Here is a 72,089-nt window from a genome sequence, read left to right on the forward strand (position 1 = left end):
TAAAAAAGATAAAATATTGATTCGATTTTTTAAATTCATAAGTATCAAACAATAAACAATCAAAAACATTTTTTGATGAAGTTTATGATATAGTACAGTCACTTCCTCTGGTTACTTTGATATCTGGTTCTTTCACTGGCACGACGTCAACATCCTTTTGGGGTTTCTTTCCTTTTTTATTGTTTTCCACATTTTTGCTGACATTAAATCCAGTGTAGATTGTTGACGTCCATGAAGGGTTAATATCTGGGACTGAATAAACCTCTGGTTCTACGAGACCATATGTTGCTTTGAGATCCATATCTGGTACAACTTCCGGCACTTTTTGAAAGTAAATGAAACTATTTTCCCGCTTCAATTTATCCAGTGTAAAACGGATTTGGCGCTGCAGTCTTTGGTAGAAATTATGCTCATGCGGACGGACCGTCGAACCGGCACCTTTGGTCGACATGTACTCTTTACATAAGCTGAAACATTTTTCACTTAGAGCTTCACTTTCAGTCAAGCATTTTATGGCGTCGCCACATTTTTCTTTTCCAAGGAGTGTTTCGCCGTGGTAGCAATAAGCATAAGCTTTATAGAAAGCCTGTTTTAATTGGAGGTACTTCCTCCATTTTAGTACCACCTCTTGGTCAAGAGCTTTGAGATGACCATCCGCACGTTGAAAAAACGATGCCGTATCATTCGAAAGAGACGAAATCAAGTGATGACTATGTTTCATTTCGACTGCTCGTGCAAGCGTGACTTCTTGCGCTTCCGCTTGGCAGCATGTGATGTAACAATCGAGAATTCTTGGGTCCAAATCTGACGTTTTATCACCTTCGACAAGTAGCCGTCCTACTCTATTATCTTTGAATTCTTTGAATATACCGGCAGCAATTTTCAAACTTCTTAAAACCTCCTTAGCGTCATCCATATTTATATCTTGTTTGTCTGAAATTCGAGCGGCATGTTTCGTGTACCATATTCCTACATTAACGCCCATATTCACAAGCTCATATTCAGCATCCTCTTGCACCACTGGTGGTCTAGAAATCCAAAGCGATTGTGACCATTTGAAGCGAAAAAAAGTTTTCAGCTTTTGATCGACCTCTCCACTAAGAGTCTCTGTTTTATCACCATCCGTTTTGTCACCGCTTTGACTTTCCGAAGCATTTTCTTTTTTAGGCGTTTCTGCCGATTTTGGAGAGGGTGCATTTATAAGTCCCAATAAAAGAGAGAAATATGCTCCACTTGCTTTTTCCATTGTTTCAGTTGAAGCTGATGGGTCTGTGAATGTAGCCAGTAGTGTTCTTCTAGCTTGCCTTAAATCCCCCATAATTTTACTGAAATCTGATTTCATAGCTACTTTCCGAACATCAAAATCCTGTGGAGCAGTCGCTTTAAGCGGGTTTCTATGGAACCAATGTGTCATGATGTAGGTTTATATGATAATTTCCTTGTTAAGTGTCTAAATCTGGTAAAATTAATGGAGAATGGTTAAGCGGTTGAGTCGAGTGCAGTTTTAAGTATTCTGTGGCGTCTGCAGCTGCCGCAAAACCATGGCGGTATTTCCATACCATAGCCGCTACGGCCAAACCTATGGCGACTGACTTTTTAGCTGCCACAAACAAATGACAGGCTGCCGTTACCGCGACAGCAAATTGAAAACTAATGGCAGGTAACATTTTGCTGCAGTAACCGCGGCAGGTGAGCAGTGAAGACAGGGCTTTCCCTTATGGCAGTATGGTGATAAATATTGGGTAAGTTGGAACGTCTTTCTTATGGATACAGTTTTGATGGATTTGGGTTTAGGGTTAGGGTTCAGGTATTATAATTCCACATGATCAATTGAAATCGAGTACATTAATTTGTGAATATACCGTTAATAATGATTACTGAATAGCGCTATAAAACCATGGCAAGAGCTGCTGCGGTTCGTTTGTGGCAGAAGCTGCCATGAAGTGGTAAGAACTGCGACTCAGTTGAGTAGGTCCAATAGGACTCGGATAAAATTTAAAAAGAAACTAAAAACAAAAACCTTAGAAACATAGCAACTATAGATCTCTCTCTAATTAAATTACAACTAGAGACTCGAAAGCATTATTAGAAGATTAACATAATCTTTTATTAACAAAAGAACTTATTTGAACTTCGCTTTGTACAAAATATGACAAATCAAAGTACGAAAATTCAGGAAAGTTCTAAAAAAAACAAATTAGGTTTAAACATGTGACAAAAGTAGTGAAAAACCACAATGCAGCAATGTGATATTATCTAATCCTGTAATCTGAGTTTAAAATTCTGACCCATGTGCTAATTATTAAAACCATTTTCACAGAACAAAATCAAAAGTTATCAATACTGTATTTTTCAAAAACTATAAGCCCTGGTCACTGCTTGCCGATTGAGAGGCCGTGGTTCGCCATGTGCTGATATGATTAAGCCGTCTTATCGGGGTTCATCTCCTCGGGATAAATATGTAAATCCTAACTAAAAGGCTACGGTACGGTACCAGTACAGTAATAGGGTATGGGTACCGTAAATCCGTCTTAAGTCGCATTCTAGTTTTATACAGTTTGTAATCTGTCCATAAATATTTATTACAATAACACTAACTAACAAAACAATATTACTGAAATTACATCAACTACAAAGTAATAAAGTCCTCCACATAAACAATGTAATTCCTCCCCATTTTGCGACTGGGAAACGCTACACCGAAAACCCCATGTATGATTGATACGAGCGTCAGTGTTCACATTGCATCATAAAGTTAGAATGCAGTTTGATTATTATTTTAATTTACGAGATTCCAAAATCTGAATTATTCGTAGAAGTAGCTTGCTTCAAGCATTGTTTTTGGATGAATAATATTATGCATACCAGTTTTATCTAAAATTAGTGTAACGTTTGTAATTTAAATATGCTGCTTATGGATCTTGATTATAAATTGTTTCGTTAGATTATGGTGACGTTAGTAAGTAATAACTTAATGTGCAAAATACAAAATGGTGAGATCTGTTCCATTAACAAACAGCCTGTTGGTTTTAAAGTTTTATCTGTTTAATAAAATTCATTTCATTATACTTCAACTGATGCCTCAGGTCTTGTCGTCATAGTATCTATACGAGATACATCCTATTTTATTCCGTGTATATTTAAAACGCGTCGGATAGTTTTTATTCTACTCACGTGAGCGAACCCAAACAAATCGAATCTTGTGATTTTGACGAATTATGACGTCACCAATAAACATTTTTGAGTCGTCATCGAAGGCGACACCCAGAAGACATATTTGCAAGATTTTTGCAGCGTTGTTGCATAGCTACCGTAATTGTTGGTTGCGGATTTGGGTACCGTATTCCACATCTTTATCATTACTTATCGATTTTAATCGGTAAATATATTGATAGGTATATGTCTGTCTGTATGTCTGTTAGATGCACGCGATATCTCACGAAAGCGAGATTGAATCTGCTCCAGATTTCGCATGTGCATTCATCTTATCTCGGACCAGAAGCCTATTGATTTTAGGCGAATTATGTCGTATAATTAGCGAGGTATTAATTAATTATTGACGGGACACAAGGTGTCACTATGGAGTAAGAGCGCTGTTTTGCGGGATCCCCTAACTTTCGATCGATAAGTCTTCGGTCTCTGACCGATATTCTCGTGTTTTTGTATTATTCTGTGGTTCTTGATTGTCGCTAGAACGAGAACAGCAGCAATAGGAAAGTACCGTAAAGGAAACTGAAATACCGTACTGTATTAAAAAGGTTTCCGCCCTTCAGGCAGTCAGTTGCTGGGATTTGTAGGTACAACTATCAATGTCATTCCTATTTAGATATGAACGGGAGAACCGACATCTGCAAAAATAATAAGTTTAATGAATTTTATGAATTCAATAAAATTGGTTTTAATTCGTGTTAACTTGACGTCGTAATAAAATCACATTACTGCATTATGGAAGTTTTCCTTCGGGCATTGGGATTTATTTGACCGATTTTTTTTAACAGGCTAGTCCCACAGTTTTGATGGGAATATATTGTTGCTTAATTTGTGATTACCGGTAGTTATCCTTATTGTTTTGGTACCGTATCTTGTGACTGTGTGGGGTGGGGTGGATTTTACTTTGTTTTGGAATTTTCTTAATTTATCTCACTACCGGTATTGTACCGGTATGATAAGGAGTGTCATTAGGAAGGGAAATATTTCTTTGGTGAATTAGATTCTTTTTCTTTTTTACTGAATCACTTGAATTTTTTCCATGTTTATTATTAGACAGCCAGTATTTTATGTATTTGTTAATAATATAACATAACAAATTGTTTACGAAGATATGCTGCTAGAATTTTAAAGTTCTGGGTTGTCTGAATGACCATGGCTGAAAGATTAGAGGATGCATTTACTGAAGTCGTGAAAAAGTTTGCCACAACTGCGGATTTTATATCATTTGCACAATCTGGGAATGGACTTGCTCTCAGTGTGCAAGATGTCACTACAATTATTGAAAACTACAGATTCTCTGTTGGAGAACAGAAAAAGAAAATACTCTGGCTTTGGGTAGAAAAAAATGGCACAAACGCAACTGCACAAAAAATAAGAGAACTTGTGACACAATATTATACAGCAGAACATCAGGCTGCTGCCTCACCTGTTGGAAGACTTGAAGATACTTTCCAGCAGGTTTTGAAGGACCTATCAAAACAATTTAGAAGATTTGCAAGATCAGGTCAGGGATTATCTCTCACTGAACAGGAGGTTGAGACTATCACAGAAAATAATAAATTCTCTGTAGAGGAACGCAACCTAAAAATGTTGTGGAAATGGAGACATTCCAGACATCCAAATACCCAAGATGCAGCTGTGATAGAAAAAATAGGACTATTAATTGATGTTTTTATACATGGAGAGGGAGAGAATCAGGCAGAGGAAGGACAAGTCATCCATGAGCAAAATCCAGCAGAAAATCAACAAAACTTTCAGCCAAAGATAATTGTGACATCTGTTGTGTCTGAAAGTTTGACCGATTCAACATTGCCTATTGAAGATGGTGAAACAACAATCTTAAGAAGGATGAAGCGAAGGGCGATAGAATTTTTTTCGAAGAGATCAACCAGTCCGGGCAGATCTTCCAAAGTACTGGAAGATGCAAAGAGTACTGAAGAATTCCTTGGGATTGTGGAAAATTACACTGAGCAGATGTTGGAATTTGCTTTAAAATCTGTCAGAAAAAAAACAAAAATGGAGAATTTCATACTCCCCAAATTGACAGAGTTTAAGCAATCGAAATCCAACAAACAGACTAATTTACAATCAGTGAATGTTACAAATATTCATTCTGACAAACTAGTCAACCATGTCATGTTGCTAGGGGACACAGGTTCTGGAAAAACAATTTTCCCCCTGAGATATACAATGCTGGCTTCAGAAAAGAAGTTAGTTTTTTCAGAACAAATAAAAATGATCTATTTTGTTGATATTTCCAAATTACAATGTGACTATCAATCAACGGCTTTCGATCTTCTATTCATCCAACAGCTTGGATCGAAACTTCCAAAAAGTCTTCATAAGATCGGAAAAGAATGGTTCGAGCGAAATTCTCAACATATTTTACTTGTAGTTGATGGTTTGGATCAAATTAAAAAGCCTTTTGAGAATGAATATCCTAGAATTGGAGTGGAAACTCCAGCAGAAACCAACACAATTATTGCCAATATTTTATCCGGCCACATCTATCCAAGAATGAAGATTCTTTCTACGTCACGGTGGCATGTTTATTGGAAGCTACCTCCCGGTCTCAAAGCAAAGAAAACTCTTGCCTTATGGGGATTAGATGATGAAACCCTAAATCTTCTTGCTGAAAAGTTATTTGGTTCTGGAGCTAAAAGAATCATTGGTGAGCTGAGGCAGAAAGCACCAGGCCTCGTTTCGAACCCAATGTTCTTTTTCTACATGGTCAGAGTGTTGAAAGATTCTAAAGAAACTGATGTTGACACTTTAACAAATCTGATGATATCTGTACTCAGATGTTTCTCAGGATCTCGCCATGGACGACGTGTAGATCGTCTTGTTCCAAAACTCATGAAGTTATCCTTCCAAGGAATTGAAGAGAATTTATTTGTTTTCACAGCAAGCTATATTGAGTCACTCAACCTAGACATGAAGGGCATGCGTGGTCTTGTTGAGATGGATGCTGACACCAGATTTGTTGAGTATGTTGTGGATGACGATGACATGAGAATAAGGTTCCCACACATGAGTTTACAAGAGATACTTGCTGCTCTCTATGCCTGCACTCTTGATTTGGATAAATTTAAAAAGTTCATTGCGGAAAATTATGAGAAATCAGGAATGGAAGTCGTTATAAAACATATTTTTGGAATTGTTCTCAACAAATCAACTTCAGGAAAAGCGGCAAAATATATTTCTGGTAACTTACATACCAAGGCTGAATACCTGATGGGCTACTTGGATAGATTATTAGAAGGAAAAGTCATTTCAGATAAACAAGTCGTGACCTTATTAAACGAATGTGGTCCTGATGTGATCGAGAAAGTTTGCTCAAAAATAGAAGAAATGAAGTTTGGTGGTTTATTTGACTTTTTGAAACCAAGGGAACAGCAAGCAGTGATGGCTGCCGCAGAGCATATGCCATCACTAAGATCATTGAAACCATACCAATTGGAAATTCATCCAGAAAATCATCTGTCTTTGCAACATGCTCTAAGTTCTGTACAGAACATTCATGTGGAATTCTTCTATCTTATTAACTGTGATCCTGAGGCTGAGAAACTCAGATTTCTAAATGAATCCATGATGAAAGGAAATTTTAAAGTTGGATGGTTTACAATAAGAGAAAGTCCAGCATTAGAACCTCTTGGATTTTATTACTTAATTGGCTTCATCATGGCAGCTCAAAAAGGCTCGGACTGAATGACTGTGACCTGAACGCTGAGAAAATAAGTAAGATGAATGAAGCAGCTGCTGATTATGGTGTCAAACTGATTTCATTGATCATTGGTGGAAATCCCAACATGGATAAAGAGGCATTTCAAGAACTGGCAAAGTTACTTAGAAATACCGGTGCAGAATATCTGTTTGCAAAAGATTGTACTCCTACAACTGAGCAGTTATCAGCTCTTTGCACAAGTTTAGAAAATGAAAATATCAAATTATCTGGCTTAGACTTGCAAAAATCAACTACAGAATCTCTCACAGATGATGAACTGATGATTGTTTCTCGACTGTTTCAGAGGGTGAGGAAACTCAACTTCTATGACCAAATGCTGAACGTATTACAAATGAAGTTTCTAACCGAGGAAATAAAGAAATATAGTCCGGGAGCTAAGATAGAATGTGGATCGTGGGGATTTGAGATCGCCAAATCGAATTCTGACAAATAATGTACGAATGGGATGGGTATTTCAATTCGAACCAATAGCAATTTTTCAAATCGCTCAAGATGAAAGGTCTATGTGTGGTTACCTCAATTTTTTGTAAAGCCATATATTCAGAATGCATTCTGACTCCTTTTTCGTAGCGAATTATTTCTTAAACATGTTCTTTATTAGGTATGAAAACGCAGCTAACTGACTAACTTATTGATTTCGTGTTTTCAATTTTAAGATAATCTTATGTTTAAAGTATGGTATCAGAAGTTAAATGCAATTTAAATCCCTTCTTAATGATACCAATAGTCTAAAATCGATTCTAAATTGCTGTAATAATTCAGTATGTTTTGATTATAAACACTGCCTTTCAATGGAACAGCTGCTTGATATATACTCTCAAAGTTCTTTAAAGTTTCATATATTCCTAATTACTGTAATAATTACAGTGTATTCCTATAGTCATAGTCAACTATTTTTAGTAAATGTATTTTGTAATTTTTATGCAATTAATGGTGCGCAGTAGTAATTTCATATTTAGTATTCTGTAATAATTTTCATATATTAGAGAATTTAATTAGTGCCTAGTTATTTGCCAAAGCCAGTGCTCAACAGTTTTTAATTTTGCTGTGCAATTTTTTGTGTTGCTCTTTCATGCTGCCGTATAATCCTTGTATTAGTTAGTACCGGTATATCCAATACATATCTTTTATTTTTGCTGAGTATAGCTGATCATTGTTTTTTGTGTAATTTTAGCCTTGGTTTATTGTAGGCAATAATATGTGAGTCACATTTCTACTTTGAAATTTATGGCTTTTATAAAGATGAAAATTGTCTGGAAGTTCCGTGCACTTGCCTGCTCATCGCAGCTGAACAGTTCACTAAATGAATAAGGTAGGTTCCTTCCTTTTTCATCTTATCATGGGTCCAATAATATTTATAATGAGAGAAACAATAAAAATGTCCTCAGATATTAATTTGAATGACCGAATTCAATTTTAGTTTTAGTAACTACATTAGGTGTCAGTGACATCATTTAAACAGTATTTTTCATTAGCCCACTAGCACTACTAATAAGCCCGGGCATTTTCAAATATCTGACGATTTCATAATCGAATCGATATTTTTTTTAATCTAATCTCGAATACTTGAAAGATATTCAGTTGTATGTGACTTTCATAAATTACTGACTTCAATAAAAAAAATTGAGGAATTCATCTCAACCTTTAATAATTTACTATCCTATTTGAAATGCCCAGTTCTACTGCTAACACATAGCTACTATACTTTGTATGCGCATCAGCAATCAGTGCTTCTCTATTAATGACATGAGGTATCTGGCATGATAGTTTGACTGATTGCAGTAATAATTAAACTCTCTCATTGAATGTTCAGAATGAAAATTTAATGCAAGATAGAATGATTTAATGGAAAATAAATATCCATAGAGCAGGAGTGCAACAGGGGGCCCGCGAGTCACAACCTGGCCCTCCATTCCATTTAGTGTGGCCCTTATCAACACTCAGATTTTCCCAATCGAGCATAAAATCTGAATCCGACAGTCAGGGATGGCCAATACCGAATAATTCACTATTACGAATACATTAGAAATTATTATTTTCGAATATGAAATTTCGAATACTTCGAAAATGAATTCAAGCTTATCTTAATGTATGGCGAAATTAGCATACATTAAACAATGGAATAACCGTTACCCACGAGCTGGCTACCAGAAAATTGCTGTGATTGTTTAAAAAGTCGCTCATGTGGGTGAAAATTCATGTTTTTGCTCCATTATCCCTGGTGCCTCCATTACTGCAAGGCTAAGCAATAGCCGCATTCTCTTCTCTTGCATTGCATGGAAAAACTATTTTGTTTGTGTGTGGCCCAGCTAGATGTCTGAAGTTGGTTTTATGGCCCACCGACAAAACATGTCGCACACCTCTGCCATAGACCGTTGTGCAGATTATTAATTGCCTCAGTAATTTAAATTCTTAGTGTCATCCCTCAGTGCAAAGTTGTTTGATTTTAATATTTAATCAGTTCCTGTTACGGGGATTCCGGCAATAAAACATTGTGTAAATATGGCTCGCCTTATTAAGTAAACATGGCAAGTACTTTACAACTTTGTGACTCATTTAAAGAGGCATCAGCAGAACACAAAATATTCATTGCTACAAGCACAACAAGAAATAATATTAAACAAAGACAAAGTAATTTTTAATTAGAGGAACTTCGATATTGTGTATTGAACTGCAGGTCCTTTCTCCTTGATTACTCTCTACTTCGGATCCGTATGTGGCACTCACCACAAGGATGCTTGAACAAGATAGTATAAAGTGAAAAGTAAAAATAACATGAAAGAGATCATGTTATTTTTACTTTTGAATTTTTAATTGGTATTACTATAAAATCCAGGGAAATTATTTGGACATGGACCTCTATAACAATGTTATTCTATCCACAGGATATCTGAAGATGCAACAATTTTGTTCCTGAATTTGAATATCTCAAAACACCAGAAAGAAATTCTATAGGGATAGATTGATGGATTGTGCAACATAGAGGTGAATGCTTTTGTTATTTGTATTCATCTTTGGGGGAGAAAAACACTCATGAGTCATGTTTGGTTATCCTGCCAGGCTAGGTTTAGAAATAACCCTGAATTGCCCTGCATTGGAGGTGAATGCTTTTTTTTTGAGACAAAGGAGGCTGATGGGATTGTTTGATCTCATGTTCTGTAACAAGTCCAGATCGGGTTCGGAAATACCCAACAATCAATAAATTACAATCAGGGATGGCCAATACCGAATAGTTCACTATGTCGAATACATTCGAAATTATTTTTTTTCGATACTTCGAAAATAAATTCCACTAATTGAAGCTTATCTAAATGTATGTAGGCATTTCCATACAATAAGCAATGGAATAACTGCTATCTACAAGTTACAACCTAGTTATATTACCAGGCATTTCATATTTGCACATTATTGCAGTATATATTTTATATACCATGAGTCATGTTATTAACAGAATTAAATTATAACGGCAATAGTGGTATCGATGATGGATTTGATTATTTGCGCAACACAAAATCATCCTAGTAAAACGCCCATACTTTTAAATACCAACCATTATCTAAATTATTTGCCAAAAAGCGGGATAAAGTATGAGTTATTTTTCCGACTTGTGACAATTTTTTCGTGAGTACAAAAATACGAATCAAAAATTAATTATATTCGGGAACTTTACCACACATTATAAGTCCGCAGATTGCCGTTGTATGTTTGAGTAATAATACTTTTATTATTTTATAAATATGAAAATAGGAATCAAACTATTCATAATCGGGTAGTTTACCACACATTCTAAGTACACAGATCGCCGTTGTATTTTGTAAATACGAAAATAAGAATAAAAAATTAATATTAATTGCGAGTTTGTCACACAATTTATGTCCACAGATTGCCGTGATATTGTGCCGAATATAATTAGTTTTTGATTCTTATTTTCGTGCTCACGAAAAATTGTCACAAGTCGGAAAAAGAATTTATACTTTATCCCGCTCTTGGGAACTAATTTGGATAATGGTTGCCATTGGTTTGTATTTAAAAGTATGGACATTTTACTAGGATGATTTTGTGCTGCGCAAAATATTTGAATTCATGACCGATACCACTATTCAAAATGCCTTATCGTGTTAATTTAATTCTATTATCATAACTCAAATGTTGGTCAATCGGGCAGTTTACCACACATCTTAAGGCCACAGATCGCCGTTGCATTTTAGAATTATAATAGACTTATTATTTTGTAAATACGAATCCGAAATTAATTATAATTTGGCAGTTTACCACGTATTTCATGTCCAAAAATACCCGTGATATTTGGTATTAATTCTTTCATTATTTTATCAATATGAAAATAGGAATCAATATTTAATAATACCGGTCAGTTTACCACACATTTTATGTCCACAGATTGTCGATACAACCATGAGTTATGTTGAACAGAATTAAATTAAAACGGCATGGCATTTTAAATGCTGGTACCAGTCATGGATTGAATTATTATGCGCAACAAAAAATCATCCTGGTAAAGGATCGATACTTTTAACTATTATTTGCCAGAAATTATTTTCTAATAAATCAACTTGTGACAATTTATTGGATATCGTAACAATGACGGCTATAAGTCCACATGGCAAATAGGACGATGTCTATTTTTAGCACTCAAAAAAGGGGTTTTTCCATATAGGCCTTCTATAAAACGGGTAGAAAAATTGTGTCCCTGTTGTTCAGTTATGCTGATATGCGCTACTAATTTTATATGTTTAGAACCAGATCATGTTAGTTTGGTAGAATCATACTCACAGAATTAACTATTTTCAAGAATTGAGCGGTAAATTCAAGTTGTAAAGCGGCAATCATTTTGGACAACCTATTAACCCGAATGTTGAAATAATTTTGGAACGTGATAAGTACTACACTGTACGTCCACGGGTTATTTCACAGCTGTGTTTTCTTGTCCCTGTCGTGTTCTGCTGAACCGGCAAAACGAAAGGGTCACAAATCACTTCATCTCGGTGTTTCTCGGCCGTGTTTCTCTTTAAAGTAACGATAACCGGCCTGCGATTAAATATCATGATTGGCAGACCCTAAGACCCAAATATAAGGTTACACAAATCATGCTTGAGAAGACTCATGCGAATAATAAGCAGGCCACATAGAAATAAAATAAACATACTTTCTCAATTAAACGCCCCCCCAAAAAAATAAAAATAATCAGGCCGAAAATTGGGCCTAGAAAAGCGACTTATTAGCCGGGAAATACGGCGATTGTCAATTTTTTGACGTAATGGAAATGAATTTGTAAATTAAAAGCCTCGTAGACGAATGTCTGCAATGTCCATCAACGCAAACGTGTTGCAACACTATGCGACATACAGGCGCACAGAGTATAAATAATCAAAGTGCCGATTCTATTTCATCGTCATTACAATACATGAGACGGCGTGAAAAGTCGTTTGAAGATTCCCATAAAACGAAACACCACGTTTACGGCGAAAAGTGGCTACTATTCGAAATTATTCGAAAATCAGCCGATAAGGTATTCGAATACATTCGAATATTCGATTCGTTTTGGACAACCCTGATTATAATCGTGCTAGTCAAATTCCTTTGAGAATATCACCTCAAACAGCCATAGTGTAAATATTCCTCACTTTATGTAAACAGGACAAATACCTCATGACTCATGTGACCCATATGAGAAGGCATCAGTCGAACACAGTATATCATTCATTGCTCGTTCCGCCCACCATAAGAGGTGAGTGCTTTTGTTATTGTTATTATTTTTTATTTTTTTGGGGTGGGTGGGGATGATGGTTCCATTGGCTCTTCGAATTTCGGTAATTGCCCATAACTTTGCCCCGAGATAAGTTTCTTTGCATTGAACTGTACTGTTATATGGTGGCCCATCATTGTCACGTGTAAAATTGAAAAAAAAAATGAAAAAGCGAAAATAAAAAAATAGTTGTGAAAAAACATAAAAATAATTGAAAAAAAAGAAATAAAAAAAAAAATTAAAATTAAAAAAAAAAAATTGAAAAAAAAAAAAAAAAAACATTAAAAAAAAAAAATTGGATAAAAAGAAAATAAAAAGGTTGACAACGATAGTCCGCCTCGTGGCCCATCGTTGTCACACGTTTTTATTTTTGAAAAATTTGATGCTGCTTGGGACCAACGTTGTCAGGCTTAATCCTACACGCACAAATGTGTTTCCTGGGTTTCTAACTCACTACTGATTTTCATGAGCAATAACCAATAAATTCGACATGAAAATGTTCTATAAATTCTCCATGCTCCAAGTTCAACCACAAGCAATATATTTATAATAATGATAAGAGAATATAGAATTGGATACGAAAATTTGTTTTTACGTGTAGAAGGTAATTTAATGGGAAAATGCTGCTTAACTGCTCAGTTGTCTGGACACTCGTGCGATGCCGGTACGGTACCGTCTGATCGTACCGGTACCCATGCAATCACTCATGAAAAAATGGGAGATACGGATAGTCTCGTAGAATATAGTCTAATGAAACACTCTCTGCGCCTGCCCCATACCGTACAGCCATAACGTACCGATCCAGACAAATGATAAATCGCCCGTGCTCAACCATTTATTTCAATCCATACCTCGACTCACTATATTCAACTAGGATCGAGGTATGGATTAAAATAAATGGTTGAGCACGGGCGATTTATCATTTGTCTGGATCGGTACGTTACGGCTGTACGGTATGGGGCAGGCGCAGAGAGTGTTTCAGTAGTCTATATTCTACGAGACTATCCGTATCTCCCATTCTTTCATGAGTGATTGTATGGCTACCGGTACGGTCAGACGCAAAGCGACTATAACCGACTACCGGTAATTGGTAAGACCAGTGGTCGGCAACCTTTTTCAAGTGACGGACCGGTAATGCCCGACCAAAATTTTGGCGAACCACCTTTATACAAACGAACTAAGCTAATGAAATAAATTATACGCATTAGGAAATTTATGTTGACAATATTCTAAAAAAGACGGCCATGCTATTTAATGCGATTTCTGTACGTGTTAGCTGGTCATTAACTGTTCACACGTTGGAGATGTGGTAGACATTAACACACGTATTGTGTTTCCTGCATCTCGCCTACTTCGATATTTCGTTTTTGTAGTTGTCAATATTGAAAACCAGGCCTCACATTAATAAGATTTCGGGAAAGGTAACAATGCATGTAAACCTTCCGACTTTAGTCTGGGCATTGATTGATGTTTGTTTTTCCCAAACTAATTTTTTTACCCGATGTGCTAATTTTGTGATTATCCTGATTCTGAAGTATAGAATTAGCACTGACTAGGTATGGCCGCCAGTAGTGGAGTGAGTAGTCACGTTTTCAGCGAGAATTATTTTGTTGGAAAGATCTTATTCGACCGATGAGAGACATTCTTATATGGGTGTAGAGAAAACAATTGATCCAGCATTATTGCGACATACTGACAATTGTCAATTGTTTGTGGAGTCAGACATGATGCTCAATAGTGTTGTGTTTGCTGTTGGGGCTGTTTTTAGTCTCATAGGATTTGTAGTTAGATTGTAGAGGTTTTATTGCAGCCTTGTCTGTTTTTGTGTGACTTCTCTGCGGACCGGCAGTAAACTTTCCGTGGACCGGCGATGGGCCGTGGCCCGGTGGTTGCCGACCACTGGGTAAGACTGTACGGCACCGGCATCGTGAGTGTCCAGACAACTGAGTAGTTAAGCAGCATTCTCCAATTAAATTACCTTATACACGTAAAAACAAATTTTCCGAATTTTCGTATTCAATTCTATATTCTCTTATCATTATTACTTATCGATCTTAAGATCGGTAAGTATATTGATAGGTATTTGTCTGTATGTATGTATGTATGTATGTCTGTCTGTCTGTGTGTCTGTTAGATGCACGCGATATCTCACGAAAGCGAGATTGAATCTGCTCCAGATTTTGCATTTGCATTCATCTTATCTCGGACCAGAAGCCTATTGATTTTGGGCGAATTATGTCGTATAATTAGCGAGTTATCAATCAATTATTGATATAGTGATCTAGATTTTTGTAAAGCGAGAAAATTTTGAAACCCGCCGAGTGTGTGTGTGCGATGCGCAGTGCGCAAGTTACAAGAGCAGATGAATCGAAACTGCAGTTTCTGTTTTGGGGGATCCCCTAACTATCGATCGATAAGTCTTCGGTTTCCAACCGATATTCTCGTTATAAATATTACTTCTTGTTGAACTTGTAGCATGGAGAATTTATAGAACATTTTCATATTGAATATTGCTCAAGAAAATCAGTAGTGAGTTGGAAACCAAGGGAACACATTTGCGCTCGTAGGATTATGCCTGACAATGTTGGTCCCAAGCAGAAGCAAATTTTCTAAAAATAAAAACGCGTGACAACGATGGGCCACGAGGCGGACCATCGTTGTCCAACTTTTTATTTTCTTTTTATTCAATTTTTTTATTTTTTTTTCATTTTTTAGTTATTTTTATGTTTTTTTACAATTATTTTTTTATTTTCGGTTTTTCATTTTCAATTTTACGCGTGACAACGATGGGCCACCATCAATGTTCTCTCTAATTTTTTGTAGTATGTGTGCGCAGAAATTTTGGTGTGTGCGCACTTTTTTGAAAATGACTAATATTTGTGCAAAAACAAATGAAGAAATTTTGGCGTTCTAACCGGGTAATAACTGGGCCAACAACAAACTTTCTCAACCTGCCAACCGAGCACATTGTTACATTACATCGAAATACGTCTGTGCGCAGTAAATCTATGCGTGTGCGCAGCCTTTGAAAGCTGTGTGCGCGCGCACATGCGCACACCTTAGAGGGAACACTGGCCACCATACTGTTAAAAATATAGTTTGTAGAATTAAAACCTCTTTATCATCCCATGTACCATCTATATACTTTCTATTACAGGTTCTCTTATCTCCAAAAGAAGCGACAAATCACTCAAGAACTGACATCTTCTTGTAAACGAGAGATGATGAGAAAACTTATAAAACATTGGAAATGAATGTGAAAGTTGTTCCAATAAATACCTAGAGAATATCTTTCTGATATTGAAGAATTTCTTACTTTCAGCAAAACCTGAATGACCCTTGGCATTGCCTATTCAATTATTTACACCCTTGGTGAGGTGGTGGACATGGGAATTGGACCCGAGATATTTAACCAACATAGTGAAGACAAACGCTCTAACTATCAGGCCCATTTATTACGTCATTATTGAAGTGGTGGTCATGAGGTTTGAGCTGTCTGTAACCTGCAATGCCAACATGCCAACTGAGATAAGTCAATGTTTTGGCGACTGTACCTATTTGTTACAATTTCTGTCTAATACATTACTGAACAACTTGGACATGGTTATTTTAGTTGCCCTTACTATGTTGGAATCTGGCCATTGGGGTAATCCAGCTCGCCTGATGCTGCTAAAACCAAATTTTGATGTTTAACCTAAAAATTAACCCAAGGAACTTACGATTATATTTAGTTTTGACATGAGGCCTATTGTTTCCCTCTTTTGCCTTTGTAACACTGAATATTGTTCATGAAATTTAACCTTTTATGTCACACTTACATGGCCTGTCGGTCTGGGTGAATTATTAGCCCCTGGTTCAAAAACCTTGTCCACTCGTGTAGTAGTAGATAGTATCTGCTCGTATTAAGACTTGGTTGAAGAAGTATTGCCCTAATGTCCATGCAAATAACTTAACGGCTGTATAGTAAAATTTGCATAAATAATTTTCCCAGATCCTCCAATGATCTTTGAAGTCTGATTTTTTTCTCTGGTATTACACTGGTAATTCTTAGTAAAACTTAAATTAAGATTTTAAATAAACATAGAATACAAAAATCCTGGCATGCAGCATTTCACGCTTTCATTCCAAAAAAAAAACATCTTTGTATAGGCAGCCACTTTATTATCAGCTACCAAATTTGAAAGTAAAAAATGTCTTTCGATTAGACATTGCCAACCCAATTTTACCTTGGGTGGTAGTTGTGGAATTTTCAACTCAAGATCTTTAATCTGCAATGCTGATATATACCTTATATCCTCACATATAAGCCAAGTTTAGAATTAAAAAAAAAATCTTGCCAAACTGAGGGGTCGACGTATAAGTGCTAAGTTGTATCAGTAAGAGCTGCGAGATCATATATGGGTAGGTCGAACATTTTGACAACATTTCATAGATATCATGTTAATCCACCATAGTTTTTTAGACTTTGTTTCAATTTATAGTTGGTTTCATGAATTTTCTCAATTCGGACTTTCTTGTATTTTCATCTATCTGTTGTCACTTTGATTAATGAGTTAATTTAGTTACATTTTCAATTTCGCCACAAATGAAATAAAAGTATATTTTTGAAGTCAAAACTGTGGTGCTTATCTTAGCTTACAGTTGGAAAATGTGAAGAAGCTTTACAGCAAATGGGATGTATTGGGATACATACATACACAAACAAGAGAGCTATGCTCAAATGTATGGACACGTAGCGCCACCTAACGGCAATAATTTTGATGACGTCATAGCAACAAAAAAAGTAGTAGCCTTCTGAAGAAATTTTTTATCTTTAACCACTGAAAATTTCACAGCAATTGGTCCAGTAATCAAAGAGAAAAGCGATTTCTTCAAAACGTGTCAAAGAACAACTTAACAACAAAACGATCGTTATGTCCCCTAAACGTGTCCAATAAGCCTTCAAATATGAACAAGGCTTCTTGTTCAAAGTGTAGGTGTGGTATAGTCCTATATACAACCAAATAAACTAAAATCGGAAAGTTCCTGTTCAAAGAGAGAGGTCCCGCCCAAACAGGCCTTGTTTTCCACCAATAATTTTCTGATCTGTTTCTTTGATTATTAAGTTCCACTTTCAGGTCATCTTGATTTCAATACATTTGCGTAGAACCACACTTTTGTCTTATTATATTTGGGGGCAATAACAGAATAGTGGACATGCTGACCCTTGTCCATACTCCGAAATGCTTTGAGCCTAAATACCTGGTACACCCAGTGGTGAGCTGTAGCCGGAACGCACCGGAACGGAGTTCCGTTTGTTGGACATTTTATTGCATTTGCGTTCTTGTTGTTAAAATAGAATTATTGTACAAAAATTCTAATTCCTCTGGTGAATCCAGTTATTAATTTATGTTTTGTTATACCATAATTCGTAATTCTTTTTACATCGCATCACGCAAATAATTATATATTAGTACATCAGTAACGATGTTCCCCCGATCTTTGACTTCATGGTAATTCATCTCATATCTTTTTAATAATAATATTTGTATTGAATCGCTATGAATATTATTGTAATTTTACACAGACGTAGTTCAGATAATTTCTTCATATTTCATTGTAGTTTTTCGGCTCTATCTTAGGCCAGACAAAAATTTCTGTAAACGTCCGCGTCGTGTTGTAAATATATTATATTTTTGCGAATTAGGTACGTTCCGGTTGTTACGATTTTTCCAGCTCATCACTGGGTACACCCCATAAAGGAAATTTGCTTGCAAAGAGGACAAATTCCATGTTGTAAGACGGCAAGTTATTTATTCCGCGTGATACGCTTTCTTTTATTATTATCAATTTTAATCGGTAAGTACGTTGATAGGTATTTGTATGTCTGTTAGATGCACGCGATATCTCACGAAAGCGAGATTGAATCTGCTCCAGATTTCGCTTGTGCATTCATCTTATCTCGGACCAGAAGCCTATTGATTTTGGGCGAATTATGTCGTATAATTAGCGAGTTATTGATTAATTAGTGATGTGACGCAAGGTGTCACTATGGAGTAAGAGCGCTGTTTTGGAGGATCCCCTAACTTTCGATCGATAAGTCTTCGGTGTCTGACCGATATTCTCGTTTATAATTTGTTGTCATCTTGTCAATTGTTTTACCCACGTGACCGATTCCAACGAGGATCCATTGATAGACAAATTATGACGTCATTATCAATATTACATTGTTTGACCAGGAAAAACGATACTGATTGTCAACTAATGACCTGTTTACAAAATATTAGCAGAGTCGATCGCTGATTGATGCATTTGTCTGGCTTCCAATAAGTTGATTCGCTTGCGATGAGGTTACCGCTGGAGCGATAAAAGCGTTGTCACCATGGAGACGTCAGTTGTTAAACAGATATTTTAGACAGTTCAAAAATAGCAAATACAAGTTTCAGTGGTCCACTTCACGTGAACGATTAGATAGATAGATAGATAGTTTATTTCGAAAACTCCATAACAAACCTAAATTTAAAATGGAGAATTCTGGAGGGCAAGCAAAACCTACAAAAAAGTTTAAAACATGAAGTATCTCATGTGCCTGCCCACCAGCACGCACACAAAAACACAAGCCCAATTAAATGAGGCTTGGGCCAAACTTAAAAAACAAAATACACGATAGTAATAAACTTTCGGGCTGTTGTACTCTCTTTCAACAATTACGTTGATAATGACCAATACCTACAACCTCATGCAAAGATAATGTGGGAAGGGGAATGTAATAAATTTGCGACGATAGTCGTACTCATGAAGCCATGAAAGCTTTAAGAAAAACCAAGCCATGAAAAACTACACTGATTGCTAGATTGGGCATTGCGGAAAAGGTGATAAGTGGTTTAATATACAAACAAACGCAAAACCATGGCGGCAAATTCGGTGTGCGGACACTCATAAAAGCAATTATTAGGAAAAACACTAATCACACGTGAGCAGGTCTGTAGCCTAATTGATACATTGACGTGGCCAACATTGTTAAAACAGTACCGGTATACACACAGAGAGAATAGATCAAAAATATGCCACTAAATGAATGTTTAAAAATGTTACACTGCAAACTATTTACACATATATAGTTGAATACTCAGTATTCAAGCGGAATTTCTAGAAATAGCAGTATATCATACTCTTTGTCACAAAATAAAATATCTGAATCAATCCCTGTTGTATTCATCTTTCGATTCTGTTATGATGTCCGTATGTTGCCTTTATGCTGCCATGTAATTTCATATTTCGGCCTTTACTTGTTGATATTCCTTAAGTGCTGGTTCATTGTTGTCAATCTAATCTTTCTGCGCCGTTCAAAAATGCGACCCCACCCGACGATTGCCAAACACAAACTTCAAATCCAATCTTTTATCCATAAACTTCTTTAATTCCGGTGGATGGGCCTTGATCATGTTGATATCACGAGATACAAATCTAATAGTAAATACCGAAACACACAGCGCGTAGCATTCTCAGTCCAACCAAACATAGCCTACATAGTGTTTGCCTCTAATTTTACGTCTAATGGAGATAGACAGGCTTGTCCACGGGACATATTTTTCTGGCCCATTCCCATCCATTCGCAACATAGCAATTATGCCAGTCCCATCTCCTCAATACAACCAAATACTCAAATATTTTGTTGGTAAGAAGACAAATCGCTGAAGTTTGATTCTTTTCAATAAAGAAATAAAAACGCTGTCATTCATCTAAAAATCGTCTGTTTTCAGTGCCTAGTTTTTCGTTTTGTGACATCTTTAAGCTTTCTTAATATACGGCAAATATCTAAAATACTGAAGTGTGTAATTCTAATACCCATTAATACGAACTTTAGTGCGAAAAGTTTGGGATATTTCCATAGCAGCGGGATAGAGCTCTCCATTGATTTACTAGTTCAGTCCCTACCGTACGGTGGGTAGTAGCTATTCCGCACCGATATCGTAATATAGGATAGGATTTACATATTTATCCCGGGGGAGAGGAAAGCCGATAGGACGGCTTATCCATATGGCGAACCACGGCCTCTCGTCCGGTTACCATTCCAAGTCGGGTATTGGATTAGTTTTTGCTGTATTGTTTGTTTTCGGAAGCATGGACTTGGTGGTGGAGGAAGCCGTAACCGACCAGCGGTTACGTGAACCACCCAACGACGGCGAGGAGTCCAGCAATCCTCTCGCACATAACCATCCCTGCATGGGATTCGAACCTGCGAACCCACGCAGAGTAATTAGAGGTGCGGTGGCGAGCGTATTCCTAACGCTTAGCCCGTTGAGCCACACCGCCGCGCCTATTCAGTCATTAAACAGTTATAGATGAGTTTTTCCTTTTGTTAAGAATGAATTATTTACTTGTAATATATGCAGTTGCTTATAACTCGTGTGGGTTCTTAGGTTAGAGTTCCAAAGGAAAGATTTGCCTTCTCAACTTTTGACTTAGGGTGGGCGGTTTATGTACATCTGACCTGTGATCGGTTATGGCTTCCTTCACCATGAAGTTTGAGCATCTGAAATAAATAACTGGCTAGTTGATCCCATACTTGACATGACTGGCAACTGGAAGAGGCCAGAGGTTTGCCATACGATTAAGCCGTCTTGTCGGCTATCTCCTCCGAAATAAAAATGATAACTTACCCTATTATGCAATATTTAGTTTTGCAGGATATAATGTTACTGGTCTTTATGTTTTCTAATATCTGAATATACTAATTTCTTCTTTTAATAATATTTAATAATAACACTTTTTTAATATCTTAAATGCTTATTACTGGACTTCTATCTGCAAACATGGATATAACAGGATAAAGCAACCTGGGATTTAAATGTATTGCAGTATTGGATAATTTTAAGTTGGATTTACAATTTTAGTTTTGAAAAAAAAAACTTAGGACAGTCTGATATGGATATCTCTTCATTTTACGGATTTGAGTATGTCTGTTGTTTGTAGCAATTTTTAACCAGTAGCTCAGTAAACAGGCTTGGGATGTGAATAAAATTGAAATTGGGTTTTAGTATCATTTGCACTTTTTTACTGTCTACATTTTTCAGTACCAGTCTGTAAAGATTTTTTCTCAATTTAACTTATTCTAATACATAGGTTGGGAGATTAAAATGGAAAGTGTTGAGCTTATACTTAGCTCGTTTATGTACACTCACATGACTTGGATTTACTTTGAAAAATTTGGTTATTCATTTGTTTTCTTTGTATTATATTTGTATGTTATTGAGCCAGTGAACATTTTATAGTGAATTTTTTTGCCTCTTTAGTCAAAGTTAGATGGCACTCAGAGTATGTCCATAGATGATATACAGAAATAAGGTTTGGAACCTCTAAATTAGACTAATTTTTAATGACATGTGCGATTTCCAATACTTGACTGACGGAATTACTGCTTGTTGTTGTCGTTGAATGTCTTCATTAATGTTTTTTTCCAAATGAAATTTCGAATCTCTGTTCCAAACAGGGCTCTGTACAAACAGTCAATGATACTGTGTTGCTGTCTTTAGGTTGACCGAAATATTTCCAATTTTGCATTGCTAACCCGATTTATCACTTTCTGACTAAGGTGATGAACCTGGTGCTTGTTGTGGATATTTTAATCCACAACACTATTACAACTACATACAGGGCTTTGAATATTAGGCTGTTAAAATAGACTTTTTACTATTGGTCAAAGCACTTATCTAGTAAGAATTCTGCCATACCAACCTGAGTGTCATTACAATTGAGGTGGCTTATTTCACAAAAGCAGTAATTTTAAGCAAAAACCTTATGAGCTGATATGCAGCATTGTGCTTGTAGGTAAATGGAATTCGATGATTTGTTTTAGATTAAGCGAGTTGTTACGGTAGTATAGACATCGAAACTTCAATTCATATTATTGAGTCAGTTTGTTTATCCTCTTTTAACATTTTGGTTGTTGAAGATTCATGTACTTTCCCATTGACAAGTCCGTAATCTTACTATTTTTCTCTGTCCCATTTACATAGTGTAGCTTGCAATACAAATATAGTTGAAGATATGAGTGACTGATTCTTGCTTGTTTTTTTTTGTTCCCCCAATTATTCAATGTGGTTTGCGATACAGAAATAATATAGTAGTTTCCCCAAGTATCTGAGATATGAGTGACCGACTAGAAGATGTGATAAGAGGATGTGTGAAACAATTTGCTTCAACTTCAGATTTCTTTACCTTCGCACAATCTGGGAACGGACTCTCCCTCAGTGTGCAAGACGTCACTACGATTATTGAAAACCACAGATTCTCAGTTGAAGAGCAGAAGAAGAAATTGTTGTGGCTTTGGGTTGAAAGAAATGCAGCAAATGCAACTCCAGAAAAAATAAGAGATCTTGTGAGGCAATATTATGTGGCTGAACAACGAGATCCTGCTGCGCATGTTGGCAGAATTGAGAATGTTTTTCAAGATGTTATAATGCAATTTACATCCAAGAAATTTGAACAGTTTGCAAGATCAGAGCAGGGATTATCCCTTACTGAGCATGAAGTTGACACTATCACAGAAAATAATAGATTCTCAGTGGAGGAGCGCAACCTTAAATTACTGTTTAAATGGAGACAGTCCAGATATCCAAATACTGATGATGCAGCTGTGATAGAAAAAATAAAAATGGTGGTTGGGCTTTATATTCAAGATGCAAATCAAGTTGAGAAAGAGCAGATTATCCAAGAGCAAGATGAGGCAGAAAACGAACAATTAAGGGGATCTGTTGGATCTATATCGGAAATATCTGAAAATTTGAAGAAACCAACGCCACCTGAAACATCTGCCAAAGCAATGGCGAATGTAAAGAGTAATCATGAATATCTTGGAATGATGGCAAATTATGTGAAGCAGTTATTTGAATCAGTTAAAGAATTTTCAGTGAAACCACCTGACCCAACTAGAGTTTCAGCAGTAACACCAACTCAAACAACTGAAGTTTCAGAAGCAAAAGAGTTTCTTGAAGTCGTGGAGAATTCTATGAAGCAGATGTTGGAATCTAGATTGAAACCTGCCATGGAAAAAACAAAAATGGAATATTTCATACTACCCAAGGTGACTGAGTTCAAGGAATTGGAATTCAACGAACAGACTAGTTTGCAATCGGTGGATATTACAGAGATTTATTCTGATAGCTCAGTCAACCATGTCATGTTGCTAGGCGACACAGGTTCTGGAAAAACAACATTTTCAATGAGATATACAATGCTGGCTTTGGAGAAAAGGTTGGTATTTTTAGAGCAAATTAAGATGGTTTATTTTGTTGATGTTTCTAAATTACAATGTGGCTATCCCACGACTGCTTTTGATCTTCTATTCATCCAACAGCTTAGATTGGAACTTTCAAAACGCCTCCATAAAGTTGGACAAGAATGGTTCAAGCAAAATTCAAAACATATCTTACTTGTAGTTGATGGCTTGGATGAAATGAAAAAGCCTTTTGAAAATGAATATCCGAGAATTGGACCTGAAACACTTTCAGAAACGAATACCATTATCGCCAATATTTTATCTGACCATCTCTATCCAGGAATGAAGATCTTGTCAACAACACGGTGGCATGTTTATTGGAAGTTACCATCGGATCTCAAAGCCACTTCAAATCTCGCCCTAGGGGGATGGGATAATGAAACATTGAATCTTCTTGCTGGAAAATTATTCGGTCCCGAAGCAAAAAGAATCGTTGGTGAGCTGAGACAGAAAGTACCATTTCTTATTTCGAACCCAATGTTCTTTTTCTACCTGGTACAAGTGCTGAAGGATTCCAAAGCAAGTGATATTGACACTTTAACAAATCTGATGGTTTCTGTTCTGAGATGCTTTTCGGAATCTCGTCACGGAAGAACTGTCAAAAGTGCACGAAAACTCATGAAGTTGGCTTTCCATGGAATGAAAGATAATTTATTTGTTTTCACAACAAGCTATATTGAGTCACTCAACCTGGATATGAAGGACGTGCGTGGTCTTGTTGAGATGGATGCTGACGCTCGATTTGTTGAATATGTTGCGGATGACGATGACATGATAATAAGATTCTCTCATCAGACTTTACATGAGATACTTGCTTCTCTGTATGCCTGCACTCTTGATTTGGATGAATTTAAAAGGTTTTTTGAAAATAGTTGTCAGAAGCCAGGGATGGAAGTTGTTATAAAACATATATTTGGAATTGTTCTCAACAAAGCAACTTCAGAAAAAGCAGCGAAATATATTTCTGTTAACTTAAACATCAAGTTCGAAGAATACCTGATGGGTTACTTGGAAAAATTATTGGAAGGAAAATTCATTTCAGATATAGAAGTTGTGAACTTATTACATGAATGTGGCCCTGATGTGATCAAGGAAGTTTGCTCACAAATAGAAGTAATGGATTTACGGATTTACAAGGCTGGAGAACAGCACACACTCTTGACAGTTGGAGAGAATATTGGTTCTCTCCGTACTTTGAATCTATTCAACTTGGATATACGTCCTGAAAATTATTCCTCTCTGCAACATGTTCTTGGTTCCGTGCAGAATATTCAAGTCAATTTCTTCAATCTTATCAATTGTGATCCTGATGCAGAGAAACTGCGAATCCTGTATGAAGCCATGACGAAGATAAATTTTAAGATTGAGTTTGAGATTGCAATAACAGAAAGTCCATCCCTGGAACCCCTTGGATATTATTATCTAATTGGGTTGGTTAATCATGGTGGTTCGAAATGGCTTAGCCTGAAAGGAGGCGACTTGAATACAGAGAAAATAAGTAAGATGAATGAGGCAGTCATTAATTATGGTATCAAGTTGGATTTATTGAATATTGATGAGAATCCGAACATGGATGCAGAAGCATTTCAACAACTGGAAGAGTTTCTGAAAAATACTGAGGTAAAGCGTCTGCATGCAGAATATTGCACTCCAACAAGTGAGCAGTTATCAGCTATTTGCACAAGTTTAGAAAATAAAAATGTCAAAGTATCTGAATTATTGCTTGCAAGATCAACTACAGAATCTCCAACGTATGATGAACTGTTGACTGTTTCTAGATTAGTTCAGAGGATGAAAAAGTTCAAATTCAGGTTTGAAAATTTAAATGCATCACAGATTGAAGATCTAGCTAAGAAAACCCATAAACTTTGCCCAAAAGTTGAGATAAAGCATGGATCATGGGGATGTTTTATTCGCAAAATAACAGATTAATCTTTTTCTGTTTATATTCTCAACATGAATACACACACCCTTGTACATCTCAAAAATATACAATCGTGTTTCTTTTTAGACAAATATCGGAACATACTATTGATAAGCGACAATTGTATGGGCCTACTTTGTTTTTGACTTCTTCTATTTGAATCCCTGAATTGATATTCATTCACTCTAAATTCTATTGTGAAATGTTAATTTAATGAATGTAAACTGTTCTATTCAATGCGTTATGGGTCTAATTAAAGCTCTTTATTATAATTGGAATTAAATTTAACAAAGATCTATATATCCTCAACTACTGTGTGTTTTTATATTCAAAATGTTCAACTATTTAAGGTAGCTCATGGTGTTGGGCTTAAGAATAATCCAAATTTAATAAATGAATTCTGAGGACAAATTGTTCTCTTATTGATATCTGAGGCTTCTCTTCCATATTCCCATGTCCTTATCAATGAGTACATTTTCCAAGCGTTTTCGCAACTTTTGGGAACTAATGTCATATAATCATGCATTCTCTGCATGCATCATTCATATATGCATCATTCATATATGATGCCTCATAACAATGTCCGACTCCTAGACGGTATGAGCAACACTGATATTTACACTGATTTAACCACTAAGCCATTTGCTTTAATAATAGTATTTCCAGGAATAAATTTGTATTTAATATTCTATATTTCAAGATACTTTTAGACTCTGTATTCATCTTAACATTTGCACAGCATTGCGTTTTTGTTAAAATTGTTGCAATTTTCCTATTATTTTGGTCATATATTTTTGCAAAGCATTTATATTGTTTCCTATATTTTGTTCTTGCTATTCACCTTGTTTTCTACTGTCCTGACATAAGTTGATGATACTATAGTTTCCCAAAAATTTGTTATTATTCAATTATGAACTGTGTCAAGTCAATCATGATTTATTGATGTCAACTGTAGTTTTATATAACTTTGCCAATATGGTAATAAAATTAGATTTTAGTGTTGTGAAGTTTTCATTAGTTAATTTTAGGAATTGTATGCAATGATTTCAAGTTTTAAATAATCAGAAAGTTATACTTTTTGTAAATACTTAAATTTCTCATTCCCAATGTGAAATGTCTTGAATATTTTGTATTTCAACATAAAACATCAAAGATATACTTTAAAACTTCTACTATTTTTCTCCAAAATTAAAATATTGAGACAATGTCTTCAGTAGGTTGCTTTTAATCTTGAAGAATGTATTTTGCTACGTAGTTTTCCTATTCTTGAATCAAACTTAAATAATTTCTACTTTGCAAGGTTTTCCAACAATACAAAAATGTCCCTTGACTTGCGATACTTCTTTGACAGCCACAGACCATTAAATGATCAATCTAATAATTCTATATTGTATCATTTTTTAGTTAATTGGAAATTTATTTTCAAATAAAAAAATTTTGGAATGCAGCGAAATTGGTTGACTCAGAATGTATAATATTCAGATCACATTAAAAACAGGGAATTTTCAACTTTATATAATTTTGGAGATTTGGAATTTGATTTTTCATTTACTTGAAATGCTGACTTGACATTTCTCCATCATGGCCCAGAGAAAATAAAGATGGTATTTATATTTTGCCTTGAATAGTTTTTGGTACTCCCGTAGGTGTGTACCAGGTTAGGGTTAGGCCATAATTTTTCTTATTTTAGTTCTATTAAGAGTTTGGGAGCTCTTTGTCTTAGCAAAGTGAATATACACCCTGCCCATAGGCTTTCGTTTCTTTACATGTATAGGCGAAAAAATTACTCCCATATTGGTACACACACTTCTGGAGCACCATTTGTTTTTACATTTCATCATATAATTTTGTTATCTTCAATCAGAAAATATAATCAATTATGTTTTTTTTAAATTAGGTTAAATTGCAGGTTTAAGTATGTAAAGTATATTTTCATATAAACACTGTGAAAGCTGCAAAAGTAATTTGAGATTTTTTGCTTCTCAAACTGTCAAAGGATTGTACTTATAACCTTAGATATACAAATGCTGATGATGCAAATGCTCATAGATTGAAATACGATTCAACTATTTCAAGGTAAAATATAAATTATATAATACGCTGATTACTTTTTTTATTTATGCCTTTTTTGAACAAGGCATATATAATCAACCGTTGATATTTGACTACATGTAAGGAATAAGAAGTTACTATTGTTTGGAAGAACAGAATGTTTCGTATTCAATTTATTATACCCTGGGTGAGGGCATGGGATTTGTTAGAACCGAAAATGTTTAATTTGCGATGCTAACAAGTTTAATTGTGGAGTAACCCGATGCAGACTCGCACCTTTCACTCGGATTTAATCCACCCTTCAGAGTTGAGATAAAACTTTCTCCGATCCATTTTATATTCTTATAATATCCAAGCTTATTCTTTGTATTGGGCATCAGATGTTATTTGCTAAAAATGAAAATATTATGTATTATTTCCATAGTCAAGAATTAATTAAATTTGAAATGTACAGTGAATATTCGATTCAGTCCAGTTATTTTTGAAGTCTCTGTATGTGACTTGGTGTAATACATTGCCAAACTTTTGATCTGGCTTTGTAACTTGGTCAATGTGACAAAATAAGCTACATCCCGTGCCACATATTAATGATATTCAGAGTATTTTCTGTTTGTTATTTGTCAAACCAGGTCATTTTCATTTATGTGGTAATTTTCGAGCCAGCTCTCTAAATATTTTAGCCTATTTTTAAGGCCATACAGCGTAAAGTGTAGCTAGTATTTATTGTTGACTACTGCCATTTATTTCTTACATTTGTACATTTCACAAACACTGATATTTTACAAGCCTCAATATATGGTTATGAATTATAAATAAAGCAAATTTTTTTATGAATTTTCCTCTTCTCATTACGTCTCGATACAGTGAATTTTTAATCAATTCATACTGAATCATCTTCAACCAAACTTTTGGCAAAAACTTTTGAAATATCTCACTGTACCCTTTGTCAAGCCTGCCTAGCCTATTTTAGAGATATTTGTGTGAAACATCCCATAAGTATACAATAAGTTTATAAGATACTTGAGATATGGAGATACTTTTCATAAATTTTAGATCGAATCGACACTATTTCTGTTTCATAATAAGTTGTGATAGTGTTCGACTGACCCAGTTCAAATGTAGCTTGTTATATAGCTTTCTTGCAGATTATCCCAATACATCTTGGTAGTTTTGTATCCATGCAAACTTCAATAAATAAAAATCATCTCTCATACACAGGAAACTTCAAGATGAATTCTACAACTGGTTTCCAATGTAAAATGTCTCGTTACTGCCTGAGAAGTTTCATCATGAACAATGGACAGGTCTCCTAGGTTGGACTTCGTACTGTCAAAAATAAGGTAAAGTTGAGTTATATTTTTCACATTCCAAGATTCAGTTTCCACTTTGAGACTCTGCTTACTTAGAGATGCTCTTTTATTATTTCCTGTTGAGTATATCCTTAATAAGCTATTCATTCCAAATTAACTTATTCCTTCCACTCTGAACAAGGCTTTGTATAAGCATTCACTGACATGTTAGGAGATTCTATATTTTAGAATGATTGAAATCTTTACGGTTTAGTGTTGTTGATTCAGTTTATTACACCCAGGATTGGGTGGTGGCTTGAGGTTTGAACCTGACTTTCTACGAAGTCAATATAATTAGGTCCAACACAATATTGTTCCCCAGAAGTATGCAACATTTTTTGTCCTCAAAATAATATTTCATGTTATTCTCTTGATGTAGCTGAGTCATGGTACAATCAAGTTAAACAGAAACCGAATTGCTTGAATACTGAGATTATTTCTAAGTTAATTGTTTCTACTCCCACTCTGTATGATTTGTACAGACAGCCAGTGATATATCAGGAGATGTTTTTTCTATTTCTACCAAACCACTCAAATGTTTATAGAATGTTTATTTTTCTCTGGCCACTGAAATGCTACTAAGCGTCTAAAAAGGCCTTCCATATTGGCATCTCCAAGTATAAGCATTGGATAAATTCTAATGAAACAAAAGTTTAATTTTTATCAGTCAAAACAGCCTGCGCGATTGCTTTTACAATGTCTTGTTTGGAGTGAATAATAAATATAACAATGCTTTTCCATCCACAGGATATTTGAAAATGTTGTCAATCAACAATTCCTGGACTAGAAAATCTCAAACCACAAGGAAGAAGTTTAATCATAATAGATTGCCCAGCCCAGTATAAGAGGTGAATTATTTTTCTATTTGTTTTATTTATTCCGAAGAGGAAGGGAAGTTGATAAGACAGTGTAACCTCACACCCAGCTAATTAAATTACAATGGCGCTGTCAAAGTCTTCCAAGAATTAATACTACTACTCTTTCTAGAACAGCCATCACTGATCATCAGTCATTGCTGCCGATATTTGAAGACATTTTCTCAATCCTCTTCCATCTCAAACTATATTCAAACTATTTTTTTTTTAAATTTCAACTCTGACTATGAGGAAATTTTGACTCTTCAAATTTCACGAATTTCTTAATATAACTGAAATACTACTTTCTCTCCAAAATTAGCCCAAAAATGCAGAGGCAACCCATTAAATCTCTTCTAAACCTTCAAAATTTCTTATTTTAGTTTAATATGAAAATCTGTGTGATTAGTACTAATCAAAGCACACAGACGCCCAAGGAATGCTAAATGGCATTTGGGCTTTTACGGCCGCATTGTTAAATTAGTCACTTTACTTGCAAAATAAATACTTTCAAGTTCTTATGCTGTGATGAAGCAATAAAATTTACTGAAGATTGAAATCTGTATTACTTATTTGTTGAAACCAAGAGACACAATAAATGTGGCCCAGTTCTGGGTCGCAAGCCATGGTATTACAAAATTAGTTACTTCCATATTTGTACTAGAGATGTACCAATACCACTTTTGTCGCCGATACCAATCCGCCAATATTCCAAAACGTCCGATAATACCAATAATACATAATTATTACCTCAAGTGTGCAGAGCAGACGCTTTAAAACAAATCGTTGAGTCTTATTAATAGTGCACAATATTTTGAATAAAAAAAAGTAATATATCACACACATATATATATTAAGAAGTAGATGTCTGGTATCCAAATGCGATAATTAATTCAGATGCATTGAGCACTGCGCTAGTAATCTCGGTCTTCCATCAGAAAACTAATAGAATTTGGCTACAGTTGGTGGTAAAATAAATAAATGTTTCGCCTACTTATCGTATGAAACTGATACATTGAGTTACGTGCGCAGGATTTTGGACCAATATAACGTCATATTTTATATCTTACTCATCGGAAATCCACTGATATTCGATTGATATATTTCTTCATAATTATCATGTAATATATATTAAAATTTGTAATATAAAAATTTGGCAGCAAAATTACTCGAATTGATTGAGCCAGTTTGGCTGATAAATGGCTAAAAACAGATCAGAATCCGATTCCCGTTTCTACTAGCGGGGTTGGGGACGTGCATGGCTCATAGTTCACGATCTATCCAAGCAAAAAATAATTTCAAGATTAGTATTCTAACCTATTTTTCAAAACATCCTGGATCATATTGAGAAGCTAAATATATCGGAAATATCGGTCTAAATGTAGCCGATACCAATACATTACCGATACCGAAAAATTGTCCGATATTGCCGATACCGATACATTGGTACATCTCTAATTTGTACACATACTTCTGAAGCGCCTTTTGCAGATTATGCTGAGTTGTTTCGTGCACCTATGCAAACTTCAATAAATAAAAATCATCTTTTATACTCAGGAAACTTCAGGATGAAATCTACAACTGGTTTCCAATGTAAAATGTCTCGTTACCGCCTGGGAAGTTTCATCATGAACGATGGACAGGTTTCCTAGGTTGGACTTCGTACTGTCAAAAATAAGGTAAAATTGAGTTGAGAATTTTCTGATTCCAGGATTCTGTTGCCACTTTGTATATTCGTTAAATAAGAAGCTTGAAATATTTTTGGCCCAGCATTGTCTACTGGATTTATTACACCATGGGTTAGCTGGCGGACTTGGGTTTAAATTTGAACCCGAGTCCAATTCTTTACCCACTATAAATCATGCCCACATGCAACAATTAATTCTACTATCGGACTCTAGCAGGCGTAATCAACAATGGCATGTCAATTGTTCTGACCCAAAATCTCAGTACAATGCTCCAACAATTAGCAACCACCAGGATTCAACCATTGAAACAACTGCGTTATCAGTGAAATGACCTCTGTTCTACAAAGTCATATTTCATGGTATTCTCATGATTTAGCTGAGTCATGGTACGCTCAAGTTAAACAGAAACTAGATTGCTATGGAAATGCTGGATTAACATTTTGAGATATTTTTTTGTGTTTGCTCTCTGCTGGAAATTATTGAGAAAAATGCTAGGATATCAAGTTAATGAAATTCATATATGTGCGTATTTTTAACTCTGCTCAAATATTTGGGCTCTGTATAGCAGCTACTGATACACTACTATGCTTTTGAAATGTCCTGACATATTAGCATACCATTGGGGAACTCTGATAAAACACAAGTTCAATCTTTAACAGGTAAAAACAGCTTGGGTGGTTGCTATTGTAATGTAATGCCTTGAGTGGAATTGAAATATCTTTTTTTCTACCCACAGGATATCTGAAGATGTTTTCAATCAGCAATTTCGTTCTTGAATTAGAAAATCTCAAACTACCAGGAAGAAGTCTCATCAGGATGGAATGCTGGATTGCCCAACATAAAGAGGTGGATGCTTTTGATATATACTTGACATAAGAGGTTGATGCTTTTGTTATTTGTTTTGGTATGGAAGTCCATGGGACCTTTTGTCTGATTACTTTCGAAGCCGGTTATGAAAATAGTTAACCAGGTAGTTCAATGTGCTGGTCAGAGTTCCGAGTATTATTTTTTGCATCTTTCAAAAAATCCTATGTCTACACATCCCTGCAAATTTATAAATATTTGTCAGTTTGCATCAAGACTAAAGCATTTTTCATTCGGTCTAAAGATTCAATTTCGGATCTCAGTTAAAATTTCAATCCTGACGTAAGTCGCAATGCCACTAGGTGTCGCCCCAGTGTCTGAAACACGATAAATTGCTCCTGGTTAATAGGGAGACGCCATCGATTAAATCCCAGCGTTTCGCTTGCCTTGTCCTCGTTCATTAACGGCGCTTCGCTATATCTTGCACCTTATGGTTAGCAATACGCCGCCATTCCTTACATTCCAGAGAATTGCTCACAAACAGCTGTTACTTATTTTCAACGTTTCCCTCGCCTTGCGCCCTGTGGATAGTGAAATGGCTTGAATAAATTCCATCGTTCGCTCGTTGGTTGAATTCGTCAAGACTAAAAACGAAATGCACTTCTAGCAAATGGACCTTTCCCCGACCCTTGACCCCAGAAAAATTATAATGAAAACTGAAGCTTATCGGGAGACAAAACGACAATTAAAATACTTTATTTACAACTAATTTTGGGGAACACAGTTAAAAACTGACTAATTTAATGCAGGAATGTCCAATTCGAATTTAAAATTCAAATATCGCAAACTTCAAATACTGTTTTTCTGTGTTTATAAGAATCCCTAATATAGCGCACATATTCTAGCGTCGTCGTCCATGTGTGGTTCGGCAATATATTACAGCCGACATGAGAGAATTTCTATAAGCGCCGCGCGGACTTGAAGAACTTACAAGACATCGAGGACGTTTTTGATTGAAAATATTTTCTTATCGTATATTTTAACTTAGTGGAGATGGTTTAGGGGTCCTCAACAAATCATGTCCTATAACTGAAATACTATATTTGCTTTGGCTCTAAAATAAGCCCAAAAATGAAAAGTCTCAATCCAACTCTAGAGCCCCAGTTTCTATATTACTTCTTCTACCGTGAAAATTTGCGCAAAGATACTCATAAGATCTAGTATTTCGTCGTTTGCACCAAAGGCAGCCACTGATATTTAACGATATGTGAATAGCTGATATTTTTGGAAGGATATGAATTTTCTCGTTTTCGGCATTGGCTACCCAATTTATGACACCCTGGCGAGGTGGGAGAAAATTTTGTGCCTGAGATGTGTAATCTTCGATTACCAAACTGTTTAACACCAAGCCATTAGAGAAAGGGGAATTTCCTACAAATCTTTCGCTGTTCTCCCTGGTGCCTCCATTACGGGGAGGCTTTCCTGTATGGATTTTTGTGTGATCCAGCTAGATGTCTGAAGTCATACGGCCCACTGACAAATAATGCTGTACTCGCCAGAACTATATACCGTACTTTTCATTACAGATTCCTTCATCCGCAGACAAGAAGACTAATCACTCAAGAACAGACATATTTGAAAGTGTGGAACTGTCCGAAGAATCATTGTCTGACACAGTGGTTCCCAAACTTTTTCAAAAAAATTCCATGACGGACCCCTTTCAATTTTTTTAATGATTCGCGGCCCTATGCGCTTAAATAAAACATTAAAAGATCACAACAAAATAAATAAATGCGTCGTACGGTATAGTGAAAATACTTCTCTTCACCCGTGTTTATCACAATAAACTAACATCACAATTTTAAAAGACATTTTGAAATTGATATTACAGAGCGAAAAACGTAAAAATATATGCATACCGTTACCGTGTGTCATAGACTAAATTTGACAGCTAAAAACTAAACGTAGTGCCTATCTGACTACTCAGTCAGTGCGAATTTAAAAAAGTTTGAAATGACATTTCACGGTGAAGGGTTGCGCAAAAAACCAAAGTTGGTTAACGCTACCTACCGTTCACTACAAAAGCGTAAAACAGCGTTTCGAAGCGGACTGGCATACTTTATAAACTACCTATACCAATAGACGTGCAAAGGCAGCGTCAGCTACACCTCGGCAGTTAGTTAACTTATAGTGGCAGCAACTGAACTTTCTCTGTGATGTCATAGATCCGCTGCTTTGTGACATCACAATGGGACAACGTGATCGAAACAAAAAGTGAACTATCAGTGATTGTGGAGCTCAAAAGGCATCAAGTTTTCAGATTTAAGCACTTCATTTTTGCATTATTTCACTATGAGGCATAAAACAGATTCCTTTCGCAGACCTTTCGAAAGTGCTTCGCGGACCCTAGTTTGGGGACCACTGGTCTAACACCTTGCAAACAAATTGCAGCCATTCTGTGAAAAAGTGATATGTTAGCATAGGATATTTATCCCGGGTCCGATTACTGATAAAGAAAAGTGTCTTTACACTTTTAAAATATCCGAAATAGTAAAATGATAATAATTTTTGCAAATATACATAATAATTCTTTTAATAAAATTTAAGTAATTCTTTACGATAAAAAAAGGTACAGAACAGTAAAAATGTAATAATTCTTAGAATCGTTGTTCAGATCAATTTTTTATCTTTTTCAAAAAATAAAGCCATTATTTTGGTAAAAACTATGCAAAAAATTATATCCACAAATTTTGTTTTTGAGATTGAAGGGGTGATGTATTTTTTCATATTTAGACAAGTTCTTTTTAACGTTTCAAACCGTTAATCTTTCGGATAATATTTTAACCTGATTAAGGAATCAAACCAATATCAGTTTTATAAAATGTCCAGCAAGTTTCATTCTGGAACAAGCCTTTACAAATCTATAAAAAAGTTAGTACATAATAATAGTTACTGTGTATTTCAATACTTTTCACCACTCATTGTTAATAGTGGGCGCTCCAGAAGTGTGCGTACCAATATGAAGGTAGTAACTAACTTTGTTTGCCTACTTTACGCCAAGTTGTAAACCTATTGACAGGGGGTATATTTACTTGGCTGTCACAAACAATCCCCTCGTAATAGAACTAAAATAAGGAAAATCGGAATAAAATTATGGACTAACCCTAACCTGGTACACATACTACACGAGAACCTAATAGTGAAATATTAGTCTGAAACAAGGTCATTGCCCGATTTCATTACCTTTATGACATTTTTGTGCAACGATTCATGCGAAAAAGTTGATGTATTTCCCACACTCACTCAAGGGTACTCCCATAGTACGTGTACCAGATTACGGTTAGACAAATTTAGTGAATATACCCCCTTCCCAAATTTCTCAGTCCCTTCACACAACTTAATGTAAAGTAGGCAAACAAAATTAGTTATCTACATATTAGTACACATACTTTTTGAGGGCCCGCTAAAGTGTTGTTTGTCTTTTTTTTTATTTCTTTTAGTTAGTTGGAAATTCTGCTATTTGGATTCATGGATTGTGTTAATGCGATTGTGCAATCTTATAAAATATAAATATTTGGCATCATAATCATAATTGTGTGCTTTATTGACCGTTGGAGGAGTTCACTCCGCGAGAGTACATCCCTTACATCTGTAGTTCGAAACAGATAGGTTTAATCTGGTCCGCCTGATGCTGCCTCAACTAAGCAAAGCCAAATTTTGAGATTACGATTAAATTTAGTTTTGGCACGAGGATTATTGTATTCCACGTTTTCATTTGCACCACTGAATATACCGTATTTGCTCGTTTTGTAGCCCGGGCCCATATTTTTATCAACTAACTCACTAACCGGGCCCTTATTCAAGCACGGGCGCTTGTTATTTTCGATCATGTTAATTCCAGTTCTCAAGTATGATTTAAACTAGAATAACGAAAATTTTGACTTCTTCTACGCACCGCAGGTACAAATCATCAAAAGAAGAAACGTTTTGCGACGCCCTATCAATATTGAAACGACGCACTAGTTTGAGAACTATGTTGTGGTACGTAATAAATGCTATCTGTTATGTACCTGGATGCCCAAGGCGTGAGTGTTATCTATTCAACAGCGTTGTGACAAAAGCACTTCTTATCTCCTATTGTTCTCTACCAATGAAAAGTCAGCTTTTACATCGGGCGGGTATTCAAGCACCGGCCCTTATTTATTTATTTTTATGTTCTGTTCACACGGGCCCTTAATCAAGATCGGATGGTAAAACGAGCATATACAGTTATAGTTCACAGAATGTAGGCTACTTTGTTACGTCACACTTACATGGCCGGCCAGTCCAGGTGAGAAAATTTTTTTGGCCCCTGGTACAAAAGCCTTGACCACCCCTGGCATAACCCTTACATTCACCTCAGAAGGCATTGGTGATTACTTGACTGCCAAGCAAGTAGTTTACTTCTGCATACTTGGAAACAAAGGAGTTGTAACCAAAGGGGCGATCCGAGTAGCTGAATATACCACTTCTGGAATTAGTAGAATAGCCATTGCAACACACTTTTTGGACACGTAGTGGACATAACGATCGTTTCAATATTATGTTGTTGTTCTTGTTCTTTGACACGTTTTTAAAAAGTCGCTTTTCTCTTCGAATACTGGACCAATTGCTTTGAAATTTTCAGTGGTTAAAGATAAAAATTTTCTCCAGAAGGCTATTACTTTTTTATTTCCCTATGACGTCATCAAAATTATGTGACTCTACGTGTCCATATATTTGAGCATAGCTCTCTTGTTTTCTAATAGTTTCGCCACGGATGACAAAACACTAAACTTTATAGGAGGATTTATGGAAGAGATCACCCGCACTTTATCCAAAAGTTATGACTATCTGCATGAACATTTTGTTCATGATCCACAAAAAAAGGAAATGAGAGAAACATGTTGTTCATTTAAAGTTTTAAAGCTAAGCGTTTTTCAGCTTAACTAGAAGTGAAATAAAAAATTATAAGAAGATTTGGATGAATTTTGATTAAACAGGTTCTACAAACTGTTATGATGATCTTCCAAATCACAATTAATTGCAAGAAAAACGGTCTAGCATTGCAATGATAAAGATGAAATGAAGGATAAATTGAAACAACATCGTGGTACAATAAATGGAAACAGGATTGCAGAGAAGATACTAAAACCTGAAATGAAGCAATTTAAACACTGAATACATGAACGTTCTCCCGACATTAAATTCGCTGTTTTCGTCCAACCCCCCAACGCCCCGGTTGTTTTTTCGGTATAATAAAAAATATTCGAAAAATACCTCAATATCGGTTGCACAGACTGTCTACACTAGCCATATTCTCCCGACATGGTTCATTTTTCGCTCGCAAAGCCTTCGCCGAACGTCGACGGGGCGACGCCGATTTTGCCCCGGTTGCTCATTGTGTATCGTATTCTCTCTTTTTTCTTCCACTCGCCGCGTGTGTCTCGTTTGTTTTCTGTTTCTTTTACTAAATCATCGGGGCTAGCCCCGAAATTATGACGACACAATGCCGACGTTTCTTACAACAACGTGTTGACATATTCACGCATTCCTTCTCGTTCGTTGGTTGCTTGAAGAGTTGATAGTTTCCTCGCCTTCGTTTTTGTCGCTTGTTTCGCTATTTGAATCAGTTAGAGACCTTTAGTCCATTTGCTTTCGATTTTCCACATTCCTTTTGAGCTCCTCACTTCTTTCCGGCTTCGCATTTCTTAGCCTCAGACCTCATAATGAATAAGGTTGATGCACTACTTCGCACTCCGTTTTCGCAGTTGCCGCTGGAACAAAAATTAGAGGTACAACGTCTTGGGCCTTATCCACCAAAAAATTGTTCACTGGAACAATCCCATGACGGAGGAAAGCGTCGGCGTACATTCTGCGCAGAAACTTGGTATAAAATACACGAAGGGTTGTGTTACAGCGAGGACAAAAATGCACTTTTTTGTTTTTATTGCCTACTTTTTGCTACCGCCCGTGACTCACGTTGGTGTAAATTTGGTTTTAGAGATCTTAAACAGCTTTCCGAGCGTGCCAGGGATCATCAATCTTCTATGGAGCATCTGGACAATGCAGTAAAATACCGAACATTCGGAAATGTTAATATTGCAGCACAGTTGGATGAAGGACGCGCGGTTTCTATTCGTCGGCACAACCAAAACGTCGAGAAAAACCGCCATGATTTCGGTCGATTGATAGATGTTTTGAAGTTCATTGGTTGTCACGAGCTGTCCCTCCGTGGGCACGATGAACGGGCTGGCGCTTCTAATAGAGGGGTATTTCTGGATATGGTGGAATACACCGCATCCCTAGATACAGTATTGAGAGATCATCTTGATGCCGCAACTGTTTCGAAAGGGACATCTAAGGATATCCAAAATGATTTGCTCGACTCAATGTATAAAATTTATTTACAACATTTGGCTCTGGAAATTGAGAATTGCCAGTTCCTTTCGATTCAGTCTGACGAGACAACTGACATCACGTGCGTTTCCCAACTGGCTGTGATTTTTCGGTTTGTGAAAGATGGTAAACCTACCGAGAGATTTCACAGCTTTGTACCAATCGTTGATCGCACGGCTTGCGGGATATCGGCTGTACTGAAAGAAATGTTACAGCCTTACAACGCAAAGTCAAAATTGATAGCTCAAACTTATGACGGCGCGGCAGTCATGAGTGGGTCGAAACGTGGTGTTCAAGTTTATATAAAAGAAGATTTTCCTCATGCGCATTTTTTACATTGTTATGCACACCAATTTAACCTCGTTATTAAAAATATGTGTTCTGATACCCCTCTCGTCCGTATATTTTTTGCAAATGTTTCGGGGTTTTCTTCATTTTTTTCCGTTTCGCCGAAGCGCTCTGACCTCCTTCGCCAGATATGTAGCCGCCGTCTCCCAGCTTGTGCACCAACACGTTGGAACTTCCAATCACGCGTGGTGCAGGGCGTGTCCGAAATTAGGTCTGAGCCATTGTATCTCGTATGTATCTCGCTGTATCTCGTATCCGGGAAACAATAAAATACGACGACACATGGAGTGCTTCTTTACGCCGCGGGCAAACAACGCAGCGTTTGATTTTGTCTGCAAAGGAATGCTGTGACATTCTGGTGAATCAAATAGGCGATCGTCTGCGCACTGAACACCTTGCCGCGTTCTCTTTGATGAACCCCAAAAAATTTTCAAAATTTGAACGTCAATTTCCCATCCATTTGTTGGCTACTGTTTCCAAATTTTACCCCATGATAAACGTGGGTAAATTGGAAAATGAATTGCGATGTATATACAACAATCAAACTTTTTTGAACATCACATCAACTTGCGCGCTCTATGGGTTCCTCATAGATAACACTCTAGTAACTACCTTTGCGGCGTCTGCAAAATTTCTGGACACCATTTTGACGACGCATTTCTTCCGCCGTCGCAGAGCGAACATTTAGCACGCTGAAGCGTATTAAAACGTATCTCAGAAACACAATGAAGCAAGATAGATTAAATTCCTTGGCTGTTTTATCCATTCACAGAGACTTTATTTCTGGGATGCATGACTTTAATCAGCGCGTTATTGAACATTTTGCTTCCAAGAAATCGCGGCGTGTTGCATATATGTTCAAGCAGTAGAAGTCTAGCAGCATATATATCTATGAGTGAGCGACGCATGTCCTTATCTTTGCATAATCTCTCCTTTCTTCATAGTAACGTTTTAAACCTTATTTTAGGTTTTGTCTGCTTTCCCGAAGTTTCTGTTAATATGTCATTGTATTTAGCTGGGTAAATATTGCCTTTCCTTTTAAAAGAGGTTTCAAAATAAACTATGTCTATATTTATTAATCCCTTGACTTGGACCGGTTTTAAAGACACTTTCTTATCGTTAAAAATTGTCGCTTTTGCCGATTGGTTGTTACCGATGGAATGGTTTTTATACTCATAAAATGATGGGAGAACTCACAGCGCTCATCCTGTCCCCGTAGATGGGGGTGACTTCGTCCCGCAGTAGCTTGCCCCGGTTGTCAAAATGACCACGCGCCGCCACTGCTTTTTTGAGCCAAGATTAGAATCGTCTTATGAGTATAAGTCTTGCTATTGTGAAGTATGTAAATGTGAAAAACACTTTCCACATTTTTGATTTCATTGGGAAATATTTTTTACATCGTTTGCATATACTGTACGAGGTTTCTATTCAGTATAAGTTTGCTCAATAATGTTCATGAAATGTAGCTTTTACGTCACACTTACATGACCCGCCAGTCCAGATGGGCAAAATTTTTGGCCCAAGGTCAAAAAACCTTGCCCACCCCTGGGTTACAACCATGAGGTTTTCCTCTGATATGAATGAGATTGCTCTTGCGATTGCAAATCATGTAAATATTAACAAACATGTTACTTTTCTCAAGTATAGATTAGCAGGATGATTGTGACAAACCCTTGTTTACAATGTACGTTTTTTTTTCTGTATGAGTTGACTTATGCACTTTTAGATTGGATGATCAATTATATAAAGTTATAAAAAAAAAAAACTTCACCAGAAATATTTCATGCTGCTTACAAGTTCAAGTTAATAAATCCCTCCTCAATGTTATCGTATTATGGTGTCAATAGATACGCCAATCACTCATTTTCACCTCTGCCATGGACATGCACAAAATGCAGTTCAAAAATCAAGAATTTCACATATTCATCCAAGGGGAAAGACAATACAGCAATAAGGTCTGTCTCTTAATCATAAGGCGAACCAGTGCCTCTTGTCTTGTTACCGGTAGTGAAACCATTCGAATTTATCCCGTTTCACATTGTGGTAACAATAGTCAGTTATTTATTTCATGGATCCATGTGACTTGATGGTTCGAACCTGCAAATCCACACACAGACACAGGGTACCGAATTTAAAATTTTATTTTTACAAATGTAATTCATTGTATTCATGTTAAAAACGTTGACTTTCTTAATTCTTGCCGTAACAATGGCTGATCAGCCACAACCAGTTATCACCAATTTATTTCTTCACCAGGCTGGAAGTACGAACGATACATACACAAAGTGAAGAAAATATGAAAAAATTGCATTTCAGGGTGAAACAAGACGCCGAAAACCATTATGTTAATTTTAGAAGCCGTTCGAGCATTTTTCCAAATAGAGGAATTTAATTTGACGAACTTGTTGAGCAAGATCCATTACACACACATAGAGGGAATAATCAAATTCGGCAGCTCACAGGATACTCCACAATGTACAGAAACCCATATAGAAGTATCCCATCGTCTTTTGGACGCCAATTAGACTGATGGATCGTTCTGATATTATACTGTTGTTGAGAAAAATAAATCTGTGAGCTCTATGGGATTAATTTTGCGAAGTTTTGAGCATTCGGTACTAAACATAAATTGCGAAAACGGAAATCGGCTTGTTGTAGTTGACGATGGGTCGCGAAAGACTCAATGCGTCATCTAGTCAGCGACATCATGCTGTTGAATTTATGCAGAAAATAGATCATAAGAACAACCCAATATTATGTTAACACATGTACTTAATTAAACACAATCATACGAAGAAAGAATAACAAAAAATCGGAACTCTTTCCTCAAATCAATGACAGTTGCAAAAATTGAAGTTTTATTGACAGTACTACCGTATATTTACATCAACTATCGTTTTTTTTTTGTTTGATTCCTGATTCGAAAAGCAGAAGAAATACACAAAGAAGCCGATACACCTATTTTGAATATGGACCTTTCCCCGACATCAAAACATCCGTATTCTCAACCAATCACAAGCGAGCAGATGTAAACAAACATTCTCCGCTGAAAAGTCGCTCAGACAACTTTGGACGCGTTCCACACAGGTTGCTGGCGGTTTAGGCAGATCATTGTCCCCTTTTTTCTCGCTTTTTGTGTTCTTCACACGGCTGCGAGAATTAGAAAGCTGTAATACTGTATGTTACTTGTTGCAAGTCTCGTTCACGAAATCTATATATCGATACTAAAAAGGATGTACCCGTTGCAGGCACCTTACAGTTAAGATACCGTACAGGTCAACCAACTGCAATTTCGAACCAAATAATAGTAGACAGTCATACCGGTACTGATGCAATCAAGGTTACCGGTAGCCTACCGTATGTCAGTACGGAAGAATTCGCCTTCGATACAATGTTGCATTTTTATTAAACAGAATCTATTAGTGAATTATTTTCGTAACTATGTTTAATCGCTGCGCATATGGTATTTGCCGGTCTGACAACCTGTACGGTACCCCTGCCGTTCAAATGGAGTAAGATTTGTGCCTTTTCTGAAGCCACATATTGACCGCCAAAAAGCAATGAGATGGATAAAGGAATGCCACAGGCCTCACAGTCGATTCAACCTAGGAAAAATCACCAGAAATACCTACGTGTGTACCAAGGTAGGCCAACATAAATATTGTTTTCGATACCTATGATATATTCAATATGTTAATTTTTATATGAAATAAATTTTCATACAAGCATTGCGTTCCATCATGCATTTTCATGGAGGCGATAGACCAAGTGATGAATACCTTGACCCTATATCAGATTCTTGTCGCCCAAAGCACCATCAAATAGTGAGGTAAGGATATCTTATACCATAATTTAACTTTGAATCATAACTTAACAGGATCTGTCACCAGATACTTCATTTGATACAGAGACATGCGAATCTGACGAAAGTGAGAAAGGATTGTCAGGGATCCAACCAGATCTGCCCCCAGACTCTTCAGTTGAAACTACCTCAAGTGCCGCTAATGAAAATGACAGTGCTTTGTCAGACAGCAGAAAAATGTAAGCAAGCATCATCATCATTTTATTTTGGTTCTCTGGCATAAAACAACACAAAAAGTCAACATACAAACAAAATGCAGAGAAAACTGGAAGTCGAGCATAACTTTAAATTGATTTCAAAAAGTAGGCGGCTACCTACAAGAAAACGAAATAATGAGAATAAAAGGGCACGAAAGAATTAACAAGATTCAGAATCGGGCACCATTTTAACGTAATTCAAAATGAGAAAACACATACTTCTTCCAGCATTGGTGTCATATTTGCTAACCGTAAAAATGATGAATAAAGAAGGAAAATTAATATTGAAGACTTGGGACTTCATGCAGAATTTTTTTCAATCTATTGGTGATAAAATGATGTTACTTTATGGAGGATGCTTCGCATGCAAGCCATGTCCGGTGTGACCCTGGTGATTGCAATATTATTTTTATGCGGACTGCAAAGTCACACAATGCTGCTTCTGATACCAGAAGTTGGCCCGGCACTTGGCAGTATCTGTGGTGTGTGATAAATATCCTTATTTTGTTAGGTTGTTTTGCTTTATCACTGTCATATAAATTACAACTTGTTCATAATCCCTGATAACTTTAGAACCGAACCAAGTGGTGGGTGTTTGCCCATCTGACTATGGGCTGACAATATAACAATGAGGTAGTGCTCAGTGAGCGCAGTTCTCCCATATTATCAGGAGATGAAACCAGGCAGCTTGAATAAAATAACTCAGCAGTAAAATCTTTGTGATGCATTAAGTCTGTGAATGGAATTGTGAAATGAATTCAATTCTATTATTTTGATGTTCCATTGCTTCCATGGTTCTAGTTTGTTGTGCCTAAAAGCATATATCTGGTGTGTATTTTTATCCTATACAACACAATATCTGGAAAACTGTATAATTTGTAGTAATTTTCTTGGATTTTTTTTTCTTGCTTGTTCCTTCATCATATATTTTTCATAATCTGTTATATTCTATTTCTACACTGAATGAATAAACTATAATGTAAAACCTATCAGATACCCGACTGTTTCTGGTTGAAACGGTATGATTGGAACTCTGGCTCGATCTAACTTTGTGGGCTTAGCACCAACTACAGACGACAAAACTGTTGGATCTATTTTGTTCCCTCCATATAGGTTGTTACCAATGCTGGGGAAGGCTTGTACATGCTTGGCTCGGCGGAAAATCTTTTATCCCCCCAATTTCATCTGTCGAATAGTCTTGGTTAGTCCAACGATATGGCAACAAGCACCAGTAGTCTAGTTCTGATGAATATGTAACAATTTTCAAACCATGTTCATCACTATAACATTATTGGTCTTGTAATTTTATGTGGTATGTAATCAATCATAATACCTCAATAAACCTGTTGAATCTAATCTTTCGATAGTATATTTGCACCCATCTTACTGAGCTAATAAATCTGTGTTTCTATGATACGGCACCGTGCCTAGCATGTACAAATTGCACCAGAGACTTTCCAGCGACACCTCTTTTTGAAAATGATGTGGTGGCAGAGCCTCCTGAACTTATCTATAGCACTTGGCTGAACTCCAGCGTTGAACCAGGATTGACGACTGAACCATCATGAATGTATCTGAAAAAGTATTCATCTGTTCATAATTACAGATTGCTGTAGTTTGTGCAATTTTTCCAAAAATGTATTTAGAGGACTTTTTATACTGCCCCTGCATTTCATTTGTTTCTATACTAAACCCATCACTTTAATCCTAACTTGGACGCTACATATCTATTAGTCTATGAACCATGGGATACGGTACCGGTAGTATCGCAGGTCTCACAGTCCCTCTGATATTCTTCAACCATATAAGTTTAAATATCACCTTTCAATGAAAAGTTTTGTATCCTTCTCCAGCTGGTGGAAAGAAAAGTTCTTGGAGAACCACGTCATAGAAAAGTCATCTCTGAGTGATTCCATTTTTGTACGTTAATGAAGCTTTTGGAACTACGTTAGGTACGGTAACGGCAATGTGAAGGCGGAATAACGTTAATAATAGATCACTAGACAATATCTTATAACTTTAGAAGCACGAAAATACCGCCATCACCAGTGAAATGCCATTCGAAGGCCTTTAAAACGAGCAACTTACCATTCTATCGCCCTACACAAGCCTGAATATTTGCAATGTTTGTCTGAGCGAGCAAAATCAAAACAATAAAGGTCAGAGGTCGGGGAAAGGTCCACGTAATTTTTCCGCGTAGGATTAAAATAAAAAATCTATGACAGTTGCTTCAGCGATCAGGCAAAATCGACTTCCCCGGTGTTCTGCATTCAGGAAGCTCGAGTACAGGGCTGCCACTTTAGATGTTTTAGATCTAGATGTTTTTTTTTCAAGATCTAGATGTAAATTTGGAGCCTAGATGTTAGCTATAAAATCTAGAATTTTTTTTTTCAAGGTTCTGAATATAATTCAGTGGGAAATAAATAAAGAAATGTGTGTAATACCTGAATACTGTAATACCGGTAGGGGTAGGTGGATGAATATTATTTCATTATTTAGAAGTATCGATGTAAGATTGATAAAACAGTATATATTTACGATAAAACTCATTCATATTGTATTCGTCCACCGGTACCATACAGTCATATGTACTTGAAATATTTGAATAACGAATTAAACATGTGACGTTTTAATTAACGTTAAGTAGAAAGGACGACGACGTTGGTCCGATGATGATGTTGCCAAGGGTAGGGATGGGCAATATAGAAAACCGAATCCGGAGGATTCGAATCCCAAAGTATTCGAATCCAATGGGATCCGATATCAGGATTCGGTTTCCGCCTTTCCGACGCCATGCGTCAATTTTTGTATTTCAGGTTTTTCATTTATCAATTATAGACGAGCGTTTTTCTCGCGGGGAAATCTCTCTCGTTTAATTAAACTTACGTCTGCTCGCAAAGAGCCCGTAAATCGGTAAACATCAAACACTGTAATTTCAATCGGCATATTCAGGACAGTCGGCAATATAACCTCAAGGCGAAGACTCGTTATTGCACCATTTTTGCGTTTTCCTGCTTTGCTATCTAGCTAGCGTATGATAATGATAATTATCTGTGCCGACTTACTGGTGATATTCCGATGATCTGAAATCTGAATGCAACAATCTTTAATTGTTTACAGACGTGCATTGCTTCATTTTAAATTAAATGATTTTTCGCGACCTACGAGTTTTCCCAAAAAATGATGCACGTAAAGCAAAAGCCAGGCGTTAAATGTTATAATAACATCACTTGCGATTAATTTAGATCAAATATTATTTCAAATAATTTTATTATATCATTTTCCGAAATACAAAGTTATATCGCAAAACGCGAACATCTGTCACATTTAAATTTCACTCTCAAAAGATTACATATTTTGCGGTCGGTTTCTATCGTTTAAGATAGACGCACGTTTGATCGAGTGTCTGTAGTATTTTAGTCGCCGATAAATTTTGAAAAAAGTTGCCGCATCTGGCGAAGATAGTGACATATTGAATTTGAGTAGGGCTAAGTCTGGGTAGATAATGATTAATGAGAACATTTCTATCGTTCAAGATAGATGCACGTTTGATCGAGTGTCTGTAGTATTTTAGTCGCCGATGAATTTAGAAAAAAGTTGCCTCATCTGGCGAAGATAGTGACGTATTGAATTTGAGTAGGGCCAAGTCTGGGTAGATAATGATATGTAACGATATTCATAGAAAATGAATTCTTCTTTAGATGTTATTACCTAATAACTAAGTACGAAATCACGTTTACGGGAACTTGGTTTTACGTGTCTTGCTCGCACAGAATAAAAAGTTGATTTTAATTGATAGTGGTTAAATTTAATATTTTACAACGGCGCATAGGTTGCAGCGGCCACACGCTGGTTATGCATCTAATTAATTCAGCCGGTATGTTTTAGTACACTCGACATACTTACAGTAATAATGATTTAAAGCCGTTTCATGTCTATTTTTGTATTTAACAGCCTACTATTAAAGCGTGTCTTAATTTAACATATCAGTATTTATTAGTATTTAGGGATTACATACATTTGGAACAATTGAAGGCAAAAAATATTGTGATATTCATAAATTTTATTGTCCTGGGAACTGCCTGTTTAGTATCAAATGAAATCCAATGTTCAGGACATAAAATAATACATTTATAGTAAGTAATACATTTGCAATTTTTTAACATCTAAAACTAGCAATGTGGAAATTCCCACTATTTGAATAAGTATGAAAATAGAATAGGATTCGGTATTCTGGATTCGATTTAACTATTCTAGAATAGTAAATTATTCTACATTGCCCATCCCTAGCCAAGGGTTTTAAAATTATTAAGTTATTTAAGTCTATATGTGCTATTGAATGTGTCTCTCTTTAAACATCAACCTTTCAAAATGCCAAAGTGTATACACTACCAGCAAAAATTTAGAAAAGATTGGCTTAAGGAATGGTTGGCTCCTTCAGATGACTGGATGATAAGAACAACTGAACAAGGTCTTTTGTAAATTCTGCGGGTGGGAATTGAATTCTAGGTTATGATGTTAGCTTCTTCGACATCTAATAATACTGTATTATGGTTACTTTTCAATAAATTCAATGACTTCATATCTAGATGTATTTTCTAGATGTTTTTCGAGGTCAATCTAGATGTTTTATTCAGGCAAAAGTGGCAGCCCTGCTCGAATATGAAAGCGGCCCTCCAAAGCATTGCATTATACAATATGAATTGCCTTGATAGATATGAGCCTGGGGTGTCCGAGATAGGCTGTTGGGCACTTATTGTTTGTGTTTTCACTGTTGCTTTGTGTGTGTCGTAGTGACATACCGTACAGCTATACCGGCTCGATTGGTGATTTTCTTAATTTTTCAATCATATTCATGTATTATCACAAGTTTAACACCCTTTGCAATTTGCAGTGTATCTGTGTATGGCACCGGTATCTCGTCGTTCATTAAATTAGGTATATCAAGCATTATCAAGTCCATGCCTCTGAAAACAAATAACTGGCTAACTAACCCCATACCGTACCAGACATGGACTGGTGACCTGAAGAGAGGCCGTGGTTCACCATATGATTAAGACGCTTATCGCCTCTCCTCTCCTGTATTCAAGCTTTATCAAAATTTGATCCAAGGCCTATGGATTTATCTCGTTCTGTCCCACAAGCTGAGACTGTTGTGATAAGTTTGTCTCTGCTCATGTAGATTTATGTACTGTGCCATAGACTTCACAGGTAGAGTTCAGAATAGATAATTCGGCTATCCATTAATAACATGATAAACAATTGGGCAGGAAAATTAAATATGGCGAAAATTTGGCCATAGAAGTTATTTCCAACTAGGGCTGTCCAAAATCGAATTTTTTTGATTCAAATTGAACTGAATAATCGAATTTTATTGCGCAATCCTAAATTCATCTCTAATGTACAATAAAAAACTTCTTTTTCAATATCGTGATAACGTATGTGCAGTTATATCTAAATTATTACAAATACTTTGCATAACTATGTTTCCAGAGTTATAAAACGAGACCACAAGCCTCCTTGAACTGGTCAAAAAATTGGGGTTTCGAAAACTTTCAAGTGTTAAGAGTTGGACTCTTTTAATGCCCGTAGTTGATATTTTATTCTTATCATCATTGGTATTATTAACTCAATATTTTTTGTGAAATTTTCAGTAAAATGAAAAACAACTATTAATATAGATATAACTGTTGCCCAAAAAATTTAAAACTGCATTTCGGGAACTCACGCGGGAAATTTAAAGCTAGTTTGATGACATTATTATTAGGGATGCGACAAGATTCGGACTCGTGCTCGGATTCGGCCCGAGCCTTTGATGATTTTACCGAGTCCGTGACGTCATACGTCACGCGATAGTCAATCGCAGACTGAAGGCGCTTTCGACGAGAAATTCAATATTTTCGTTCTGTTTTGCCACGAGACTGTCCAGCCGGTTTTCTCTCACTATTTCTCTCTTTTATCCAACTATCTAACAGGGGGCTTGCCTAAGTGAAATTAAAAGATTGCGTCAAATGTGAAATTCACAACAACGTAAGGCGTTTAACGAACTAAAAAGTATGCCTCGTTGACAGCGAAAATCCGCCTGACGGTGTTTAGTGAATATTTTGCCAAGTCCTATTTCGAACATCTACTGATCATCGACCATTAATCCGTAGTCAGCGAGTACTCACATTTATAAATAAAAATTGCGTTGATTTTTGACAGAAGTGCAACTCGGAAATGTCCGTGGCGTTATAATCATTTACACGCTCGCATTCAGCGCCGATCAAATGCATGAATTATGAAACTATTACTTAATGTTAATCTGAGTCGATTTTTTTTATCGTAATTTAATCAGTATTTACATATGCCATCATTATTGGTGGGTTAAATCGACTTATTCGATTTACGAATACCGGAATGTGAAATATTGTCAAAACTATTTTTGAAATGTTCTATAAGACTGAAAACTCGGTAATAACATGGCGTTTTTATTTCATAATTTTGTCATAATCGCTGATTATTTTTTGTCACCGCTATCGTTTCGGCGGCCGACGTTCCAGTTAATGCTGGTAAACTAAATTTAAGGCACTTTGTTATTAACAAATAAATATTGATTCTCACGCCACGGCGTAAAACGTTGTTTGGTTTTTATATTTCGGACATAAATGTGAGTTCACATCGGCGAAAATGTTAAAGATCTATTAAGGAGTGAATACACAACACAAATTAATTTTCTTTTCTATCTTCTGTGTAGGATTTGATCCTCCATATCACAATTTGTAAATTAAGATCCCAATTTTAAGCGAACAATATTATCATTACTGTCTCCGGGATGTGATATATGACTTTTTTATGCTTTTAATTTTATATCGTCTCCGTGTTATTTTTGTAATATAATAATAATTGAACACTGAGAATTCACGCAACTCAGCTTTGGGTTAAAACAGTTATACTAAATACTTAAATAAATCGGCAATTATGGCCTTCCTTAGTGATCAAAATAATATTTTTCCCTAAAATATTGGATTTCCATGGATTATTTACTAATCTGTTACGCTGTTTCTAAATTAAAAAAGCGGTGTTTACCAGCTTTATGAAAAATTTGAAATTGAAAAGATATGATAGTCGCAGAAAGAAAACAGAAAAACAACAACACAAGATTTGTCACCTTCGTCGTTTCCGTCTGTTAGCGAGAGCGGTAGGTGAATTCTTACTCGTAATTCGTTGTGAATAAATGTTAATAAATTTTCTTTTGCTTTTCAATGCGTCCTGATTTGTATTATTAAAAGTGGTTGCGTCGGAAAAAGAGAGTCATTCTCTCCTTTTGAGCGTCCATTCGTTACTTATCTGTTTCACTTTCTGTTTCAATCAACAATTGCTCATTCCTCTTCATCATTATCAGCGCCAACTAAGAAAAATGATTGTCCCGAAAGCAAAACACTATGTGCAACGATATGAATTACCGATACATAGTCTCATTTTACACAATGTTTAATTTACGACCAATATACGCGAACAACAGCTTCACGTTAGGCATTTATTTCGTAGCTAATGAAAAAGTATTGGACTCGGAGACGAGTCCAGCTCAAATACTCGGATTCGGCCGAGCCGAACCTTTTTGGATTCGTCGCATCCCTAATTATTATTAGTTAATGACCATATTGTTGTTGTACAACAGCCATCAACTCGCAAGGATGAATTATTTGTCATAGTAATAAATGGATGATACAAAGTATTGCCATTAGAAGAAATTACAAATTCTATTGAAAAAGGGCATGTACCTCCAAAATGTGTTACAGTCCTGTACCATGTTCCTATAACTACTGACTCAACAGCTACAAATCGATTTTATTTATAGAACTGGCGTTTTTGCTGATACTAAATTTGCCTTTTTCTCCTTGGGTTCTCTCAAAAAACGTCATCTTTAAATCATTATTACCGATTACTTTTCATTTATGAGCATGCATGGAATGGATAATTGCATGTCATCGGGCAATAGGAGAGACCTTTTTACAGCAAAGAAAGCGATAGAAACATGTTTTTGCTTGCCCGGTGAAAAAAGATCAGATTTCGAACATTCGGTTCGCTTGGACAGCCCTATTTCTAGGGATGGGCAATGTAGAATAATTTACTATTCTAGAATAATATTCTATTTTCATACTTATTCAAAAAGTGAGAATTTCCACAATGCTGGATTTAGATGTTAAAAAGTTTTAAATGTATAACTATAAATGTAATATTTATTTGGAAATGTCCTGAGCATTGAATTTCATTTGATACTAAACAGGCATTTCTCAGGACAATAAAACTTATTATAGGATTATTATTTTTTTTTGCCTTCAATTTGTTCCAAATGTATGTAATCCCTAAATACTGAAATGCTAAATTAAGACACGCTTTACACACTATAATAGTAAGCGGTTAAATACAAAAATAGATATGAAACGGCGTTAAATCATTTTTAATGTTAGTCTGCCGAGTGTACTAACTAAAACATACCCGCTGAGAATTAATTAGATGCAGGACCAGCGTGTGGCCACTGCAACCTATGCGGCCGTTGTAAAGTATTAAATTTAACCATTATCAATTAAAATCAACTTTTTATTCTGTGCGAGCAAGACTCGTAAAACCAAGTTCCCGTAAACGTGATTTCGTACTTAGTTATTAGGTAATAACATCTAAAGACTAATTCATTTTCTATGATTATCGTTACATATCATTATCTACACAGACTTGGCCCTAATTATACTCAATACGTCACTACCTTCGCCAGCTGCGGCAACTTTTTTTAAAATATACCAGCGACAAAATTACTGCAGACACTCGATCAAACGTGCGTCTATCTTGAACAATAGAAACGGACCGAAACAAATGTAATGTTTTGAGAGTGGAGTTTGAATGTAACAGATTTTCGCGTATTGCGATATAACTTTGTATTTCGGAAAATGGTGTATTAAATTATTCGTAAATAATATTTGATCTAAATCAATCGCAAGCAATGTTATAACATTTAACGCCTGGCTTTTGGTTTACATGCATCTTTTTTTGGTAAAACTCGCAGGTCTCGAGATATCTTAATGTAAAATGAAGCAAGGCACGTCTGTAAACAATTGAAGATTGTTGCAATCAGATTATCGGAATATCGCTAGTAAGTCGGCACAAATAATTATTATTATACGTTAGCTATATAGCAAATCAGTAGAACGCAAAAACGGTGCCATAACGAGTCTTCGCCGTGAGGTGTACTTCGCCGACTTCTTGTTCTGAGTATGCAGATTGAGATTACAGTGTTTGACGTTTACCGATTTTACGAGCAGACGCAAGTTATGTTAAACGAGAGAGATTTCGACGCGAGAAAAAACGTGATTGATAAATTAGAAACTCGAAATACAAAAGGCGCGGAGAGGCGGAAACCAAATCCTGTTATCGGATCTCGTGGGATTCGAATCCTCCGGATTCGGTATTCTATATTGCCCATCCCTACCTGTTTCCAACCAAGAATTAATTGTTTTGATGATAATTATATATATTTGAATATTATGTTGGGCTGTATATTCAATGAAATTGTATTGTTTCTAAAATATTAGAATTGTTGAAGAAACAGTAGTACTGACAAAGCAACACAGATTCAAATATGAAGTATAAATGACACAGCCTCCAATTAAGGTGTCTTATCACAATACCAGTGATCTAGTTGCTTTCATTCACGAATATTTGTTAATCACGTAGTTTTCCAAATCTGTGATTGGGCTTCTGAAATTTTTCAGTCAGTATCAAACTAATCACATACATTCAGCTGCATTTTTGCATTTATTATATGGCAATGGTCAGTGTTTGCGAAACGTAAAAAAAATTATTATCATTATATAGATATTCTGCATTATGGAAAATTATACCAAAATCATAGAATCCACCAAGGTTGTCTTTAATGAACACTTTTCATCGGGACTCGATTTGGAAAAGCATTTTCATGATGAAAATCATTATGGCACAGGAGATTTAAACCAATATCCATCTGATAACGATGTGGGAACTAGTCAGCATACCAACACCGGCGATAATTGTGGAAAGGGTTGTTTACTAAGTGGTGATGAAGAGAACTCTGATGTTCATGCACAAAGTAGAAAAAGTGGTTTGGCTGTTCCAACTGGAAAATCCGATAAGTTACAAACCAACAGGGGAGATAAACCATATGTTTGCCAACAATATGAGGAGAACCTAAAATGGAAGAGAAATTTAAGTGTGCATATGAGATCTCATACTTGGGAGAAACCCCATGTTCATGAACAATGTGGAAAGAGTTTTTCACAATTATCTCATTTACATAGGCATGAGAGAACTCATACTAAAGAGAAACCTTATGTTTGTGAACTATGTGGAAAGAGTTTTTCGCAATTATCTCCTTTACATAGGCATGAGAGAACTCATACTAAAGAGAAACCTTATGTTTGTGAACTATGTGGAAAGAGTTTTTCGCAATTATCTCATTTACATAGGCATGAGCGAAGTCATACAGGTGACAAGCCTTATATTTGTAAACAATGTGGAAAAAGTTTTTCACATTCATCTACTTTACATGTGCATGATCGAACTCATACTGGTGAGAAACCTTATGTTTGTAAACAATGTGGGAAAGGTTTTTCACAATTATCCAGTTTACATGTGCATGAACGAACTCATAATGGAGAGAAACCATATGTTTGTAAACAATGTGGAAAGAGTTTTTCGCAATTATCTATTTTACATGGGCATGAACGAACTCATAATGGAAAGAAACCTTATGTTTGTAAACAATGTGGAAAAAGTTTTTCACATTCATCTACTTTACATGTGCATGATCGAACTCATACTGGAGAGAAACCCCATGTTTGTAAACAATGTGGGAAAGGTTTTTCACATTTATCTAATTTACATGTGCATGAACGAACTCATACTGGAGAGAAACCATATGTTTGTAAACAATGTGGGAAAGGTTTTTCACGATTATCCAGTTTACATGTGCATAAACGAACTCATAATGGAGAGAAACCCCATGTTTGTAAACAATGCGGGAAGAGTTTTTCACAATCATCCAGTTTACGTGTGCATGAAAGAACTCATACTGGAAAGAAACCTTATGTTTGTAAACAATGTGGGAAAGGTTTTTCACAATTATCCAGTTTACATGTGCATGAACGAACTCATAATGGAGAGAAACCATATGTTTGTAAACAATGTGGAAAGAGTTTTTCGCAATTATCTATTTTACATGGGCATGAACGAACTCATAATGGAAAGAAACCTTATGTTTGTAAACAATGCGGGAAGAGTTTTTCACAATTATCTAATTTACATAGGCATGAGAGAACTCATACTGGAGAGAAACCTCATGTTTGTAAACAATGTGGGAAAGGTTTTTCACATTTATCTAATTTACATGTGCATGAACGAACTCATACTGGAGAGAAACCATATGTTTGTAAACAATGTGGGAAAGGTTTTTCACGATTATCCAGTTTACATGTGCATAAACGAACTCATAATGGAGAGAAACCCCATGTTTGTAAACAATGCGGGAAGAGTTTTTCACAATCATCCAGTTTACGTGTGCATGAAAGAACTCATACTGGAAAGAAACCTTATGTTTGTAAACAATGTGGGAAAGGTTTTTCACAATTATCCAGTTTACATGTGCATGAACGAACTCATAATGGAGAGAAACCATATGTTTGTAAACAATGTGGAAAGAGTTTTTCGCAATTATCTATTTTACATGGGCATGAACGAACTCATAATGGAAAGAAACCTTATGTTTGTAAACAATGCGGGAAGAGTTTTTCACAATTATCTAATTTACATAGGCATGAGAGAACTCATACTAAGGAGAAACCTTATGTTTGTGAACTATGTGGAAAGAGTTTTTCGCAATTATTTAATTTACATAGGCATGAGCGAAGTCATACAGGTGACAAGCCTTATATTTGTAAACAATGTGGAAAGTGTTTTTCGTGTATATCCAATTTACGTATGCATGAGCGAAGTCATACAGGTGACAAGCCTTATATTTGTAAACAATGTGGAAAGTGTTTTTCGTGTATATCCAATTTACGTAGGCATGAGCGAAGTCATACAGGTGACAAGCCTTATATTTGTAAACAATGTGGAAAAAGTTTTTCAGATTCGTCTACTTTACATGTGCATGAACGAACTCATACTGGAGAGAAAAGTTATGTTTGTAAACAATGTGGAAAATGTTTTTCGCAATTATCTCATTTACATGTGCATGAAAAAACTCATACTGGAAAGAAACCCTATGTTTGTAAACAATGCGGGAAGAGTTTTCCAAAATTTTCTAATTTACATGTGCATGAAAGAACTCATACTGGAAAGAAACCTCATGTTTGTAAACAATGTGGGAAAGGTTTTTCACAATTATCCAGTTTACATGTGCATAAACGAACTCATACTGGAGAGAACGCAATTATCTATTTTAAACAGGCATGAACGAACTCATAATGGAGAGTAGCCTTTTGTTTGAAAACAATGTGGAAAGGGATTTTCACTATTATTAAATTTACATAGGCATGAACGAACTCATAATGGAGAGAAGCCTTATGTTTGTAAATGATGTGGAAGGGGCTTTTCACAATTATCTAATTTACAAATGCATAAACGAACTCATACCGGAGAGAAACCCCATGTTTGTAAACAATGTGGAAAGAGTTTTTCACGATTGTCTACTTTAAATGTGCAAGAACAAAGTCATACCAGAGATAAGCCTTATGTCTGTGAACAATGTTGAAAAGGTTTTTCGCATTTATCCAGTTCTCATGCACATAAGCGAAGTCATAGAGGAAAGAAACCCTATTTGTAAATGATTAGGACTAGACTGTTTGTAAACGATTCCTGATCATCCACTCTGCATGAACGAGCTGATACTGGAGAAAACCTCACGTTTGTAACAATGTGGAAAGAGTTTTTCGCAATTATCTCGTTTATATAGACATGAGGTAACTCATTTCGCATACTTAAAATCAATGCATGTAGGTTTTTAGCATTTCGCAGATGTTTTCGTGTCATTGTCCAGTTTTTATGTACACAAGCAAAGTCATACGAAAGAGAAATCATATATTTGTAAACAATATGGAAAGCGTTTTTTCACAATTATACTGTTTAAGACAATTATCTATTCTGGATAGCAGTATCATACATGTGAAAAATACAGAAAGGGCGCAAAGTACGTGAGAGACTTTATATTTGTAATCGTGAATATGGATATACTCAAATAAAAATATTCTTCAAAACATGCCCAAGGCTGTGAATGGCGATGCAGTATATATATATGATTGTTTACATTTGCTTTTGTGTATCCAATCTCACGTTTCTCTCTATCATTGTTAGAGTAGTAATTGTTAGATGAGGAATGGATATTTGTTTGTTTTTATGATATAAAATATTAAACAAGTGTTCTAATAATTTGTGGGCATTATTTTATTATGATGTGTGATATCGTTTTCGAACTCTATGTCATTAAGACATTGGGGCAATGTAGTTGAAGGAATCGCGATAAGTGCAACTGCAGTCTGATTCAAGAATATTATTGTAGATTGTGAATGACAATCGTATAAATAGTCCGCATATGAGAACTCGTACCGGAAATAAATCTTGGATTGAATAGTGTTTTTCAAGATTATCTCATTTACAAATGCATGAACGGACCAGGTTTTCACAACTATCCCATTTATAAATGAATGAACAAACTCACACTGGAGGAAAACCTTATGTTTGTCAACAATGTGAAATAGTCACAACTATCTCATTTACACAGGCATTTCGTCAGCAATGCGGAAAACGTTTCTTATGATTATTTGATTCACGTGAATGAGCGAAGTCATTCTGAAGAAAACTCTATGTTTGTAAAAAAGTTTTTTGTGCATGTTTAATTTACGTTGGCACGAGCGAACTTACACTGGAGAAATACCGTTTGCTTGTAAACAATGTGGAAAGAATTTTTACTTGTTTGCACGTACATGAGCGAACTCTTAGTGGATAGAATACTCATATATGCAGAAACAAAATCAAATTTACAAAAGCATCTTCTGCTAATCTATACTGGAGAGAAATCACATGTTTGTCCATATTTGCATACTTTACAATCGCATGAGCGAACTCATATCAGAGAAAAACCTCATGGTTGTAAACAATGTGGAAAATACAATCAGCTGAAGCGGAAATAGTAATGTGAATCCACAATGGGAAAGCTCCAACGACTAACATACCATGATGCGCAACTAAAGACTTGACCAATGAGGAGTGTCTGACGCGATACGCTCCATTGCGGCAACTTGATTCGTTAACGCCCACTCGAGTTCCCAGCGTTTTGCTGCAGTTTCACCATATCTGTTGGTCGCATCGGACTCAAGGGCTTTAGTTATTATATAATCAGTAGATATTATGGCTAATAAAGGTAAGTCTACCATTTCTATACTTTAGATATATACTATCAGTATGTTTTCATTAGCGGGTGACTATTCAGTGAGCTACCATGTGCTGATATATGACAGACAGAGCTGCCGAGTTTAAATCTCTGAATCAGATCCTGAATTTGATGATACATTCAGACATTACCTGTCTGCCTGTACCGTACTAGACTCATTAATGTTAGAGGATCATAAACTGACAGTATTCATAGATCTTGGCGAGGCAATGGAAGAAAAGTTTACCTTGAATGAGCAAAAGAGATTTGATGCAGGACCCCCAACAGATCATGCATTCAATTATCTTACCATCAATATATTTTCTGGATTTCATTCTATAGATAGAGTATAAGTTTATTTCGACTCCATAATCAGCATAACAATACATTCGACAGATAGAAACAAAATAAATAAAAACTGATTATGAAATCAGGGGAGCAAACAAAACCTTAGATAAGGTTTATATCGTACAAAATATAAGATGGAAGGGTTTGCCAAGAGGAAGTGGTACGTGTTTACTCACCTAAAATTATTAAGTTATTTAAGTAAGAATAAAACGCGATAAATTTAGGGTATACTATACAGTAAAAATAAATAAATACTAGAAAGAAAAAAAATTATTTGCCACACCATAATGATATTTTTGTAATAGTTGCCATTGCCAAATTGATCGATCTTCTAATCGTTAATTTAAATATAAAAGGAAAATTCTATTGAAAACATATTGCCAAGCTGATTATAGTTGGAGTCAAATGCCAAGTTGCCCAACCAAAGTTGCCATAATTGGGTGCATGAAGAGGTGGGAGAGACCATTTCATTCCTTAAATTAGAGCCTATTATTGCCAAATTATAGTCCAGATTGTAATAAGTAATTAAAGTTATCGGTAACAGTAAAATTACTATGATTAAGTAAAAAGTAGGGTGTGGAAATAAATTGGTTACAAAGGGTTTATGTGAGGTTTTTCATTCTTGGGTATTGATTTCAGACAAGGATATAGGAATAAGGTTGTTTTTTCATCGGAGGATATCGGAGTCTTTTTTTTTTTGATTTTTTCCTTATGTGTTTTACTTCATTTAATCACTTTGAAGTAACCTGAAAAACAAAAAATAAAACCGCGAGTAGATGTTTCAATGATTGGGTGAAGGAGAACGCTCTGAACTATTTTTTACAGGCAAAAAATAATTGTTTAATTAAATGGAATGTATTGTCATTATATAGCGATGGATAGATGATCTATGATGACATTCTGCTTGGGACAGAGAAAAATTTATCACACCATGCAAAAAACACACAAAATTTCACTATCTATACCTTGGCCAACAAGTCAACTCAAACACCATGCCTTAACATAAAATGCATGCATACATAAATAATATAAAAAACACATCCAATTACAATGACCCACAGCAAATTAAAATCTGAAAGGGAGAATCCAACATAGCTCTACTGCTCGCCTAGTTGCAATAATTAGTAACCTTGCAGGAACAATATTGTACTATCTACAACCCTTATACCACCACTCAAACATAAGACCCAGCGTGTATGATAAGGACATCACAACTAGAATAAGATAAAAACACGAGCGTGAAGTGATAGAATGTGTGCAGTTTTTTAAAGAAAATATCATCCGGGTACGTTAGCTACCTCTATATTTAAAAAAATATATATATACTCATGCATGTCACAATACCATTTCTTTGGTGCTGGACTAGTTCTGGTCAAGTCGTGGCAAGATATAACAATATTATTATAGCTGTTCAACATTTTCATTAAAACAATAATGTGCAAGTGTGGAGTGTCCCAAGTTTTTGTCATCGAATACCACCAGTAGTAATTTTTAATATTTGGGAACTAAATGAGACTTGACTTGTTTTTGAAAAGATTTTTTGGACTTTAACATCTTCAAATTTAAGGGAAGAGAATTCCAAAGTTTGGGTCCAGTAAAAGACAAGGAATGCTGACTCACGGATTTACTCATGAAAGGTACGAATAAATCAGAACTACTTCTTCGGTTGGAGGTATTTTTGACAAGTATGTCATTAAAGCAATTGGGCAGCGCATTATTATGAAAGTCGTGAGCTAGAGATAATATTTCAAATTTCATCATATCTTCAACCTTAAGTATGTATATTTAGTGATTTGAAGAAGAGTCTACACACTTTCACGTTTTCTTTTACCAAAAACTATTCTTAAAAAATTATTACAAATACTCCGCGGTTTTGAGACAAGTGTTTTATTATCATGAAGCCAGACTGAACAACAATATCGAATATGACTAAGTAGTAATGATTGAAACATTGCTAGTAGAGCTGATTGATCAACACACTGGGATACTTTGGCAGAAACTGCTAGGTTTCTTTTTGTTTTACCAATAACATGCTTTATTTGTGATTTCCATGACAGATTTTTATCAAAGATAACTCCTAGAAATTTTATTTCTTTCACTCTTTCAATTTCATTGCCATTGCGCAGTAGTTTTTTTGAACAACTCACACTTTTATGCTTGCTTGGATGGGATAATACAAATTTAGTTTTGTTAGCATTCAGAGATAATTTATTAACTAACATCCAGCTATGAATGTTGGTTAGTTCTTGGTTTGCAACTGTGAATAGATCTTGTGTCATCAGCAAACATGATCGACTCAGAGGATTTCAGACACCTGGACATGTCATTAATGTAAGCTAGAAAAAATAACGGGCCAAGTAAAGATCCTTGTGGAACTCCGTGCTTCATGACAGAAATATTTGTAGAGAATGAGTTGTCATATTACACAATTTGCTTCCTGTCTTGAAGGTAGCTCTTGATCCAATTGAATGGAACGGTCAATGGTGTCAAAAGCTTTTGTGATATCAAGAAATATTCCAATTGCATGTTGTTTGCATTCAACCGCATTGGTCAGTTTGTGTATCAAAACATTAGCAGCCATAGCAGTGGAGTGATGCTTGCGGAAACCAAATTGATGCGAGTGGAAAACATTGTTAGTTGACATTCTACTATACATTATTTTTTCAAGAATCTTAGAAAATGATGGTAAAAGACTAATAGGTCTATAGTTTCCAAGATCTGAAACACTACCCTTTTTAAAGAGAGAAAGAACTTGAAGATGAACTTAAATGTCTTGAAGCTTTCAATGAATAATCCACTAGATAGTGAAAGATAAAATATATATGTCAGGATATCAATAATATGTTCTGGAACATATTTCAATATTTTGAATGGAATACCATCGATTTCAAAACTTGACTTGGGCTTCATATCCCGTATGATATTTTTTATTTCTAATGATGTAGTTGGCCTTAAGAACATTCTTGCTTCCCAAGATATGAAATGTAATTTTTGTCACAGCCAGCTGGTTGTGGCATACAGTCGAGCAGGCTTTGTGCCACTTGGGAAAAGTGTTCATTAAATTTATTTGCAGTTTGTGTATTACTGCAATCAAGTCCAATCAAAGGATGATTGTCATTTAGATTTGTAATAATTTGATTTCTTTTTGTGGAGCAATCGAGTATAAAGGTTCCTGCATTCATTGAGCTGTAATTTGTGCTTGTCATTTATGTTTTTATTGTTTATTAATTTTTAATTTCTTATAAAGTTTTTGTTTGACTTTGTTGAGTTTGCATAACTCAATATCATACCAAGGTTTGTTTGATCTGTTTGTCTGTTTCTTGTAAGGAAAAGATTGAGAGTAAGCAGTGGAGAATTTTTCAAAAATTTTTTTAAAGCAAGTGTTGGGATCCTGGATGCTGCTGAAGTCATCAATATCAATAGAATTCAGTTCATTCATAAAAGTATTCAAGTTGGACGAAGTAAACTGGCGATAAAGCGTTTCAATTCTGGTCTGAATTTGCTTTTCTAGAAGAGAGCATTGTACAATCGGCAGATGATCAGAAACACATTCTGCTAAAACAGCACTGTTAATTTTTGTTATCATATACGTTTGTCCAAATGTGGTCTATACAGGTAGCAGAACTTGAAGTTATCCTGGTGGGGCAGTTTATCAGAGAATAATAGGCCAGGTTGTGCATAATATCAACATTATTAGAAACATACTTAAATATGATATTTTCATGACAATATTTTTGCTAATAAACAACTTATTCTGTGATTTATAAAAAATAACTTATGTTTTATTTCAAGCTGCTCAACGTGTCAAAAGTTATTTTCCAGCGTGGTATCTTTGGCTCAACATATTCACAAACAAGGTAAGATTTACATAATTATAGACTCTTACATAAATTCCATAATCACTAATACAACTTCCACAACTCAAGATAAACATGAAGAGCAAATTTTTTCTAACCACCATGGGATAAATCTGTAAAAATAATTTTGAATTTCTTTTATTTTTAGGCAGAGATATTAGTGTGGGGAGAATTGTAGTAGAAGATCATTGCAGCCAAATGTGGTCAAATACTTACAATTGTTGCTGAAGAAAAGTTCTGAGTGATTAAATGTTATCCTTCAGCTGTGATGCAGTTAGCGTTATTCCTCACACTCTAACCGAGTATTCCAGGTTTACTATACCCTCCAGTCTGTCGGGAAAATATTTGATAGATTCACAGTCCAAGAAATGATTGACATTCATGGTAATCAATGAAGCGATATTCAGCGAGGTCCATATAATCCAATACATTGCTGGGTTTATTTTACAAAAAATGCAAAAACGATGCTAAGACCCGGAAGACTGCAAAAGAATTCAGTCATTATTTAATCCCGAACCGGACTGTTTGATAACTGACTCTATGATTGCAGGATACAGAATATGGACGCCTAACCGTACCATTGCCCAGTGTCCAAGCTGCTCGAAATTGAATTTAGATTAAACTATGCTCATGAAGGTGTTACAGCCACAGTTTTTGAAAATATTAATATAGAATCATTTGGTATCGCCCAAAACGATACTAGCATGCTGGACATCTTGGAAAAATAAGGTGCCATCAAACAGAATTTATCCCTACGAAAACTGCTTGAAAATAAATGTAGATGAAGAGCATGATCTCTTTTCACTTTGTTTTGCAAGGTAGTGCGTTTAGATGTGATTCCAGTTTTATTTTTATTACTTTAGCAGTAATTAAACAAAGCAATCTATTTTTCATAACAAAATTTTCATTGCAATATAGTATATTTTCATGACAATAGGCAATGTAAGTTGCATAATAAAAATACAGCATATCTAGAACTGTTTGATTTCCAGTTGCGTATTTCTGGAATGAAAATTATTTTCAAGCCAAATCAGACGCTCATCAATGCTATGGAATGGTCGGAGCATTTTTTTAGGCGCTCCCGTAGTATGTGTACCAAGATAGCGCACAACCTGATAACCCCCACCTGGTGCACATATTACGGGAGCACCCTTTTTTATATCCAAAATTTGGCCAAGTATTCACAATATCAAACCATTCATCCATAGACCATGCTGACCAAGAGCTCTGGCCCACCTCTCTGCTGCATCAATCTTGCAGCAGTCTTAGATAGAACCTGGGCTGCATATTTGACACACACTTGTGTGTAGCTTTGTAAGCACAAGTGGGATTCCGTCAATTTGCAGGAGCGGAACTCTTGGGATGAAAAAGAAGGGTACTGCACGAAAATGGTCATCTTATTTAATAGGCGAATTCCACTCGCAAACACATTATTGCGTACTGTTTTGAGTAAATGAAATGATCAGAACCATTGAAACATGTATATGGGAAAGTTAACCTAAAATCATTCAACTCATGGAACATTTTACGGTTTGCACTAAGTCCATCTGTAATGAGCCCCAAACCCACTTCTCCAACACTTTCCCAGAAAATGCTAGCAAGATGGTCTGAGCGGATAACGTCAAGGGCTTTGAAAACTTCCCAATCAAACCATGTGCATAAACTTGTAGTGCAATGTGTGCAGAAACTTTTTCTCTGCTTTTCTCGACTCTCCCAAGTCAACAAAGCCATCATCTCCAACCATCATATCTCCTTTTGAATTGTAGACAATATTTTCTTTGACTAAAAAGATAGGTTTATCTTCAAATATGTTGAATCGACTAAGTTATGTCAGGTTTTGAACCAAATTTCGCACATTAGAGTTTGTTTACTAATAATAATTGTACAATTATAAATTTGGGCACTCCTCAACTAATTTTGTTCGCCTACTTTACATCAATTTGTGTAAAGGAACTGAAACTTATGGACAGGTGTATGTATATTCAATTGGCTACGAGTTCCTGAGCTCGTAATATAAGTGAAACAAGGGAAATCTTCAAAACACTGTTCCCATCTTTTCCCAGATGAAATAAATATTTCACAATTTAGTGATCTAAAATAATGATAAAAGAAATTTCTTATTATTGCTCAAAGGAAGTGCCCACATAGCAGTGTTGTTATGTCATTCGCAAGATGATACTGTTAATGAAAGTAAAAATAGAAGGTACTACGCTCAGACAAACAAGCTGAAGTTACTGATTCAAGTACTTTTTTAGTGAAAAAATTGTAAAATTTTCAAGGTATTAACATGATGATATCAACACCAGTGGTGAATATTGTGAATTCTTGAAACAGATGATTAGAAAAATATGTAATACCTTAAACTTAAAGCATGCAATCTAAGCTGTTGAGTCCCTTGTTCAAATTAGATCTCGAAAAGGACACTTCAAAATGTTGACTTGTTGTAGAACTGGAATTACTGCTGCCAGTTATCCCCTCACAAATGATCGATGTTCAAATAATATGCAGGATATTTGATAAAGTTGTTTCTTTTACATCAATATTATTTAGGACTTCCTATGTTACACTAGTCCAGCCATGATAAATTGCACCGATCTCCAACTCTGAATCAATGTTTATAGCTAAACTTGATTGCTCTGCAGCTGATTAGGACTTGAGAAAAAATTGAATATTGTTTTCTAAATCCTGGTATTGCCAGTTGAAAGGTGAATAAGTTGATGCACTTTTTTTCAAGTCTTGCAAATTTTTATGACATGTTTTTTCAGCTACTTTCCTCTTTTTTGGAGAAGATCTATTCAAAGTTGGCGTTCATCTTGAAAATTGCACCAATTCAAAGACGCGACTGTGAGGCTTTGTTGAATATTTCTCTTTTTATATAAAATTACAATCTTGAACATACTGAAATGCAACATCGATTACTCATGTTGATGAGTGATGTGAATAAATAGCCTATAACAGTATAATACAAATTATGCAATTCCAAAAAAAAGTAATACAAAAACGTAAAAAAGAGATAAAACGAGTTGACTTTAAAAAAAGAAATGAAATTGGTACTTTTGGTGTTTGGTAAATCTGTGAATACTATCAGACTATACTGCTATAGTGCTGGTATGTTAGTCGTAAGTTATAATAGTAGAATTATATCTCCTAGAATGGAGGGTGTGTAACTAAAAAGATCGTAACCCAGTACCAGACTCACAGAACATAAGAAATGAAGTAGCCTAGGCCCTAGGTTACGATAATCGGGTAGAATATTGCAGTATTGAGGTGTTTCATAGAACGCCAAGTTACCATACCGTACCTGCGTTGTCTTGAGGGGGAAATACTAGTTGAAGCCGAAAAGTAAATCTAATCTATCTTGAAATAAACTAAAGAGACCGAGCTTAAGATGGACAACCGGCATTTGATTAAAGTATTGAACCAACTTAATGAAATACTATAGGCTGCTGAGCTAAAAAATATACAGCAAGACATTCTGTGCACATACCACCGTCTTCACCAAGCTCCGCGCAAATCAAGTGATCGCAATGGAGCGTGAAGCTGCAGAAACTCGTAACGCGAATAACTTTGTTTGTTTTATTAATGTGGGCGTGGCTTTTTAGACTAGTTTCATCTCCCTGGGAAGATCCTACCAAATAAAACACTATTAGTCGCGGAATATATCATCTTTAAAATGAAAAGACTTTCTCAAGCAACTTATGGGATTAGTTAGTATATGACTCAGTTCATGCTTTCACACAGAAGCTTTCCTCCCACCTGTATATACCAGTTTGAATTATTAATGTTTCTGTAAATGAATTTTTCCTGAAAAGCTCATCCCACATCCTTCACTCGATTAATGTTTGTATTTTGTAAAGTAGATAATTTCACAAAAAAATTTCCACAATTTTTGCAACCAAAAAGTTTCTCCCCGGTATGAGTTCGATTATGCACATGCAAACTAGATGATTGCGAAAAACTCTTTCTACATCGTTAACAAACTTACGGTTTCTCTCCAGTATGACGTCTGTCATGCCCTCGTAAATTAGATATTGCGAATCCCTTGCCACATTGTTAATAAATATACGGTTTTTCTCCATATTGACTTTGTCGGCGTACACGTAAATTAGATAGAGAGAAACCTTTTCCTCATTGTTCACAAACAAAAAGGTTTCTCCAGTGTGAGTTCGCTCATGCATTCATTCATGTAAACCAGGTACTAGGTTAGGGTTAGGCCATAATTTTAGGTATAAATACTACGGGAGGCTCTTGGCTAGTCTTCGAACTGATAATAGGACTAAAATAAGGAAAAAATTATCGCCAAACCTGTTACTCATGTTACGTTCCGATGTCCGCCATCTTGGTTCGCATACTTCGGGAGCATCGGCAACTCTTTATTTCCTGATGACCAAGATATTCGAACACCTGTCATACTTGGTCATAACGTGGCAATAATATGTTATTTTACGTATATGTTCATGTTGTGAAGTATTTCGGCACTAACTAAAATCATTTCAAGCATCCAACTATGATCCATGCTTTATTCGGGTGTTCGTACCACGGTGAACGCATCATAATTTTTATTTTACTACAAGGTGAATTTTATTTGTGTAAGTATTTCAAAGCTCAGAAATATACAAGGAATTTGTCATTACCTCAATGAGAAGTAATTTGAACGAGCGAGAAGCAGTTTCCCGCACATAATAAACAAACAAAGATTCCAGAAGACTATGGTAAACATGCTCTCATATAACCTTGATTATTCCGCGTTTCGTTACGCTTGCGAAGCTCTAAGTCTGGGGTTTTTGAAAAGGTTACGTAACGCTTGTTCTCGTTTTACGAATCACATGTTCACCGCAGCGCTAAGATTGAGATATTTATTTTTCATCGTGCAAAAACATTGTACATTTAAACGGACGGAAAAAGGTGAATAAATTCATTGAAAGAAAAAAGTACAATATTTGAACTGCAATGAACGAAGGGTCGCGAAAAGACTATCAAAAGTCATCATGTCAGCGACATCATTATAGAAGCAGATTAAGTCAAACAATACAGAAGTAAATCAGCAAAAATAATTAAAACAATTTGGGAACTAAAAAGTACGTGAGAACGGAAAATTCGGTAAATAAAGTATTGACTAACTAGATCAACTCAACGTCATGCTCCAGGGAGCACGCCAACAACGAGGAAATTACTGACGTACGTGACGTAGCATAACGAGGTTGACTACTACGGGAATTCCCTGCAGCAGCAGTGGAACCAGCCCCGTGTAACTCCGGAAATTTGGTCCCGGTGTTGAATTCGCCGACACGCTTGACTTGGTGCTGACAGATTATTATTGCTTCGAAAATCATCGTGCGACTTTCTGCGTTTTTCTGTGTTCTGACGGCACTGTCTCGCGTCAAGATTAAGTGAGTGACTTATAAATATTCAAGTTAGTTGTGCACCTGGAATATTACACGATATACTTGACTATAGAACTGATAGAATGCAGATTACAAAACAAAATAGAAGAACAATTAATTGAGTGGGAAGGCCCTAAGACCGGTCCAGCACTCGAAAGCACATTGACAGTAAGATTTTGAATTCACTTTAAAGCTCCCATGAGTAGATGTGGTAGAGAGCCGCTATGTGCTACGATTGTTCAGCATAAGAAAGAGTAAGTTGTAAATGTTCTTATAGGTACCCAAAACAGTAATGATTTGTCAAGGAATGTAAATTTTGATAAGAGATATGTATATTTTCGGATCATAAAAAAGTTACAGTGTGAGGATTTATGCTGTGTGATCAAAGCAGTAAGCAAGAATATAAATTGACTGATGGGTGATGCTTTATCCCAAAAATCAAAATTAGCTTACACCATATCAATGAAAATATTTTTGGTGGAGCAACTAAAACTGTCAGCAAAAAAAGAAATGTGGTGAGCAATACCACCATGAAATTGTGACGTCTGCAGAAAAACATAAATTAAAAACACATATTTTAACTTCAATTAATTAGTGTTTTATGATGGAGTTCTACTAATCCTGATAATTTTTTCCCAAACTCATTCTGTCATTGTATACGAAATCACCAGCTGCATATTACAACATAAGAGGCGTTTACGTTTGCCATGATAATTCATTTTGCTTGATTTTAGGCTGGTACTAATAACCTTTTACACATAAATTTGATACCTATAATTGCTATTATCTGAACATGGCTTCAACATATATATACGTATCAATAATTTTAGATGTGCCAAAAAGTTTTGAATTATTTTGTCGAGTGTTTTTAAATTATTGATTTGTGATCAATAGCAATAACTTTTTCGCTACTGCAAAATCCACCACATTTTTTGAATGCATTAATATTTCTCCATGAACCGTTACATTTTATTAATTCCAATTTGTTTTGTGGAGTATTCACATTTTTGTTTCAAATAATACTTTGTCAAAGTGGCTGTTATACTTATATATAAACACATACATGCTTAGATGGTAGACAAGGTTCAATTGCTGTGGGCAATTTATTTCAAAATACACTAACTAAAATAAAAAATTTTGCAGATGTCTCGAAACTCACTTTTGAAGAATGATTTGCTGTCACCAAATGGGGTTTTGTTATGGAAACGCATCTAGAAGGAATTTTATGAAGATATGTCTAAAAAACGTTTTAAACAGCCATGTAAACTAACAGAATAATATGTTTAACTCAATAGCTTGATAAAAATGTCGGTTCCATTACATTTGAACCCACGTACATTTGAACCCATGACAATTGCACCTGTATGCTATTGCACCTATGGATTTTTTTTTGTTTCACGGATAGTTAAACCCATACTAACCCTAACCCATGGGTTTTAGCACCCGCATATAGATTGAACCCGTGGATATACGCATGGGTTCAAATGTACATGGGTTCAAATGTACGGTCACCAAAAATGTCTGTTAAATATTAAGCACGGGTATAGCACAAAGAATTGTTTTGGGTTTTAATTCATTTGTATTTTCTTATTATATCTATCTTCTATTGAGCATTTAAATACTTGGATCATGATTATTATTTCTAAAATTACCAACAGTATTCGGGTCATTAATAACAGATGAACCGGGGAAATTTTCTTTGTAGGTTTTTCCTGCATCTGTTGCTAGGATTTCGGAGATGTCTGAATTTGAAGCAACTGCCAAGTTTTGCAAACTGCAAAATACCTTTTTTGACATATGCAACAGCACTACTGACGTGGCTTCCCTCAAAAACGGAAATCTACTACTACTCTCTGAAACATCTGGAGACAAAAGACAGTAAATCAGCTAAAATTTCATAAATTATTTTACACACTGGAAGTCTACAACAGGTGATTAGCTCAAGGATTTTTTAACAAAATAAATGCTATACAGCTACATGCAACACATTCTGTAGTCATATTTAAAAAACAACAACATTTCATTGCTTCTCCAGCGTATGAAGGGCTCCATATACTGGTACCTTCAACATGTGATATACCATATTAGACCAAACATCATCTGTCAGACCCCCCTTTGAGTGTAAGATAAAGTCTTCTAAATTGTTTTACTATATCATACATATAAATTCTTCGTGGCTTGAAACACTTTTTAGAGTTAGACCATCGGGACTATTATAAACTAACATTTGCGATCAGACCTGATAGGTGTTTTGGTCTAACTTGGCAATTAAAGATTTCAGCCCCCCCCCCCCCCCCCCCCCTTTAAAATCTTCAGCTATGCTCGTAGGGCCTCACCCTAAATATTGAATGAATCGCCAAAAAAAAATTCAGTTTAAAAGATGCATATTTTGCATGTTGCGGGGATGGAAATCCATCTGTGCTCCAGTTTTTTCAACGGGGTGAAACAAAAACTTGCGTTTATAGGTCTGCCGATGGTGGCAAAACAACGACATGTGCAGCGCCGTGCCTCTTTCGCTTTTCTTGGCATGTCCTACTTTCATTAATCGCTGACTATTACCCCCTGGTCAGGACGATCACATTTTCATTTTAATGCGTCGTTAACTGTAATACTGATTGTGTTTAATTAAGTACATGTGTTAACATAATATTGGGTTGTTCTTATGATCTATTTTCTGCATAAATTCAACTGCATGATGTCGCTGACTAGATGACGCATAGAGTCTTTCGCGACCCATCGTCAACTGCAACAAGCCGATTTCCGTTTTCGCAATTTATGTTTAGTACCGAATGCTCAAAACTTCGCAAAATCAATCCCATAGAGCTCACAGATATATTTTTCTCAACAACAGTATAATATCAGAACGATCCATAAGTCTAATTGGCGTCCAAAAGACGATGAGATACTCCTATATGGGTTTCTGTACATTGTGGAGTATCCTGTGAGCTGCTGAATTTGATTATTCCCTCTATGTGTGTGTAATGGATCTTGCTCAACAAGTTCGTCAACTTAAATTCCCTTTATTTAGAAAAATGCTCGAACGGCTTCTAAAATCAACATAATGGTTTTCGGCGTCTTCTTTCACCCTGAAATGCAATTTTTTCATATTTTCTTCACTTTGTGTATGTATCGGTCGTACTTCCAGCCTGGTGAAGAAATAAATTGGTGATAACTGGTTATGGCTGATCAGCCATTGTTACGGCAAGAATTAAGAAAGTCAACGTTTTTAACATGAATACAATGAATTACATTTGTGAAAACAAAATTTCAAATTTTATTGATAATACTGTAAAATATTCATTAACTAATTGTTATCTTTCGTTTTGATTTCAAAAACAGAGTACGTACACAAGGAAGTCGATTCTCGAAGAAACATGTTAGGTTTTTTATGCCAGATGTAATTTTTCCGCGTAGGATTCATTTAAAAATATGTCTGGACAATGGACATATGCCTCAGTGACCGATGTATTTCACTGCTTTTTGCTTCGATAAGTTCAGTATTACCGGCAAGGTTCCCTCCAAGGTGCGCAACTGCGCTATTGCGCAGTACCACCAGACTATTTGCGCAGTAAAATCTCATTCTCGCGCACCTGTAACATTAAGTTTTCATAACGTGGCTCACCATACTTGCGTGGCGGTGTGGCTCAACGGGCTAAGCGTTAGGAATACGCTCGCCACCGCACCTCTAATTACTCTGCGTGGGTTCGCAGGTTCGAATCCCATGCAGGGATGGTTATGTGCGAGAGGATTGCTGGATTCCTCGCCGTCGTTGGGTGGTTCACGTAACCACTGGTCGGTTACGGCTTCCTCCACCACCAAGTCCATGCTTCCGCAAACAAACAATATAAACAAACAAAAATTGCATTTCAGGGTGAAAGAAGACGCCGAAAACCATTATGTTAATTTTAGAAGCCGTTCGAGCATTTTTCCAAATAAAGGGAATTTAGGTTGACGAACTTGTTGAGCAAGATCCATTACACACACATAGAGGGAATAATCAAATTCAGCAGCTCACCGGATACTCCACAATGTACAGAAACCCATATAGGAGTATCTCATCGTCTTTTGGACGCCAATTAGACTTATGGATCGTTCTGATATTATACTGTTGTTGAGAAAAATATATCTGTGAGCTCTATGGGATTAATTTTGCGAAGTTTTGAGCATTCGGTACTAAACATAAATTGCGAAAACGGAAATCGGCTTGTTGCAGTTGACGATGGGTCGCGAAAGACTCTATGCGTCATCTAGTCAGCGACATCATGCAGTTGAATTTATGCAGAAAATAGATCATAAGAACAACCCAATATTATGTTAACACATGTACTTAATTAAACACAATCATACGAAGAAAGAATAACAAAAAATCGGAACTCTTTCCTCAAATCAATGACAGTTGCAAAAATTGAAGTTTTATTGACAGTACTACCGTATATTTACATCAACTATCATTTTTTTTTGTTTGATTCCTGATTCGAAAAGCAGAAGAAATACACAAAGAAGCCGATACACCTATTTCGAATATTGATTGTTTGTTTGAAAACAAACGTAATTTTTCCGCGTAGGATTAATTTAAAAAAATCTGTGAC

General features: G+C 35.8%; 2 protein-coding genes, 2 long non-coding RNA genes and 1 pseudogene across 7 annotated transcripts in view; 4 read left to right on the top strand and 1 right to left on the bottom strand.

Annotated features, from left to right (window-relative positions):
* LOC120335310 (BRO1 domain-containing protein BROX-like) overlaps window positions 1-1,480 on the bottom strand; it is a 4,596-nt gene extending 3,116 nt beyond the window's left edge. Inside the window, exon 1 of the mRNA XM_039402802.2 lies at window positions 1-1,480. This exon is cut by the window's left edge and continues 3,116 nt beyond it. Coding sequence (XP_039258736.2) covers window positions 83-1,414 — 1,332 coding nt within the window. The 5' untranslated portion in view covers window positions 1,415-1,480 and the 3' untranslated portion in view covers window positions 1-82.
* Window positions 1,481-27,804: 26,324 nt separating this feature from the next.
* Window positions 27,805-36,410, top strand: LOC144425735 (uncharacterized). Its single transcript, XR_013477611.1, has 6 exons — window positions 27,805-27,979; window positions 29,174-29,295; window positions 30,052-30,152; window positions 31,716-31,837; window positions 32,583-32,692; window positions 34,237-36,410. It is a non-coding gene; the product is annotated as an uncharacterized LOC144425735 (long non-coding RNA).
* A 6,529-nt stretch (window positions 36,411-42,939) lies between these two features.
* Window positions 42,940-44,369, top strand: LOC144425734 (uncharacterized). Its single transcript, XR_013477610.1, has 2 exons — window positions 42,940-43,059; window positions 43,293-44,369. It is a non-coding gene; the product is annotated as an uncharacterized LOC144425734 (long non-coding RNA).
* A 1,452-nt stretch (window positions 44,370-45,821) lies between these two features.
* Window positions 45,822-56,209, top strand: LOC120345551 (uncharacterized). Of its 3 annotated transcripts, none has more exons than XM_078115290.1 (2): window positions 45,822-45,936; window positions 53,327-56,209. In XM_078115290.1, exon 2 carries the CDS (start codon window positions 53,339-53,341, stop codon window positions 55,937-55,939), a length of 2,601 nt encoding a protein of 866 aa, XP_077971416.1. In that variant the 5' UTR covers window positions 45,822-45,936; window positions 53,327-53,338; the 3' UTR covers window positions 55,940-56,209. The 3 variants fall into 3 exon arrangements, with proteins under 3 accessions (XP_077971416.1, XP_077971417.1, XP_077971415.1); XM_078115291.1 differs by lacking the exon at window positions 45,822-45,936 and adding an exon at window positions 46,864-47,610; XM_078115289.1 differs by lacking the exon at window positions 45,822-45,936 and adding an exon at window positions 49,310-50,654.
* An 11,180-nt stretch (window positions 56,210-67,389) lies between these two features.
* The window catches only part of LOC120348457 (uncharacterized), an 11,106-nt pseudogene continuing 6,406 nt past the window's right edge, over window positions 67,390-72,089 (top strand). The window contains exons 1-4 of the transcript XR_013477606.1: window positions 67,390-67,754; window positions 68,644-68,761; window positions 69,206-69,431; window positions 71,371-72,089. The exon at window positions 71,371-72,089 is cut by the window's right edge and continues 243 nt beyond it. The product of XR_013477606.1 is annotated as an uncharacterized LOC120348457 (transcript). The remainder of the gene's footprint in view (window positions 67,755-68,643; window positions 68,762-69,205; window positions 69,432-71,370) is intronic.

This window comes from Styela clava, chromosome 8 (assembly GCF_964204865.1).
Source record: "Styela clava chromosome 8, kaStyClav1.hap1.2, whole genome shotgun sequence".
NCBI lineage: Eukaryota > Metazoa > Chordata > Ascidiacea > Stolidobranchia > Styelidae > Styela > Styela clava.

Excerpts from the sequence above, each read along its gene's own strand:
- LOC120345551 (XM_078115289.1), top strand. The coding sequence starts at position 50,550 with ATGAAAAATTTGAAATTGAAAAGATATGATAGTCGCAGAAAGAAAACA. Across the intron at positions 50,655-53,326 it reads TCCGTCTGTTAGCGAGAGCG|ATATTCTGCATTATGGAAAA; the intron begins GTAGGTGAATTC and ends ATCATTATATAG.